Here is a 72,089-nt window from a genome sequence, read left to right on the forward strand (position 1 = left end):
CATTCAAGTTCTTTTCTCAGGTGCTGCTTTCAAGGGAACCCAAACTGAGACGCACAAAACCAATCTTGGGTGGAAAGCATGATCACTACCAATCTGCAAACTAACATGAAGAGACCTTAGGGAATAAATAAGGATATTGATCTCTCTCCACCCTGCCAGAGGTGGGTGAAGCCAAGGTCTCTTGGAAGCCAGAGGTGAGAAAACCCAGTTGATGTGGTCTGTAGAGATCAGTCTCACAGGGCACAGAGACAGATAGGTGGAGAAAGTTAGATGTGATTACAGAAACAGATCAAAACTATTCAACTCAACCCTGTTATCCCTCAGCACCTTCAAAGTCCCTCAATGATTTGTATCATTTCAGGTGATGAATTCTGTCACACTGTCACCTAAGATCTAAAAGTTTAGGCCCCCACCAGAGTTTTTCTTTTAAGGTAGTGGAGGAAAGTAGAAGCAAAGAAACAATTGATATAAAATTAGCATCTACAGACCCCAATTCTATACCTAGTCATTAAGTCTAAGGTAATGACTATAGTTTCCTTCTACCACCATTCTATGTTTTCCATGCCTTCTGCCAGCACCATGTTTACATGAAGTCCTTTACCTTTACCAAATCTTCATTGTCCAACCTGGTTGGGATTCTCTTCATTTGGATGCCACAGTTAGCCAATGATCAGGACTAAAACACAAAGAATGCCAGGAGATGCCCCTTGTCTTCTGTGTCTGGAATCCCCCAAGTTTCAAGCATAGTCATTCTTGATCCTCTTGTGTAGCATTAGCCCAGTTTTTCCTTACTAATACAGGGACTCTCTTCTCTTTTGGTTCAGGTGTATAAGGTTCCCATACTGGCAGCAGCAAGCTCAAGTTTATAATTTATTAGAACCATAGTTGTGGTCCCTGGGGGAAGCACTCTACCCTTAATAGGATCTGCAATCCTATTAAGCTCAAAGACACAGGGAAAGGAGGCAAAATTTCTTCTAAGTAGGTTATTCCTTGTAATAGTGAGAGGGGACACATTTTACCTCCACCCCTGGGTTTCTAGATCTGTGCATTCTCCAGGCGGGGACCACATGCTGACTCTTAAGTCATATGCTGCCAATTGTGGGATAGCACCCCTAACCTCACAGCATATTGCCTGCCAGATAACCCCATAACTGAGGCTTCAGCAGGTTATCTTATCATTATTTCCAGTGTGAGAGCCAGCTTCTAAAGGGGCTCCCAATGATCCCTGCTTCTAGGTATTCATGCCCTTGTGTATTCCCTTCCCCTTGAATGTGGGCTGGACCTGGTGATTTGTTTCTAATGAATAGAATATTGAAAAAGGGATGGGATATCCCTTCTAAGATTAGGTTACACAAAGACTCTGGCTTCTGTCTTCCTCTCTCTCTCTCTCTCTCTCTCTCTCTCGCTTTCCTGTTTGCTTTTTCTGATGGAATCCAGCTGTTCTGTTGTGAGCTGTACTCTGGGGAGGTCTGCGTGGCGAGAAACTGGTATCTCCAGCCAATGGCCAGCCTGGATCTGCAGCCTGCCAACAGCCATGTGGGTGAGAGACTCCTCCCCTAGTCAAGTCTTGAGATGACTACAGTCTTGCCCAGTATCTTGCTTCTAGCTTTGTAAGCGACCCTAAGTACTCAACTAAACCATGCCTATATTCTTGATCTATGGCATCTTGGACATAATATTTGTTGCTTTAAGATGCTAAGTTTTGAGGGAATTTGTTAAGCAGCAACAGATAATATATCCAGCCAGCTCCTTCTGGATGTTGGGGTATGTGGAAACACCAGTAAATTCTATAATCATGAACGCCATGCTATACTTTTGTTTTAAAATGATCTCCTTGGATCATTTTGCTTGGAGCCAATGTTATATGGGAACACCACTCTCACAAATAAAGCTCTCTATACAACCCCAAAAGACAGTGTGAGCCAAGTATTGAGGAAGGAAGGAAAATTCTGTAAATGAAATGGGTATCTTTTCCTATGAGGACAAAGCCCAGGCTTCTCCATAATAAATGGGACTCGATATAATCATCCTGCTACCAGGCTGGTCCCTGGAGAATGGAAACACATTACAGGCTTATAGTGGTTTCTTTTTTGGACAGAGCAGTCTTGGCAATGGTGGTAGTCACATCAGCCTTGGTAAGGGGACATTTATGTTATTGGGCCCATGTATGTCACCCACTCCTGCTGCCATGACCCCTTCTCACATGGAGCTAGCACAGGGTCATCTGGAAGAAAGACTGACATCCCCCAGACTGGTCATTTTGCCCATTTGATTACTGGGAGCCTCAACTGCAGTAAGTGCCCTGCAGTGACTATATACAGGACAGATATCCTCCCACTGTATGCCTGTTCTCAGAGACCCATCCACATACTTCTCCCCAACCTCCTTGACCCCAGTATTCCAATCCTGCTCTTGCTAAGTCCCTGACCTATCAAAAGTTCTACTCAGGGCATTGCTCATCACCACTGTCTCTTAGGGCCACCCTTGAGTATGTATGTAATAGTGGCCATCCACTTCTGTTGGCGCCAGGATCTTACGTAGATCCGTCCATAAACTTGGTCCATCATTGTCTTTTCTTCTTTAACTATGACAAATTTCCATGAAATCATACATAGGGTTGCAAGGAGGAGAAGAAAGGAAGTGCCTTGGGGGTCTGAGCTACTTGCTTTTACAGAGCTCTTGTGCCTTTCAGACTACACAGTTTTGGTGATTTTCTCTGTGCATTCTCAGTCGGATATTGAAAGATTTGAACTTGTTCTTTACCTTGTGAATACTCTTAGGGTCTCCAACATTAGTCAGCCTACATCATAATCTTTATAATCACCATTGTCACCTAAGTGACCTTAGTCACCTTGGTCAGCTTAGTTACTCTTAAGTGACTAAGAACGCCAGTCATTGATCTCAAAACAGTACCCTCCACCTGCATTTCACTGCTTCCACTGCCACAGTGGAAATGATGTAAGTATTTATAAGGCCACAGCAAACCACAATAAATAACGCCCTTCCTCCCACAAGGTAGCTGTATGTGTGCTTAATAAATGTGTGAGCCACTTGATCACGGAATCCTGTTTTGAGGGGCTGTTTCAGTGGGCTGCATCTGGTGCCATTTATTACCATGGTCCTGGCACAATACAAATGACACTCTGACAAGGGGACTTGTCAGAGTCCTCACTGAAGAGAATTCAGTGAGGGCACTAGTCATCCATGTGTGGCTGGGAACGTGAAGCACTCTGGGGTTACGAATGTGGAAGCCATCACCGCTCCTCCATCCGAGGCAGAGAAGAACGGAGTCATTCCCAGAATCTAGTGGGGCCTCTAGCTGGAAGAGACAGCTGGCTTCCACAGAGGAGCACAGCTGTTGTTGAGGCCTGGTTGAGAGGGGGCGCTGGGGAAGAAACACTCTGTCATCTTGCACTCCATGTCCCTGGCCTTGTCCGCCATTGGCCATCAACCTCAAGTCAGAGGGCAAGAGAGACTGCTGAAGCTGCCTACATGTCAGCCTCCAGAATCACAGAGCATGGGGACAAGGGCGACAGGTGGATCCGGAGGGTCCCAAAGAGACCACTCAGCACACGCCTCATCCCACTGCCGAGTAGTCCATCCTCCTGAGAAGGTCAGAATGGAGTTGCCTAAATGTCAGGAGGCTCCTCTTCTATGACTATTTCTGTCAATTCTTTGGTGTCCCACCTGCTAAAGGTGGAGTCTGCGTGCTCACCAAGCTGTCCTGGTACCAGGGGAGGTGGGCCAGGGATGGATGAAACTATGCTTGAAGGTTGGAAAAACAAATCATTATTTCTTTAAAGATATATTATGAAATAGAGCACAGTGTGTCTAATGTATTGTTGAACTACAGCGAATTTAGGGAGATGAGGTTTCTCTGTGGAGGAAAGGCATCGTTCCCACCTGCTGCCAGGTGGGCTTTGGGGGAAACATCCAGGAAGCACTAAAGGATCCTCATGAACATCTCCATATCTCATCACCACAGTTCCTCAGGTTCAGACTTCTCCCGGCCCCTGAGTTCCCCTCCCTTCGAGCCCGGATTCAGTTTTCACATAGCCCCAAATGGAAAAGCTTAGGTATGAGAAGGCATGAAGCCCTCTCAAGAATGCATCTGAGTTCGTGAGCCCATCACACCTCAGCCCCACCCCAAAATATCTTGAGTGGAATGCAATGCCGCCCTTGGATTGACCTCTTACTGATGAGCTGTTCCCTGGAGGGCTGCTGGCTTCACTGAGGGCAAGAGCTGAGTTTAAAAGAAAGAAAGAAAGAAAGAAAGAAAGAAAGAAAGAAAGAAAGAAAGAAAGAAAATGCAGGGGCAATGGTAAGTGGACACTGGCAGCCCTGGGTGTCACCGTGGAATAAGAAAGGGACAGTGAGGGTGAGAGGTGGCAGCAGAGAGGAGCTGGGCAGTAGGCACTGAGGGTATGGATGTGACCATGGAGGTGGTGGGACTTATCTTAGGACTTGTGCTAAACTTCATTGTTGCTGCAATAAAGCAAAAGGAAATAGACCTACATCCGTCTGGCTTGCCATTGTTTATTGGCTTGGAGTCAGGCTGCGTGCTAAGAACTAAGGACGGGACCCAGGGCGTCACTGCAGTCCTCCGCTCCACTGGCTGAGCCATCGAAGGGATGAGGGCAGCACCCAGATCAAGACAGAGGACTCTACTGGCTTGCCTGGCACTTACGTCTATCGAGCTGGGGGAGAAGAACAGAAAGCAAAGAAACAGACAGATTCATCAATTCGGATACTGATAGGCACTGTAAATAAAGAGGCTAAGGGATGGGCAGGGGCTGGCGAACTTCCCATGAAGGGTCAGATGGTAGCTCCATCTGGTCTCTGTTGCTACTTCTCAAGTGTAGTACTCACCCCTACTGCTGTGGTACAAAGGTAGCCACGGGCAGTATGTACATCAATGAACAGATCTGACCCTCCGACCATAATTTGCCAAGCCCTGCGATGGGACAAGCTGGGAGGCTTGGGAAAGATGTTAAACAAGACACCTGGGGACCTGGATAGCAATAACAACTATGATAACAACAACAACAACAACAGCAATAATAATAGAGGGGACGCCTAGATGGGTCAGCCAGTTAAGCATCCGCTTAATCCCAGGTCATGATCCCTGGGATCCTGGGATCCAGCCCCACATCAGGCTTCCTGCTTCTCCTTCTTCAGGGAGCCTGCTTCTCCCCCTCCCTCTGGCCCTCATCCTGCTTGTGCTCTCTCTTTCCTTCTCTCTCTCTCTCCGTGTCAAGTAAATGAATAAAATCTTCAAAAAAATAATAATAATCAAAAGGGCCAATCCTGGGTGGTCTGGGAGAAAAGCTGTCCAGATATGATAATGAGCACTTGCAAAAGCCCTGGGGTAGAGGACGTAGCATGTTCCCAGGACAGAATGAAGGCTGATGTGTCTGGAGTGTGTTAAACCAGAGCAGAAGACATTTGAGGTGATGTTGCCAAGGTACGAGGCCACTGAGTCTGGAGTTCCTCCAAGTATGACGGGAATCCACTGAAGGATTTTATGCAAAGTGATGATCAGAGAGGTCTGTTTCTTGTCAGAGACAAGAAAGAGAATAGTGATTTCTTATTTACAGAGCAGCTGGACAGTGTTTAGCTCACGGCGGTGTGTAATACCTTCTTGTGTATTGGTTGATAAGGCACTGTGCCTCCAAAGCCATCAAATTCAGGAATGGATGGGACCACAGGAACCCAGCTAGCACATCTCCCATATTTTAGAGACGAGTGAACTGGAGCCCAGAAAGGTTAAACGCTTTGCCCAAGATCACTCAGCAAGTCAGCGGCAGAACCGGGCCACGCACCCTAAGGAGAGAGAATATCAGCAGAGAAGCTTGGCCTGATAACAAAGCATTCGTTGTGGGAAGGGCAGGATGATTCTGGATCCAGGATGGTGATGTCACTTGGCCAGATTAGTGAGCCCAGCCCCACATGGACTTCAGTGTAAGAGTTCTGGAGAGACATAAGCTATGAGCAGCGAAGATTGCCTGGTGTTATGGAGCCAAGCAGCGGTCTTGACTGAGCAGACGTGGCCTTGGGCACGCTCGTTTTTCCAGCGCCTGCTGGCTGAAGAGTCATGGACATGGGACTCTAGTGGACGGGGCCAGAGCTGGACAAGAGGACAGTGGCAGGCACCAAATGGAAGTTATGAGAGCCTTTAATAAAGCACTAAGAGAGCACAGAGATCCTTCAGTGACCCTCTGAGAAGAGCAAAAGTATGTATTGACAGGTGAGGCCAGTGAAACATGATTTATTGCTGTCAACTGCATCCCCTTTTTATCACCCTGTCTGGTGTGCTCTCAGGAAACACGTGTCATGTTTCAAATTCGACTGAGAATGTACATACCCATACCCTTGTCCATTCAGAAAATACATGGCACCACCTTAAGTATCTATCTACTGCCTCTTCCAAAACATCGGTTTGTCTTGGAGTGAGTCCACATGGTATTAATGACCCCAGACCTGTGCCAACTAGCACGCTGCTCTGGGCGGGACTATGAGAGACAGAAGGGTCATATATTTCCTGTGGAATACAGCCAGGCGGGGCACCAGGAGGGCCATGCTCAGGGTCTTGGAGTCAGCTCTTAGGAGATGGGGCTACCCCACAAACAGGGAAGCGAGGTCTCACCAGGTTCAGACCCTGACGGCCTGCTAGGCAGGGGTAGCTTTCCTGTTTTCCCCAGGCTAGGGCCTCAAGTTCTGCCTCTTCAATGGCAAAGCTAACTTTCTATTTTTAGGGGGAAAAACTGCAATGAAATGTACTTTCCAATTTTAGGGCTCTTGCCTGGGCTCTATTTCTAGTGACCCACTGGAAAAATTTCTCTCATTCTGCATGTACATATTTGAAATCTGGCCAGTGGTTTCAGAGTCCACTCCCTGGAGAGAGTTTGCAAGAGAGAATCCATTCCAAACAATGACGGGGCCATGCTTTTAGGAGAATGCCAGTCTGTATTTTGCCCAGAAGACCTTAACCTTCATGGTGCCAACACTACTACCTTCTGCCACGGGAAATTTGAATCTGTATTTTGTTTCTCAAAGAGATTCAACTATGGCCTTGGGGCTTTCTGCTGATGAAGATGATGCAACTTTAGAATGCATAAGTAGGCAAAATCAGAGCTCCAAGAAGAATCTCAGCCCTTTTCTGACTTTCTCCCAGTGGGTTCCATTTCCGGGAGGAATCATGGACCGTGACAGAGGAGGGATTTCATGCTTTACTGTAAACAACACTGAGCATAAGATGTGCTGCATGGACCTGAATGGCCTTCACTAGAGAGGATCTCAGCCTGCCCAGGCAAGGGTGGATGGGAGGAAGCCACAGAAACCAACATCAACTGAAATGTTAGAAAATCTTTGCAGTGAGACTGGGACGGTCAGGAGAAGTCAGCTCTGTTGGCCCAAAAGGACAGTGACATAGCTGGCATTATTCAAAATGTTTCAAAAATGCTTCCACTTTTAGGAGATGGAAACTGGCCTCTCTTTCCAGGCATGGTGACTCATTTTTAACTGAAGGTATACTCAGTGAGACTGGGCAGTGCCTCTGGGAGGACCCAGAGCTTCTCAAACTGGAGTACCTATTCCCTGGGACAATGACTAGTACGCGAAGTTTAGGAAAACAGGGCATATGTTTCTGGAACATCGTTTTTACTTGCAGATCAGCAACTAAAAAATAATGTGAAATAATGTTATGCATTAAAATAATGTTAAATAATGTTATGCATCAATGAGGCCCACTGATGACCATTTCCTATGTTCTGACAGTCTTTCTCTATTGGGACAATGTCCTCTACTGAGAGTCCCACTGGAGTTCACTCTTCCATCTTCTCTTGTAGCAAGGTTATGGTCTGTGTTTTGGGCCCTGACACTCACACAAGATTTCAATTTGGCAGAAAGCCATCCAAGGAAGGGGTCTTGAGGAATCCACCTTTGGGCAACGTGGTGGCAGAGGCATCCTTTTCCACATGGGGAGTGCTGGGTATTTGGTGTCTTCTAGAGTGCAATCAGAAAGAGAAGCCCCGTCTGGAATGAGCTGTGGTGTTTGTGTTCAAGGCTGATGCCACTGGGGATTCACTGGGGCAGCCCCAGCCAGCTGGTTTGAGCAGGTTTCCTATGTAAGGAGAGCATGACGTTCTGATCTGCCTTCCCAATTCACAGTTGCCCTCAATGTCTGGTTCCACTGAAGCTAGCAAAATGGGCTCTGATGTTTCAGCCAAGAAAGGGCACTGCTTCACATGCACAGTTCATGGAGCTGAGCACAAGTTCACCATCCAATGCCAATGATATCTCACACTTGTATGGAGCATTTGAGGCTAAATCCTTTTTATTCCTTTTGGCAGTTAGGGGCATTTTGGTGGAAATGACTTGAAAATCCCTAGCCTAAGGTAAAGTATGGGGAAAAAAAGGAAATAAATGAGAGATGGGAAGGAGGCAGCACAGAGGAAAAATGAGGCACAGAAAGACAAATAAGCAAAAGAAATATTTGTGTATATAATTGCCTGCCTTAAAAAGACTGAGACATACACTACCCTGTATGTTCTGCCCATCACCCTTGTGACGGTCCCCATTTTACAGATATGGAAGCTGAGGCTACTCAGAGAGACTATGGGATTTGCCCAAGAATATTAGGCAGAAGGCAGCAGAAGCAAGTATTGAAGGAGGAACTTGTCCACCAAATCCTGTGCTTTTCCTACTCAGCCACACAATGAGCCAGATACTGTTTCCCTGTCCTGTTTTCCTCAACAGTAAAGGAAACTAAAGCCCAGAGAGTAAGAACCAGAAGGCATCTTTCCTACCCTTCTCTCCCACAACCCTTCTCTCTAAAACATGTCCCCCAACACCCTGTCCGTGCCAGGTGACCAGATCATGGTGGCCCAGAGAGGCAGCCTGGTGGTCGTGGCTCTGCTTGGGCACTGTGACTTCAGGTACTGGAATTCCGCTCTGGGCAGCAGGCACTGTCCTCAGGGGGTGTAAATAGTCCCTGTGGCTTCCAGGGTGCTCTTGGCTTTGACTGGAGCAGGAGCTCTGTTTCTTGGACCCTTGCAATCCCCTTCATTATGCAGTGTCACAGTGGCCTGGGCCTTGCAGACACATGGCTTTTTCTGATGTGACACATGCCAAAAGAGGCCTGGAAATGGGAACTGGGCCTCTGAGAGACAGCATCTCCTTCTGGAAACATGCACACTGCCCCGTGGCCTGTGTCAGCAGGATGGCTTGAGGCAAGGCTGAGAAGAAGAGGGGAGATCCGGGCCCACTGAGGGCCTTTCCCAGAGCTTCAGGCCACATGGAGTTGGGCCTGAATCCCACTTGTGAGTAGAAAGGAGAAGGCATAAAGGGGGTGCAGGAGACATCCAAAAGAGCCCAGAACCTCACTGCTAATAACTATGGCTATCATTTACTGAGTACCTAGTATATACCAGCCATTCTGTTGAGCCCTTCCCATACTCATTCTATTTGAACAAAAACCCTGAGATAGATATTATTATTATTATTATCCCTGTTTTTCAGACAAAAATGGGCTAAGGGACTTACCCAAAGTTACACTATTAGAGAATAGCAGAACAGAGATTTGAGAACAGGTCTTGCAGACTATGAAAGCCGTACTCAATTATACACTCATTAAGTACTTGGCCTTTTGAGTTCTAGATGGCTCACAAAACAAACAGACCTGTAGGAACAGTGAATTTAATAGTAACTTATAAACCTTTTGTCTCCCCTACAGTTATCTAAGGATTGTACATCCAAATCCAGGCTGAGCTGCTCAGTTGAGCTACTGGGACTCTTCCACAGTGTTAATGAAATGCCCACTGAGAGCTCTGGCTGGCGCTCTCCTGTTCCTGCAGCTTGCCAATGATGTCAAGAGATTAACCACATTGATACGGAGTAAATACAAGAGACTTGACCCTAGGATGTTCTTTATTTTGTTGCCCATATGACACCAAGTCAGTATGGGCTGATAATATTTCAGTGCTTATTTTCAAGGCTAGGTTACAGTCTCTGACATTTACAAAGCCTTTATCACTCTGCTGGAGGAAGGTGGCATAATTTTTGACACTGTGCTTAGGTGTTCACTCCATAATTCATGCCACCTCATCCCCATTTGGGGGATTACATTTCTGACTTGCAAGGAGGAGCAGAAACAGATAAGAGAGAAAATATCATGCCCCCCCCCTTTTTTTTTTATAAAAGAAGAATGCTGGCTCACAACCATGTCCTCGGTATCTGTTCGGCCCCTTGTCACCCAGCTAAAGCAGGAACAGGCAGTGACAGATGGATTTTTCACAATACATGCAAGAGGCCTAGTTCTGGGTTGACGGCTAAATGAGACTATGGAGCCAGGACAGAAAACTCAAACAATGGGATGACAAATACAGGGCCAAAGCAGAAACTGCTAGGCAATCACAGCACTCCTTGGAATCAGGATGTGACCCCTCAAATGCTCAAGAGAATGCTCTTAGCAGCCATTATGAATCAATCAGAGCACACAAGATAAGGCCTAGTTTTAAATGTAAACCAGTCTGTGTGTTCCTTATGGGGAGGGACCCTACTTTATGAACGCATTCATCTCCCCTCTATGTAACCTGATTGGTATAGTCTGGATAGCCCTCAGTGTTTGTTGAATGCATGAATGAATGAAATAGTGAATTAAGGTAGCTATTTAGAAAGATGTGACTTAGTCCTCTTCAGTGTACCCTATCTTTGATGGAGGTGCTGGAGTTTTCTGGGTACCAGACTTGTGCTTTGTTCACGTAGCTCCTCTCTTGCTACTTTAGTTCTACAATATTCCACGCTGAGCCCAAAGCTTGGGAGCTTGTACTTCAGTGTCCTAGAGATGTGTTAGTGAAATAATCCTTTGCCTACACCTTCCCTGTACCCTCCACCATATAAGTTAGACAAGACTCCGTTGAGCTTAAGCCAGAAGACCCAGTAGGATAATAGATACTGGGGTGGATTTTCTCAGCCTCTGATGACTAAGCCTTTGCTCCCAGGCCAAGCTTCTCTGCTTGACTTGTTCTTCCCTTGGGATGAATTCCCCCCCTGGGAGGTACCTCATGCAAATAACCTTTGAACAGACATGCCCTGTTAGTTCCTCAGAGTTTCCTAGTCATAACTGAATTCCAATAGCTTACACCTAATCTTTTCCTCTCCTTCTTTAGCATTACATGTGGGAGATCATATGTAATAGTTAGTTATTGCTACATAACAAACCACCTCCAAATTTGGCAGCTTTAAATAATCATTCCTTACTCCTCACAAGTCTACATGTCAGCTGGGTGGTTCTATTGGTCTGGGATGGGCTTGGCTGATGTGGGCTAGGCTCACTCATGTACCTGTGGATAGTTCGTTAGGTGACTGGGGGTAGCTGGTCTAGGATGGTCTTGGCTGGATGACTTGGCTCTCTTCCATGTATTCCTGACTTAACTTCCAGCAGACTAGCCTGGGTATGTTCTCATTATGAGTGCCAGGGTCAAAGAGGGTAAGCAGAAATGAACCAGTGCTTTTCAAGCCTCTGTTAGGGTCAAAGTTGATTACATGACCAAACCAAGAATCAGTGTGAGGGGACACAAATAAAGGGGGAGATGCAGGGAGCCATGAAAATGGGTCATGAATGCATCAATCCTACCACACTATGGAAGAGGATATAGCCTTCACCAGTGGGAAACATACGAAATAGTGCCTGGATGTGATCCTTATTCCTTTGCATGATGGGAAAAGTTTCAAATCAGTGACAGTCATACTTCAGATGAATATCTTAGGAACAAAGACCTCAACTGAAATACCCTCTGGTGTTGAGCAGGCTTTGGCCTGCATTGGTCTGCTAGGTTTTCCTCAAGGACCTCAGAAGATGAAGTAAAAATAAAGGACTTCCATGGAGAGTCAAGGGTCCCCAACCCCTTCCCTTCTGTGTTGTGTAAGTACTTCCTTTATATCCACCTGGCACAGAAAACGAGCTTCCTATCGCTCCCCATCTCTTGGCTCTTGTATCAAGATGGGAATCCTTCCACTTGTTTAGATTTCTACAGCAGCTGTCATCATCTGGTGGTTTGGATGTAGTAGGTGTCAAGAGTGGGAGCGAGGACTCATTTTTGGTGCTTCCAGAAGCTCATTTCCTATCTGGTTCCAGTGGCAACTCTTTAGCCAAAGCAACTTCTCAGTCTCAACAGGGAAAACATTCAGGAATCCTAGACTGATTATGCCTTTCTGAAAGTTAAACTCCCTTTACTCCAATCTTCAACTAGCCAAGTCCTACTGCAGATTTGATGATTTTAATGGGCTAGACTAAAATGCCTTACAAGGATTATTGAACATATCAAGATTGAAAGCTGGCAACCACCTTTTAGGGATCATCTCAATTAGAGAGATCTGAAAAAAGCAGGGGTTTTTTTGCAGGTTTTTCACTCTTTGATGAGGTTCCTTCTTTAGGAATGAACAGCAGGATTTTAAAGTCTTCTGTTCCTTGGTTGAGCAGACACACGACAAGCCCCTATTTCTTATATCCTGTGCCCTTCCAAAAAAACCTGATCCAATTCCAATCACCTTTCCCATTAATCTTGGATGTCAACTCACAACCCTTTTCTGTGCAACACTCTGGGCAATCACTCCCATTGATTCGAGCTGGCAACTGAAATGAAAAAGATTTATCGTATCGAGTAAGGATGGACCAAGGATTCTAAGGTAGAAAGAGTAAAACAGGCTATTACTATGGGTTGAATTGTGTCCCCTAAAAATTTATAGTTGTTGAAGTCCTTGAGTCTTGAGACTTTATTTGAAAATAAGCTTATTGCAAATACAACTAGTCAAGATGAGGTTATATATTTACGAAGAGTTTATACTGAAGTATATGACCTCATCTATTAAGACTAGTAACCTTATAAAAAAAACCAAATTTGCACATAGAGGCACTCAGGAAAATACCATATGAACATGAAGATAGAGCTGTATAAGCCAAGTAAGGTCAAAGATTACCAACAAACCACCAGAAGCAAGAGAAGAAACACGGAGCAGACTCTATCATAGCCCTCAGAAGGAGCCAACCTGCCAACACCTTGATCTCAGACTTCTTGCCTCTAGAATTGTGAGGTAATACATTTCTGTTTAGTCTACTCAGTTTGTCATACTTTGTCACAGAAGCCCTACAAAACTCATACACATGTCAAAGAGAATCTTGCCTATGATGAACACAGATTATTTCTGGGAGGTTCAAAGAGACAAGCAATTTTAAAACAGGAAACCAGATAGACAACCTCTCTCCCCTCAGCCATAAACCTATTTACAAATAAAGAAACCAAAGCCCAGAGACATTGTGGGGCTTAACTAGAGCCACTGAGCCAGCTCATTAGAGCTGAGATTTAAGATTAGGTCTTTTTTTTTTTTTTTGAAGATTTTTTTTTTAATTTTATTTATTTATTTGTCAGAGAGAGAGAGGGAGAGAGAGCGAGCACAGGCAGACAGAATGGCAGGCAGAGGCAGAGGGAGAAGCAGGCTCCCTGACGAGCAAGGAGCCCGATGTGGGACTCGATCCCAGGACGCTGGGATCATGACCTGAGCCGAAGGCAGCTGCTTAACCAACTGAGCCACCCAGGCGTCCCAAGATTAGGTCTTTTGACTGTCACTCTCCCATGCCTGATTTCAATGCATATTTTATTTTGTCATTTGCTTACATATACACCTCCTCTAATTGACACCTTGAAAGGAAGGACTATATTTTTGGACTGCAGCATGGTGCCTCACATGTAGCAAGCCCTCAATGATATTGGTTACTTATAGCTAATATTTCCAGGGTCTTCCACAGGGTAATCTTCATGTTGACCCAAGAAATGGTGCTTTTCCAAAAGCAATGTCGATGCTGGAGAGAGAACAGGAAAGAAGGCTCTCTATGTGTCAGGCTGTGGACAGCAACTCCCAATGGCCTGTAAGTGATCAAGCCCTAGCCACAGTCAGCCTGGGCCAGGAGGCTTCTGCTGACAATATGGCGCTCAGGGTGGAGTAAGCCGCTAAGTAGGGCCTGCCAACCACCCATAAGATCTAGGCCAGCTCCATTCCACAGCTACAAATTTATGCGTCTTCCCCAGCTGATACACTTCTTTCTTAGAGGCAAGGACCCTCTTAATTATCTCTACAGCCTCCTCGTTGCCCATAGCCTGGGGTTGGACTCCTATCACAGCAGATTCCCAGTGAGCATGTGTCAGCTTGGACAGACCTTCTATGCAGCCGCCTAGCTGTTGAACACAAGAGGAAAATTTACAAGGTGTTATTTTGCTAAAAATATACCTCTGAGGAGAATCTTATGCCTTGTTATTTGTAACTCTTCCTTTCCAAAGCCAGAAGAGTGTTGAAAGAAATCATCATCAAAATGACACTTTTCAACACTTAAAATGTCTGCCCAAGTTTTGAGAACAAAGCTTCAGTCAGTCCATTCTCTGCAGGAAAATCTCCCACAAGGCACACGTATGATGTCAATTGTACATTGCGCTTGATTTTCCATAATAAACAAGGGCTTGTAAGCGTTTAGGGTGTGGAACTCATTTTATACACATACGTATAATAAGATCATACATTTGAGATATATTACAAATCTCAAATATATTAAATGTACTTATGAGGTGACCTCATAGGACTCACATTTCACTTTTATAATTAGTTTTGGTATTTTTATGGTTTAAATGGGTTACAGTTTAAATGGGAACAGAATCTAATTTGCCTTAATTGAACTGGTAGGAAGTCAGGATTGGCTTTTTTAATGATGGCAATTCAAGACCTTCTTGGACTGTGTACAGCAGGGAGTCACTGGAGTGTGTTTGGTCTGGCTACAGAATTGTGGTGTGGGGAAATGAAATGAAATTAAATGAAATGCACCCCCAGGTACCAGTCAGGTGAGGTCTGGGTCACCAGTGGCTTGAGGTGGGGTGTAGGACCACTGGTGAGCTGAGTGCCATTGTCCCATCAGACTTCACTTATAAAACACAAATTCAGAGATAAATTAAGAAATGCAAGACCGCAGCAACATCTTGTTTGAAACTCAAGCAAGGCACCTTGAGCATGAGTCTCAGACAACCGCTCCAATTACTTTCCCATGAATCCAGTCCCACCTGGGACATTTGCTTAAGGGCTTTCTTTTTCACATGGGCTTTAATAAGTGTGTGGGTCCCACCTTAAGCGTGTAATGCTTTGATCTATGCTATGTAATAGCTTTGCTAGACTAGCTTGTAAGACCGTTGGGAGTCATCTTAATCCTTGTTCCTCCCAGAGCACACAGAACGGTGTTTTGGACACACGAGTCACTAACGGACACCACCTAAGTCATATAAGTCACAAACTGGAGTGCTGAGAGTTAAAATATTCTGTCACACATATGTGGAGTTGAATTACAGTTTCCATCATGGCGACATAGTTCATTCCTGCCCATGGATTCCCAGGCAGCGTTTGAGTTAGAAAGGGGGGAAGGGGCAATTTCAAGGCACAGTGTGGAAAAAGGGATGGAAGAGGGAGGTTTCTGAGAAAGATGCTGTTTGCTGGGTCAGAGCCTCAGTTCCCATCACTGTGATACATGCATCATAAAGCAACACTGACTCTTCAGGGAGAATTAGATAATGATGTGCACTGGAAACCATAAGAAAAATGGAGACACGCCTTAAATGTTGTGGTTAGAAGCTGGAAACCACAACCTCTCAGCTCCTTGCTATTGAGACTTCTTAATAACAAAATCCCTTCCTGACTCCATGCATAATTGACTGGAAGAGGGAGCAGGAGATGAGGTCCTTCCATCCTGAGAGGCCCAAATGCCCATTGGACTGATTCACTGGCTCCCTGCTGTTGGAGACCTTCATGGATGGAAATAGCGTGGTGCGCTTCAAGTAGAGAGGATCCTGGAGCTCTCACTTCTTGTCCTCTTACAAATACCAACCAAGCATTTTTGCACCTCAGCCAGTTGCCATAGAGACCGTGTGGGGAACACATGTAAATATTGGGCATGTGTGAGACACGCTCAGGTCCTCCAGGGCACTGTGGTTCCTCTTCCACTTGGCTTTGGTCTCTCTGGCCGAGAGCAGCAGCTTGCAGCTACATTTTAAGGCGCTGTGGTTTCGCCTCAGACTTTTGCAGCTCGTCTTTAAGGAACTCATCTGCTGGGAGGGACCTGGAAACACCCCACATTTAGATCATGAGCCCTAGGCTTGCAAGGCTTTCCTGCCACTTTTTGGTAGCATGAGTTTGCTCCACCTCTGTCTTCTCATCTGTAAAATGGGGAACATGAAGACCTGTTCATGTGGAGAGGATTAGGAGAACGAACCCAAGCTTTGTGAAGAGGAAGGTGTGCTTAGCAGCATTATTTTGTCAGTGCTGTGTACTCCCAAAGGCCTGTCAGATCGGTTCCTGATAGGTCGGTGTTCATGAGAGTTGGCAGTTGGATGGTAGTGTCCCTTCTCCGAGTCCGGGGTCTCCACATCATGCACCTCGTTCTGCTGAAGGCAGGCGGACTCACAGGAGGAATCCCAGGTCCCGGGGCTTTGCCCCCGCCTCTCTCCTTCCGATTTCCCAGGGCCTCCATGGTGATCAAGGGCCGATCACAGCCTTACAGCCACATGAGACCAGAAGCGCTCAGCCACTAATCTCTTCTGACCCTTGAAAAACACCAGGTGCCTTCTTATACCACAGACACAACCCCAAAGCTTCGAGAACTCCACAGATCTAGCAGCAAGAAGCTCTTCCTCAAAGGACACAAGGACTGGAGTATAGATGTGGGCAAGTTCTGGTTGGAATTCCAAAGTCAGCCCCTCGAATTCCAGCTCCTTGTGTGGCTTTTGTGGGGGGATGGGAGGAGGGGCGGAGCCAAGGAGCAGGGTGTTGTCCTCGATGACTGACTGTCTGATGCCACCCACGCTCTGGAGAGCTTCTTTCTCTTCAGAACGTTCCTTCCTATCTCCTTGACAACCCGACACGGTGCTGTGGTGACAAGAGGAAACAGTGCAAACAAGTGAGCCAGCTGGGCGGGGCTAGGCCAGCTGGACGGGGCGGGGCTTGCTGGGCTGGGCGGGGCCAGCTGGGCGGAGCTGGGACTTCTATGGTACCCACACCCCTTTCAGGGTTGTAGGTTGTAGCATTCATTCAGTCTAGTCTCGCAGCGACCCTGAACTGAACCCTTGGAAGCACAGCCTGGCAGATGTTCGTTGTGCTGCACAGCCAGCGTGGGGAAGCTGGGACACGGAGCCTGGGGCTCAGCCCTCCCTGCCCAGAGGTGCAGTCTGAGGACGCCAAGAGCTCACCACACAGATTGGAGGAAGAGCAGGGCAGCAAGGAGGGAGGGGAGACTAACGAACGGGCGCTGAGGGGAAAAAGACCATCTAGGCCAAGAGCTTCCCACATTCTTTTCCCTTGACACTCTACAGCGCAATACTCCCAGCTGGAAGGAAAAAAAATACAGAGAGTCCTGACTTAGGATGGTTTGACCGAATGATTTTCAACTTCACAATGGCACGAAAATGATGCACATTCAGTAGACACCATACTTGGAATTCTGAATTTTGATCTTTTCTCGGACTGGGCGTACATGGGATAATCCCGTCTGGTGCTGCTGGACAGGGCGGTCAGCTCCCAGCTCCCAGCTCCCAGCTCCCAGCTGGCCTTGCGATCGCCAGGGTCAGCAATGATAGTTACAGCCATCCAGGACCCGCATAGCCGTTCTGTTTTACACTTTCAGTACAGTCTCCATAAATTACGTAAGAGAATCAACACTTTATTTTAAAATGGGCTTTGTATTAGATGATTTTGCCCTACAGTAGGCTAAGGGATGCATTCCAAGCATGTTTAACTTAAGCTAGGCTAAGCTACAGTGTTTGGTAGGTTAGGGCTGTTACACATATTTTTTTCGACTTAAGATATTTAAAATTTATTATGGGTTTATTAGGACATATTTTCAATGTAAGTAGGAAGATCTATTTTATACGCACACACACATATAAATAATACATATATGTATCAGAATTTTCATGAAATTGAGAAGAGGGGAATAGTAGCATCTTGTGGAGGTTCTTTGGTTGTTGTTCTGTTTACATTCACTTTGTCAGGAAAGGAAAGAATGAAAAAGTGAGGCATTGAGAGAGGGAAGGCATGCAATTGACAATAACCAGTAGGAGCAAGCTGAGAACTCATTTATTCAACTAATAAATGCTTTATGAGCATTCACTATATCCCAGGGCCTGTTTTAGGAATTGGGGATACAGCAGTACACAAAATAGAAACTCTGCCCTCATTGAGCTCATGTTCACGTGAGAGAGGCAAACAATAAGAATGACAAATTTCTTCCTCTCTGGTTTCACCTTGTTTCATTTTTCCCTCCCTTCCCTCATGATCCTCTGTCTTATTTCTCAAATTCCTTGTATCAGTGAGATCATATCCATAAGAGACTCTCAAGCTCAGGAAACAAATTGAGGATTGCTGGAGGGGAAACAGATGGGAAGGATGGAGTGCCTGGTTGATGGACATTGGGGAGGGTATGTGCTATATAAGAAAAAAATAGATTGTGTAAGAAGTGGGTCCTGAAACTAATATTACACTATGTGTTAACTAACTGGAATTTAAATTTAAAAACTTAAAGTGCTATTAAGACAAAAAAAAAAAAGAATGACAAATTTCTAAAGAAATGACAAAATTACAAAAAAAAAATTCCGAATAAGTAAAATACATTGTACGTGCACACATGCAAAAAGCAGAAGGAGAGGAGGAGATCTTCGAGATTTCCCATCTAGGATAACGCAACCGGGGGTCCTCACTGCCAAAGGGGCATCTGAATCAAGTCCTGGCAGATAAAGATGTCAGCTGTGGTGGTATCTGGGGCAAGAATATTTGAGACCAACAGGAGGCCACTGCAGTGAAAGGAAGGGGATGTATGGAGGAGAGAGGGTGGGGTGCGGCTAAATGTCAGGTCAAGCAGGGTCATGGCACCACTGAAGGTATTTGGGCTTTCCCTGTGAGTGAAATGAGGAGACATCAGAGGGTCTTAAGCAGAGAAGGGACACAAGCTGACTTCTGTTGAAGGGTCACGGGGCAGTCTCATGGGGGATAGACTGGGGTTGGAAAGGCCGCTGATACCGAGTCTGAAGTCTGCTCTCACTTGGTTAGGGAGGGGAACTGGAAAGTGCTCAAGAGGTCAAGGCAGTAACACCACCAAAACTTGCTCTTGCATGATCAGAAGGGCTGAGAAACTGGAAACGAGATACTTCGGGTGTGATTCAGTGCTAATTGATGGTATTCATGCACAACCTAAAATCATCTTGATTATCACCAGTGGTTTATCTCCCATCTCTTGGAAAATGTGGTCAAGAGAGCAGCCAAACATTGACTGTACATGGATCTATAATGTATCCAGTCCATGGACCTTCTCTGCAGGAAGCTGCTGTCCAGATATGACTTAGGAGAAGCTAAGCCTGACCTCTCCTTAACTTCATTTCTTGGGCTAAAATAAAAAATGTAAAATGTTTTATTCAAGTACAATGGGGTTATCAGTTGATTAACAGACAGGTGAAACTCTCTAGCTTCTTTGTTTTATATTAAAAAAAAACAATCCTACAGAATTTAGAGGAAAAGACTAGACACTCAGTCAGCACATCTCGGACTCTTCTACTCTTCCCAAGTCTCCTAACATAGTGGCTAGGTCTTTGGTTGGTGGAGGTGTCATTATTATGTGGCCATGGGGGTGGAAAATAGCATGGTGAACTCTGGTGTTGTTTCACCAGAGTTTTGGGCTCCCCTGCTGGGTTTCTGGGCCTGTTTAGTCTGTGCTAGTGTCCCCGGTTGCCCCTGGTCGACTTTGTTTTATGATATGCAATGGCATGGAACATCGAATCTGCCCTTGCCTCTAGCAATCACACTGCCTGATCTCACTGGCCTCCATTTCCAAACCTCAGGCTTCTGCATTGCCAGTGATCCCTGACCTTCAGCAGAGCACACTGGAATACCAAGTTCCCTCCATTGTTAATGCTGCCCTGTCCCACTCAAGCCATGGGAGACATGGTGCCAAGACAAATGTGGGGCTTCTCCTAGGTGCTTTCAGACTCCTCCAGCTTATAGAGAAAGTAGGTCACTAGCCCCAATATTGTTAGTCTCCCCCTACCTTTCTGAATGCAAGCATGGTTCACCTCCCAACAAGGCTTGACCCCCAAGGAGGAGGCAAGGCACCCTAATATGTAAAGGTCTTACCCTGCCTCCACATCTCTTCTCATTTCCATACTGTCCTTGGCAGGAAAGAGTATGCCTTTCCCAGCCTTCCTTTCTGGTAAGAATGTTACCCTCAAAATATCATTTCCTTTGCTAGATTGCCACCTGGCCTGCCCACCTGTGCCCAGAGCAGCAGACACTGGGACAGAATTAAGAAGGTAGGATGTTTCTTGGGTAGTGATCTTTGTGAAGATAAAAGGCGGAGAAACCAAGATTGGACAGGGAGAGCCTCAGACCATTCTAAGTTTTGGCCAGCTCAATGGGGAATTCCAGAACACAGATCACTCATTAGAGGAAGCCCATACTGAAAAGAAATGGCCAGGCCTAGCCCCCACTATCACTCAGCCATTGGCAGGGGATGCCCCGGGAAGATCATGGCCCTCCTGCTCAAAATTGAAGCAGATCCTAGGGTGCTAATATCTGGAGGCTATAAGCTAACTACATAAGTTACAGCTGACCGGCAAATTCTTTCTTGAAGGAAGACCCAAATGGCATCCAATACTGCCATCATGGTGGAAGGGTTGCTAGACATATGATCGATGGGCGGGAATGGTAGCATCATATCAGTTTAATATTTTCTACAGCTTACATATTACCCAAGCTCCTAAAGTCATCACGGAGCATAATCTTTGCCCACATCCTCTTCACTGCAGGTGAGGTTTACCCATTGGCCGCAGCATAGCGCAATCACGCGGATTTAGCTTCTCCTGAGCCTCTCCCAAGAACATCTGCACAGAACACAATGTTCGCATACTAACCCTCAGAGAGCCTTCTGCTTTTTATCTGAAGATTTCAGAAAAAAGACAAATCCCCCAAATGCCCATTTTAATTCAATGTTTGGAACCATCAAGTGCTCAGCAGTTAATCTAAATCCCCATGTTTTGTTTTGTTTGTTTGTTTTATCAAGACAGCATTCTGTGTGCTGTGGGGGAAACTTCAGAGGTTTCTCAAGAGCAAACTAATGGTGATGGGGGCCTACAGATCTTTAGCAAAAAAACTTTCTGTGAGTCAGAAGACTATCATTCAACTGTCTGTTCACCAGGTTTCCTTCCTGTGAGTCACGTTAAGAAGCCTGACTTCTTCTTTCTTAGTTTTCAGCCCTTTTCTGGTTCAATCAATGGCAGTTGAAACCATATTATAATTCTTGGAAGTGTTGGCCCTCTCTCTCAGGCAGCCCTTGGAAAGGAAGTGGTGTAGCGGAACTAGGAAGAGGCAAGGAAGAAGTCTGTATGTGGACAGAGGGAGAAGCCAGAAAAAAAAAGACTAGAGGAGAAACTGAAGGACTAGAAATGTCTTGCTGCCCCAGAAGTCAAAATATTTAGTCATGATTTATCACAAATTGGTGGCCAGTTTCCTAGGAATGAATGATGTTGCCAGAAAAAACACAGGATTCCAGTTAAATTTGAAATCCAAATAATTTTTATTATAAATAGGTCCACTGAAATATTTCAGACATATGTGTATTAAGACTTTTTTCATTGTTTATCTGAAATTCAAATTAAACTCAATGTCATGTATTTTTATTTTTGAAATCTGAAACTCAAATTAAACTCAATGTCCTATATTTTTATTTTTGAAATCTGGCAATCCTACCCAGGAGAAATTTCAATCTCATTACCTTGGGTTGATGAGGGTGACAATCTACCATATTGAAGAGGAAATAGAGAAGATAACACCATGTTCCTACTTTTTAGAAGAAAGATCCAAATTATTTGGACTTGATGGTTCCTTCTTTCCGGAACAGCCTCTGCCTTCCAGCTCTGTGGAGCACTAAGCAACTGAAACTGACCATTGGTTCAAACCTCCCAGCAGGTCACTGAAATTGGACTTGTTGCCCTAGACTTGGTATCTTCCATAACTAAGGTAAGCTTGAATCCCAAAATTCTACTGAGCCTCATTCCTGATTTAATTCCCACCATGTTGTTCCTGACAATTGGAGAGATTTTGCCTTGGGTTCTGCATATACCTGAGGTACTAAACTCTAGAACATTCGGTTGTGGTTTTGACATCCAGTCTATACCTTACCATTTGACTCTTTTCCCTCAACCCATGCCTAGGGTGTGTCTTTAAACCAAACACATCAACTGGGACCACAATGCTGACTCCAACCCTCATTATCTTACAGAACAGGAGTTGCCAAACATTTTGTGCTAAAAGGTCAGATAGAAAAAATTGGGGCTTTATAAACCCTACATTCTATATCAATTGTACCACTGTAGCATGAGCAAATAAATGTGTGTTCTAATAAAATTTACAAAAACAGATCATGAGCCAGATTTGGCCCACAGACCATAGTATCTAGAAAATCCTGTGATCTTGCTCCTCTTGCCCAAAAGTTTCCATTTAGATATAGATGCTGGCCTAGGGGCTCTTTTTTATCTGATGCTATGTTGGTGGCTGCTCCATGCCCCCATTAGGGGGTAGTCCTATTTTACAATCTTGGTGCCCTAGTCTTGGGCCTGGCAGTTCCCAGCTTTCTTCTCTTTTCCTCCACCAGTCTCTGAGGTCCCGGCATGTCTTGAGGATGAGCACACTCAAGTGAGTCAACTTCTGCTTTTGTTTCCATGCTACAACCAGGACCCACCCTCTTTCTTTCCACAAACACTATCTCAAAGACTTAGTTGCCTGTGCTTTGGACTGGTTCTGTCTCTTCTACCTGAGGAATCTTTATCTTTCTATCACTTCTGCATAATAAGTCAATGAAACTACCAACAAGAGCTAAGCATGGTTTGTCTTGTAATAGCTATGGATTTAGAGAAAACTTTTCTCTCTTAGATAATTTAAAAAAAGCTCTGGCAGAAGCAGGGAAAAGCAGCCAGTACAGCCTCAGGGCTACCCATGTAGTATGTCAGGATGAAGAAAAATCAACATTATAAATTGTATTGATCCTGCTATTAGAAGTAATAATATGACCTTGGAAAGACCTTATTATGGTGTGAAAATACTAGGTAGATTTCATAAGCAACTCAATACATGCATGAATAAATCCACTTATTCACAAGGGTACAACTTTGGGACCTAATGAATGAATGTTAAAAATAAACTTTTAAATAAGAAAAGGACAAGAACTTTGAAAAAACTGTGCACAAAAATCTTGTCAATAATGTTGACTAACACTGGCTGCTGCTGCTCTGGGTTAGTCTGACCACCTTGTTCTACATATCTTTTTACTTTATGGGGTAGGTATTTCTCTCAAAAGTTGAGTGCAGTTAAAGGTTTTGTAAGTCAAATACTATTTTAAATAGTTCTAATTTTGGAGCCTTCCTTCCCTCATTAAAAATTTGTTTCTATTTGTTTTATTTAATTATAACAAATTTCCAATAACTATTATATCCCCCAAACTAAAACTCTCTATACTTTCTTAGGAAAGAGTAGCTTTGAATTATCTTTTTGATAATTATCTGAACTCCTTCAAACCAATCAAATGTTACAATTAATTTTGGTGACTTTGGAAGAAATTGAAAACAATCAGATTTTTACATTACAGTTATTCTGTGGTTTGATTATAGCTGATTGTGTCAGACAGATGCTCAACAAATACTACTTGAGCTAGAGTTCTGTAATCGTTATAATCAATGGCCAAAACTTTATTATCATAGACTTTTAAAAATAGGTGTATTTTTGACAATTGTCCTACAATGAACTGCACACATTTAAAGCATAGTTTGATAAACTTTGACATATATATAGACGCATGAAACCATCACTACCATCAAGATAAAGAACACATTCATCACCTACAAAAATTGCTCATGTTCCTTTATAATCCCTCCTTCCCATCTTTCCCTTTCTGTCCTTCAACCCCATGCCCAAACAATTACTAATATGACTTATGCATTTTCTAGGATTTTATATAAATAGAAGCATATATTATTTCATTGAGTAAAATTATTTTGATATCATTCCATTTGAAATGTGCATCAATAATTCATTCCTTTTTGTTGCTGTGTAATCACTTCATATACCTGTTGATGGACATTTGAATTGCTTCCACTTTGGGGTTATTAAAAATAAAACTGCTAGGCCAGGGAGGAGTCAAGATGGTGGAGGAGTAGCAGACTGAGATGACATCAGGTAGCAGGAGTTCAGCTAGATAGTTATCAAAACATTCCGAACACCTATAAACCCAAAAAGAGATCGAAGAGAAGAAGAGCAGCAATTCTAGAAACAGCAAAGTGACTACTTTCTGAAAGGTAAGATGTGTGGAGAAGTGAACCCAAAGCAATGGGAGGATAGGCTGTGGTGGGAGGGGCCAGCTCCCGGCAAGCAGCGGAGCAATGGAACACAAAATCAGAACTTTTAAAGGTCTGCTACACTGAGGGAGCCAAGCAGGGGTGGAGATCTCACAGGAACAGTGTGGTCTCAGGTCCTGCGGGGTCACAGAAGGATCAGGGGTGTCTGAGTGTAGCAGAGTTCACAGGTATCAGAGCAGGGAAGCCCCCTATAGAGACAAAGCTGAGGAGTGAGCTCTCAGCTGGGGGTTACCTTAAACTGTGATCTGCAGCACAGTCAAACCACTGCTCTTTAAGCAGGAATCCCACAAGGGGCAGATCCTGGGAAACTCACTTTCCTCCTCTGGAGGCAGGAATCTGCTAGGTTTGGAGACTCCGAACAGGGCTGTGTGCCAGAGACAGAAATGCTTGGTCACAGTCCAGGTGAGCTCAGAGCATGGCCAGAGACCAGGGAGACAGGAGTGATTGAGCACTTTTCTCCAAGGGCGCACTGAGGAGTGGGGCCCCGAGCTCTTGGCTCCTCCGGGCCGGAGATTGAGAGGCTGCCATTTTCATTCCCATCCCCCAGAGCTCTACTGAATGCATTCAGGGAACAAAAGCTCCTGAGAGCGAACCCAAGCAGATTACTTAGCCCAGCCCCTGGCAAGTGCGGTGCAATTCCACCTCCGGCAAAGACATTTGAGAATCACTGCAACAGGCCCCTCTCCCAGAAGATCGCAAGAACATGCAGCCAAGACCAAGCTCACTGATCAAGGAGAATAGTGGAATTCCAGAGGAGGGGAAAGCAAAGCATGGAATTCATGGCTTTCTCCCCATGATTCTTTGGTCTTGCAAAATTAGTTAATTTTTCTAATTTTTTTTCTTATTCTAAATTTTTAACTTTTCCTCTTTCCTTTTTTAATGTTTTTTAACTAGTTTATCTTAACAATACCTTTCTTAAAAAAATCTTTTTAAGCTTTCATTATTATACTCGTATTTTATCCTTCATTGTATCTAACTTTATTTTTTTATATACAAATAGGGTTTTTTCTTCTAAAAATTTTTTGGGATACAATTTCTTCTAATAGATCAAAATATGCCCTAAATCTAGCACAGGGCTTTGTTCTAGTCTCCAGCCTGAGCAAATTCCCTCCACTTTCTATTTCTTTCTTTTTCCAACCAACTTATCTTATCAATTCCTTTTTTAGACTTTTTTAAAATTTTCATCTTTAAAGTCATATTCCATCCCCTCATCATGTTTTTCCTTATTTTTGTATATATATAAGTTTTTATTTCTTTAAAATTTTGGAAGGTAGTTTCTTCTCAGAGTCCAAAATACACCCAAAATCAAGTGGGTGGCTCTGTTCTATTCACCAGTCTAATATATATATATATATATATATATATATAATATATATATTTAATTTAAACAATTTTTTTAAACTTCTTTTTACCCCCTTTCTTCTCCCCTGACTTTGGGGTCTCTTCTGATTTGGTTAGTGTACATTTTTCTGGGGTCTTTGCAACCCTTTTAGTATTTTATTCTCTCGTTCATATAGTCTTATCTGGATAAAATGACAAGGCAGAAAAGCTCACCACAAAAAAAAAGAACAAGAGGCAGTATTGAAGACTAAGGATCTAATCAATATGGACATTGGCAATATGTCAGATCTAGAGTTCAGAATGACTATTCTCAAGGTGCTAGCCGGGCTTGAAAAAGGCATGGAAGATATTAGAGAAACCCTGTCTGGAGAAATAAAAGCCCTTTCTGGAAAAATAAAAGAACTAAAATCTAGCCAAGCTGAAATCAAAAAAGCTATGAATGAGGTGCAATAAAAAAATTGAGACTCTTACTGTTAGGATAAATGAGTCAGAAGAGAGAATTAGTGATATAGAAAACCAAATGATGGAGAATAAAGAAGCTGAGCAAAAGAGAGAGAGACAACTACTGGGCCACAAGGGGAGAATTCAGTAGATAAGTGATACCATAAGACAAAATAATATTAGAATAATTGGGATTCCAGAAGAAGGCGGGGGGCAGAAAGTATATTGGAGTGAATTATTGTAGAGAATTTCCCCAATATGGCAAAGGGAACAAGAATCAAAATCCAGGAGGCACAGAGAACCCCCCTCAAAATCAATAAAAATAGGTCCACACCCTGCCATCTAATAGTAAAACTTACAAGTCTTAGTGACAAAGAGAGAATCCTGAAAGCAGCCTGTGACAAGAAGTCTGTAACATACAATGGTAAAAATATTAGATCGGCAGCAGACTTATCCACAGAGACCTGGCAGGCCAGAAAGAACCGGCATGATATATTCAGAGCACTAAATGAGAAAAACATTCAACCAAGAATACTATATCCAGCTAGGCTATCATTGAAAATAGAAGGAGAGATAAAAAGCTTCCAGGGCAAACAAAAACAAAGAATTTGTAAACACCAAACCAGCCCTACAGGAAATATTGAAAGGGGTCCTCTAAGCAAAGATGGAGCCTAAAAGTAGTAGACCAGAAAGGAATAGAGACAATATACAGTAACAGTCCCTTACAGGCAATACAATGGCATTAAATTCATATCTATCAAGAGTTACCTTGAATGTAAATAGGCTAAATGCCCCAATCAAAAGACACAGCATATCAGAATGGATAAAAAAACAAAACCCATCAATATACTTTCTACAAGAAACTCATTTTAGATGCAAAGACACCTCCAGATTTAAAGGGAGGGGCTGGAAAGCATTACCATGTTAATGGACATCAAAAGAAAGCTGGGGTGGCAATCCTCATATCAGATAAATTAGATTTTAAGCCAAAGACTATAATAAGAGATGAGGAAGGACACTATATCATACTCAAAGGGTCTGTCCAACATGAAGATCTAACAATTTTAAATGTCTATGCCCCTAACATGGGAGCAGCCAACTACATAAACCGATTAATAAAAAACCAAAGAAACACATTGACAATAATACAATAATAAGTAGGGGACTTTAACATCTCCCTCACTGAAATGGACAGATCACCCAAGCAAAAGATCAACAAGGAAATAAAGGCTTTAAATGACACCTTGGACCAGATGGACATCACAGATATATTCAAAACATTCCATTCCAAAGCAACAGAATACACATTCTTCTCTAGTGCACATGGAATATTCTCTAGAATAGATTACTTCCTGGGTCACAAATCAGATCTCAACCGGTACCAAAAGATTGGGATCATTCCTTGCATATTTTCAGACCACAATGCTCTGAAGCTAGAACTCAATCATAAGAGGAAAGTTGGAAAGAACCCAAAAACATGGAGGCTAAAGAGCATCCTTCTAAAGAATGAATGGGTCAACCAGGAAATTAAAGAAGAATTGAAAAAATTCATGGAAACAAATGAAAATGAAAACACAACAGTTCAAAATCTGTGGGGCACAGCAAAGTCGTCCTGAGAGGAAAATATATAGTGAAACAAGCTTTTCTCAAGAAACAAGAAAGGTCTCAAATACACAACCTAACCCTACACCTAAAGGAGCTGGAGAAAGAACATCAAAGAAAGCCTAAACCCAGCAGGAGAAGAGAAATAATAAAGATCACAGCAGAAATCAATGAAATAGATACCAAAAAAACTAGTAGAACAAATCAATGAAACTAGGAGTTGGTTCTTTGAAAGAATTAATAAGACTGATAAACCTCTGGCAAGACTTATCAAAAAGGAAAGAGAAAGGACCCAACTTAATAAAATCATGAATGAAAGAGTAGAGATCACAACCAACACCAAAGAAATACAAATAATTATAAGAACATATTATGAGCAACTATACACCAGCAAATCTGACAATCTGGAAGAAATGGATGTATTCCTGGAGACATATAAACTACCAAAACTGAACCAGGAAGAAACAGAAAACCTGAACAGACCCATAACCAGTAAGGAGATTGAAGCAGTCATCAAAAATCTCCCAACAAACAAGAGCCCAGGGCCAGATGGCTTCGCAGGGGAATTCTATCAACATTTAAAGAAGAATGAATACCTATTCTCCTGAAACTGTTCAAAAAATAGAAATGGAAGGAAAACTTCCAAACTCATTTTATGAGGCCAGCATTACCTTGATCCCAAGACCAGACAAAGACCCCATCCAAAAGCAGAATTACAGACCAATATCCTTGATGAACACAGATGCGAAAATTCTCACCAAAATACTAGCAAATAGGATCCAACAGTACATTAAAATGATTATTCACCACAAGCAAGTGGGATACAATACATTAATAAAAGAACAAGAACCATCTGATACTCTCAATCGATGCTGAAAAAGCATTTGACAAAGTACAGCATCTTTTTTTGATCAAAACTCTTCAAAGTGTAGGGATAGAGGGTACATACCTCAATATCATCAAAGCCATCTATGAAAAACCCACAGCAAATATCATTCTCAATGGAGAAACACTGAGAGCTTTTCCGCTGAGATCAGGAACACAGCAGGGATGTCCATTATTACCACTGCTATTCAACATAGTACTAGAAGCCCTAGTCTCAGCAATCAAACAACAAAAAGAAATTAAAGGCACCCAAATCGACAAAGGAGAAGTCAAACTATCACTCTTTGCAGATGATACAATACTTTATGTGGAAAACCCAAAAGACTCCATTCCAAAACTGCTAGAACTCATACAGAAATTCAGCAGTGTCAGGATATAAAATCAATGCACAGAAATCAGAAATATTGCATTTCTATACACCAACAGCAAGACAGAGGAAAGAGAAATTAAAGAGTTGATCCCATATTTACAATTGCACCCAAAGCCATAAGATACCTAGGAATAAACCTAACCAAAGAGGCAAAGAATCTGTACTCAGAATACTATAAAATACTCATGAAAGAAATTGAGGAAGACATGAAGAAATGGAAAAATGTTCCATGCTCATGGATTGGAAGAACAAATACTGTGAAAATGTCTATGTTACCTAAAGCAATCTACACATTTAATGCAATCCCTATCAAAATACCATCCATTTTTTTCAAAGAAATGGAACAAATAATCCTAAAATTTATATGGAACCAGAAAAGACCCCAAATAGCCAGAGGAATGTTGAAAAAGAAAGCCAAAGTTGGCAGCATCACAATTCCAGACTTCAAGCTCTATTACAAACCTATCATCATCAAGACAGCATGGTACTGGTACAAAAACAGACATATAGAACAATGGAACAGAATAGAGAGCCCAGAAATAGACCCTCAACTCTATGGTCAACTAATCATCAAAGCAGGAAAAAATGTCCAATGGAAAAAAAGACAGTCTCTTCAACAAATGATGTTGGGAAAATTGGACAGCCACATGCAGAAGAATGAAACTGGACCATTTCCTTACACCTCACACAAAAATAGACTCAAAATGGATGAAGGACCTCAATGTGAGACAGGAATCCATCAAAATCCTTGAGGAGAACACAGGCAGCAACCTCTTCCAACTCAGCCACAGCAACTTCCTCCCAGAAACATCGCCAAAGGCAAGGGAAGCAAAGGCAACAATGAACTATTGGGATTTCATCAAGATCAAAAGCTTTTGCACAGCAAAGGAAACAGTCAACAAAACTAAAAGACAACTGTCAGAATGGGAGAAGATATTTGTAAATGATGTATCAGATAAACAGCTAGTTTCCAAGATTTATAAAGAACTTATCAAGCTCAACACCCAAAGAACAAATAATCCAATCAAGAAATGGGCAGAAGACATGAACAGACAGTGCTGCAAAGAAGACATCCAGATGGCCAACGGACACATGAAAAAGTGCTCCACATCACTTGGCATCAGGGAAATACAAATCAAAACATCCTCACACCAGGTGAGATACTACCTCACTCCAGTTAGAATGGCTAAAATTAACAAGTCAGGAAATGACAAATGCTGGCAAGGATGCAGAGAAAGGGGAACCCTCCTACACTGTTGGTGGGAATGCAAGCTGGAAAACAGCATGGAGGTTCCTCAAAAAGTTGAAAATAGTGCTACCCTGCCACCCAGTAATCACACTACTGGGTATCTACCCTAAAGATACAAATGTGGTGACCCACAAGGGCACGTGCACTCAAATTTTTATAGCAGCAATGTCCACAATAGCCAAACTATGGAAAGATCCTAGATGTCCATCAACAGAGGAATGGATAAAGAAGATGTGGTATATATATATACAATGGAATACTATGCAGCCATCAAACGAAATGAAATCTTGCCATTTGCAATGACATGGATGGAACTAGAGGGTATAATGTGAGCGAAATAAGTCAATCAGAGAAAGACAATTATCATATGATCTCCCTGATATGAGGAATTTGAGAGGCAAAGTAAGGGGTTTGGGGGGTAGGGAAGGCAAAAATGAAACAAGATGGGATCGGGAGGGAGACAAAGTATAAGAGACAATCTCACAACAAACTGAGGGTTGCCAGGGGAAGGGGGTAGGGAGAGGGTGCTTGGGTTACAGACATTGGGGAGGGTATGTGCTATGGTGAGTGCCATGAAGTGTGTAAGCCTGATGATTCACAGACCTGTACCCCTGGGTCTAATAATACATTATATGTTAATTTTTAACAAGTAAAAAAAAATTTAAAAACATAAAACTGCTAGGTCTTTATATGATTATATGCTTTCATTTATCTTGGGCAAATATCCAAGAATAGAATGGCTGGCTCACACACTAGGCATGTGTTTAACTTTTTCACAAACAGTTGAACTCTTTCCCAATGTTTATACTACTTTGAATTCCCACTAGTCTTCCTGTGTGAGAGTTCTAGTTTTCTACATCCTCATCAACATGTGGTATGGCCAACATTTTTCATTTTAGCCGTTCTAATATGTGTGTAGTGATATTTCAATGTAACGTAATTTGCATTTCCCTAAAGACTGATGATGTTGAGAACTTTTTCATTTGCTTATTTGGCATCTGATATTTTATATGGTAAATTGTTCAAATATTTCCCCATTTCTAATTTTATTTATTTTTGAAAGATTTTATTTATTGAAAAAGAGAGATTGAGTGGGAGAGATAGCACATGAACACAGGTAGAGGAAGATGGAGAGAGAAAGAAGCAGACTCCCAGCTGAGTGCAGAGTCCCAATTGAGACTTGATCCCTGGACCCTGAGATCATGACCTTAGCCAAAGTCAGATGGTTAACCAAGTGATCCACCCAGGCATCCCTCCTCTATGTACATTTAGAACCTTACCAAACAATATTACCATTTTTGCTTCAATTATCAAACATAATTTAGAAATCTCTAAAGGAGAAGGAAAGTTCATTCTATTTATTCATAGGTGTGTTTCCCATGTCCATTCTTCTTTCCTGGTGTTCCATGATTCCTTCTTTTATTATTTCTTTTCTGTTTACAGAAATCCCTTTAGCCATTCCATTCTTTCAGGGTAATGCTAGTGACAAATTCTCTTGTTTTTCTTTGTCTGAGAACGTCTTGATTTCCTCTTTGTTACTGAAGGATATCTTTGCTGAATATAAGATTTTGTGTTGACAATTCTTTTCTTTTAGCACTTGGAAAATATGTTACTTCATTTTGTCCTCCATGGTTTTTGATAAGAAATCCACTGCCATTTGAATGTTTTTCCCTTTGAAGTTAAGGCACTGCTTCTCTCTCATTGTTTATAAGATTCTTTGTTTTTAGTTTTCAGAGCTTTGACTGTGGTGTATCTTAGTGTAAATTTGAGTTATCTTGTTTTGGAGTTTTCTCAGTTTCTTGAATCTGTGGATTTGTATCTTGTGCCAAATTTGAGAAATTTCCAACCTCTAGTATGTATGTATGTATGTATGTATTTTTTACCCCTGCTCTCTTTCTTTGATGACATGAATGTTAAATCTTTTGTTCCGGTCTTACTGACCCTGAGGATCTGTGGTTTTTTGTTTTTTTTTTTGTTTTTTGTTTTTTTTTGCATTTCCCAGGATATACCTCTGTTTTTCAGTTTGGGTAATTTCTATTGCTTCATCCTCCAGTTCACTGATTCTTTTGTCCTCCCCACTCTTCTGTCAAGCTCATCTGCTGAGTTTTTATTTCAGACATCATATTTTTCAGTTCTAAAATTTCCATTGGATTCTTCATATTTTGTATTTATTTCCTGAGATTTTCTATTACTTTTCTGAGATATTCCATATTCTCATTTGTTTCAAATATGTTCCTAATTGCTCCTTGGAGCATTTTTATGAAGACTGCCATACAATTGTCAGATAATTCTTATATCCTGTCATCTGGGTGAGGGTATTCATTGATTTTATTTTTTCATTCAGTTTGAGATCTTCCTGGTTCCTTGCATGATGAGTGATTTGTATTGAAACCTAGACAATTGAATATTATAAGACTCTGGATCTTATTGAAGCCTTCTGTTTTGGCTGGCTTCCACTGACACCTTTCTGGCAGGAGAATAGGGTAGGGCCACTGCCTCATTGCCATCTTTCCCACTTGACCTCTTTTGATATCCAAGGGGGATTCCTCATTATTGCTGGCCAAAGGTGAGTGTTCCAACTCTCTACTAGGGCTCACTGATATCTCCCTGGTTAGATGGAGTAGGAGTGTCTCATTACTGTTTCCCAGGTAGCCTCCATTGGTACCATAGGAAGAGTGGCCCCACACTGCCACAGTGAAAGGGCTGATTCTTCACTAGGCCTCCTCTAACAGCACTCCTGTTTGGGGGAAGAGTGATGGCACCTCCTTACTGCTGAGTGGGGAGCAGGGCTAGGCTTCTTTCTGGTCTCCACTGATACTGAAATAGGGTACTAATTACCACCTGGCAGAATGAAAGTCCTGCTTCCCTACTTAGCTTTTGCTAACATCACCCTGAGAGGGAGTTGGGGAGTTAAGGGTATAGTGTTAGGGGGTCTTGCTACAGCCTGGTGAGGGTGGAGTCTAAGCTTTCCACTGGATCTTTACGGGTATGAATGGGAGTGGAGTCATAGTTTTCCTTGTGGTGTTTGGCTAAAGTAGAGCAGTTATTATCTAAAAGTTCTCTATCTTCCTAGGCTATTCATTTCCTACAACTTTAGCCAGAGGGAGTAGACTTCTATTGTGTTTTTTGTTTTGTTTTGTTTTGGTTTGGTTTGGTTTTTTTTGGTCTGTGCCTGTTGGCATTTCTAGTTTGCCAGCTTTTCAGCTCCAAGTCTGGGGGATATATGAGATGAAAACTCCCCAATGTTTTCTTCCATAGGTCCCAATCAATGTTCCCAGATCATCTGCCTTCTTCTCTCCCATTTTAGAGTCTTCTTAAACTTTTTTGATATATATTCTCCAGGGTTTTGTTGTTGTTGTTGTATTTTTCACTTGTTCCTCCAGGGAAGCATAGGGAAAAATATACCTCCTTCATCTTCCATAAGTGGAGTCACTCATTTGGTTTTGTTTGTTTATTTTGGAATTATTCTCAATTTTTTGTGAAAAATAATTTGTTCCAGCAGTAATATTTTTGTTCTAGGTTTAAAAGAACTACATGGTACTTCATTTGAAAGCAGATAGTCACTTTCCAGTTTACTAAACCCTTCATATTGGGTTTTCTTAAAGTGTTACATGCTTGTGTTCAGAGAAATAGTTCTTTTGATGACAGTATATTCTACTAGGCAACTTAGCCGCATAATCACTCCCCCAAAAGATTCTTTGCATGACAGCTGTTGTTCTGACATGGGCTCATCCCCAGAAGTGTTGCATTCAGCAGTAAGTTCTAGATGCAATTATGGTTGATCAGAAAATACAAAAGAGATGATTGTATCAAGAAAAAATTACTCTACAGTAGAGAACCATCTTCATTGGCCTTTCTAGGTGGACTGGCCACTGGCTGCTGTGTTACCTACAATGGTCAGCTGATTCTTTCCCCATTTCTTCCAACCACAGATCTTCTCAGCCCAAACATGTTCTATGTCCACCCAGTTTTCACTAAGAGGATTATGTACTGGTTAAATTTAAGAGTCAGATTCAAACTCGACTTGTGTGATTTTTCTCACTCCCACTCTTGCAGCTGGATATATACCAGACCCTGTGACTTAGCACCTATAGGAAGGGGGGGGGGAGATGGGAGGGAAGGAGAGAGGAGAGGAGAGGAGAAAAAGAGAAGAGAAGGAAAAGAAGAGAGATGTATGGCTTCTCCCCAACAAAGGATGCTGAGTAGCTCAGCTGGAAAGACCATTACACTAGCTCACAAGGGAGAGTGTTAGTCCAAGTCTGAGATGCATAGCAGGCAGGTTGAGGACCAAATTAGTTGATAGAAAGTTTTCCCAGGGTGGGACTAGTAGGCAGCAAAGGTGCTAAGGATACCATCAAGATGACAGTGGACATGGAAGGACTGAAAATCAGTTCAGGAACTAGACTTAAAAACATGATTTAGTCAATGTGGTGTCCCTCTTATGCTAAGCTTGATGTGTGTTGTGAGGGGAAGCAGCGCTTGTAAGAGTCCACATTTTTCAGTAGTGACAAAGAAGAAAGGTGAAGAGCTGCAGCAGGTCAGCAAGTCCTGTGCTGATGAGATCTGTGTCAAGAAGGGTCAAATATAGAGCTTTCCCTAGAAATAAAATAGAGCTAAAATAAGGGCAAGCAAAGGGCTACAGTGTAGATTTCATTCTCTAAGTTCAAGAAAGCAATACAGGAAGGGAAAATGTCAACCTACATTGCTTTCTTTGGACCTCCATAACATCATCTCTCTTAATAGGATGATATTATCCACCTTTTTTCCAAACGACTTCCCAATGGTGAGTTTTAGACCATTCTCTCAAGGACAATGTCCCAAAGACCTCCCTAGACATTACATGAGATCATGGAAAAGGGGGCTGATGAGTATAGAACAGCTATTAGGGAGACAACCTGTAGAGTCAGTTGTTGGGGCAATTGGGCCATTTCTTCAATTTATTTCCCTCATAGAGGCAAAACCACACCATTTGAAAGGCACTTCAGGAGACATGATCTGTGTTCATGAGATCATGGATAATGCTGATGTTCTAATTCAGGGGCAAGCAATTCCATTTAAAATCCAGCTGTGATTCTCTAAAAAAGAATATTTCCTAAGTTACATGTAAAAGAGTCATTAAAACATGCAACTTGCTTTTATTTCTATGTTTAGCCTGTAGTTCATCAAACCTCACCCTCTGGGCTGGGAGCCCACAGATAGCTCATAACACTAAAGTGTGAAATAATTTGGATGTATTTGTTTATTTCTTTGCCTCTCCCATACTTTTACTGTAAGACTCATCCATCTTTTTCTCCATTCTTTCTGAGGCACACAGCAACAAACCTGGGTGGTCATTCAATAACAAGATGCCAAATGAATAAGTGAGTGAGTGAAAATCTTGGATGCAAAAACTATGAGGTAGCTCTTCGGAATAGGAAAGGTACCTAGTACTATCAATGTCTTTGGCAAATTTTTGTTTAAAATTTTTTTTAAGATTTTATTTATTTATTTATTTGACAGAGATCACAAGTAGGCAGAGAGAGAGGAAGGGAAGCAGAGAGCCCGATGCGAGGCTCGATCCCAGGACCCTTCGGATCATGACCTGAGCCGAAGGCAGAGGCTTTAACCCCCTGAGCCATGTAGGTGCCCCACACACAAGACTGTTTTTAATTCTTGCCTCTGTGGGTTCTGCCGAGGAGTCCCCTGATACCCAGTAGGGAACACTGTGGGGAGAAGAATCAACAAAGCCACCCTCTGCACTGAGTTCCATAAGTGTTTGCAGGTAGAGTTTGGACACAGCAAAAACAGTTGCTTTCGTACCAGTTACAAGAAGCAGAGAGTGAATTATAATTTCTTTTGTGTTCTAGGACCCTGGCTGAAGGTAAGAGGAAAGGGGATTTGTCTTTCCAACTCTCCAGGGATCTCAGACTCTTCAGTTTTTACTGCTGTGTGCTGAGTTCCCAGAGCTGACTCGGAGGGAACCCCATCCTGAAACAGGTAGGTACCAGCTGCATAAACACTGCCTCTGCTTTCGGGTAGTGGGTTATCTGGACCATGGAATAGCTATGTATGTCCACTGGTCCTTTACCACAAAGAGGAAGAGAGAAGGAAAAAAGAATCAACAAAGAGTGGGAAGGAGTGGGTAGAGAAACCAAGTATATGTCAGAATCATTTAAAAGAATGACAGCTAAGGTGGGAAAATGATGGTGTCTCTGGAAAGTGAGACGGGGTGCTGGAAAGTTTATGTCAATAAACCCCATCTCTGCCACTATTGTTCCTCCAACTTCCCTCCTGTGGGTGCTTTTCTTGGCTGGGGCTCCCTGAAACAAGTCCTGGGGAGCCTGAGAAGTGACAATAAAGCTGAGAAGGGAGAAAACTGGGAGGCACTCTGAGAGCTTCTTCCCCAACACTCCTCTTCATTTCCCTTGTCATCTAGTTTTAGAAATAAAAAGCAATCTTGGAAAGAGTTTCTGACTGCAGCCTTCCAAGGTTCCCGCCAGCCATTTCTTCTCTTTGCTCAAACCATCAAATTCTGTAACGTTCTTACAAACTTTCTAGCAGAGGCCCTGCTCAGATGATGACTCATTATAAGGGGAATGGAAAACATTATGAAAGGATTTTCAGTTAATGGGTAAAATGTGTAGGACGGCTCCTATCCAAGCCCTTGCTGCCTTAGAGGGCCCTTCCTCCAGCCCTCAGTCTCTAGCTTAGTGTGAAAGGATGTCTTGCTTGTCCAGGGAGTAAGCACTCTTCTGGAAGAGCAGAATACCCGAGGCTAGACCTGTAGACAGGCAAAGAGAAGACCAGAAGAGAAGGCCACGGGTGCTGGCAAACCTGTACTAGGATGGAGAAGCTTGTCTCTAGGCCACTAGTTCAAACCCCAGCTGAACTGGGGACAGGGAGAGGAGGAATGTTAACTGGAGATGGTTGGTTGCCATTGAGTTCCAACTGTCAGGACACTCACACCAGTAATGAATCAGCCATTTGGCAAAAGGCAAAATGGGGCCAATCCCTCCAGCATGAAGATATTCCTTTCCTGCAGCTGAAGGAAGAATTTAGGGCAGGGCTGATCTCAGAGGGCCATTCCTTGGACAACTTCTCTTTTCTGTCTATATCCTTTCCCTAGGTGATCTCATTCGGCCTTGTGGCTTTAGACACCAACACCCAAAGTTACATCTTCAGTCCCAACTTCTCCTTTGAGTTCCAGCCTTTTATCTCCAACTGCATCCTTATAATCTCCTCTTGGATGTCTGGTAGATACCTCAAACTAAACATGCACAAACAGCATTTTGGAACCTTCTACCCACATCTGTTCCACCCACATGTCAGTTGACAAGAACTCTGTTCTTCCAGCTGCTCAGGGGAAAAACCCCAATTCCTCTCTGTCTCACAACCCAAATGGTAAACCCTTTTGATCTCTCCCATAAAATATATCCAGTTCTCACTGTCTTCACTGCTGGTCCAAGGCACTATCACTGCTCACCTGTGTCCCATTGCAATGACTTGTTTTGCCTTTCCCCTTCATCTGTCTATTCCCTCCCAGCACCCTGAGTGACTCTTTGAATTTAAGTCAGATCAGGTCATTCTTTCCACTCAAAACCCTCCAGGAGCTCCCATCTCACTCAGAGGAAGCCCAAAACCCTTAGACTGCCCTAGGAGGCCTCACGATCTTAGACTCCCATCTCTGCTCTGGTCTTTGCTCACTCCCCTCCTGCCCCACTGGCCTCCTGGCTGTTCCTCCTATCTCAGGCTCCCTCTGCACAGGCCACCTTTCTCCCAGACACCCACACAGCCACTGGTCCATTCCTTTGGGTGATAACTTCCCTGACCACCCTCCACACACAGCAAAACCTTACCCCTGGCACCCACTATCCCACACCCCCTTCCTTGTTTTTCTGCATGGCATTTGCTCATTTTTGTGTGTATTTTCTACCTCTACCAGAACAGGCCCTTTCCTCCTTTGTTCACTGCTGTATCTGCAGTGCCTAGAATAATATCTGAGTTGCAGTAGGTGCTTCATAAATATTGCCAAGTGAATGAATGCATGCATTTCTGGTCCACATTCACCCTCTGATTGCAGGATGAGTATTGTTCCTGGACCCAGCATTTTAGCATTCTTACCCATAAAGTGAGGGAGGGTGATGTTTGGTGATTTCATTTGAAGGTAGTGTTTTTTAAAGACCTTACAAAGACATTGCACTTAAAAAAGAATCTGTGAAAGTCCATTCAATTTTTTCCATTGTGACTGACTCATCTGGTGAGAACAAGAAGTCCACGAGGTGGGGAATGTGGATGGGGGAGTGATGTCAGAAACAAGGAGGGGAGGAACATTTTGTCATTTATTGAAATGAGTATTGCCCCTCAAATTTCATTTCTTTAAATAAACCATCTCTTCTAAGTAGAGCATCCATACAGAAAAGTACGCAAACTTTAAGTAAGTTATCGAGGAGTTATCCATGTACCCACCTTCCAGGTCAAGAAATAAAACATTACCAGCACCCAGAGTTCACCTCAGACCTCTTCCCATTACTGCCTTCTTTAAAAGGATCACTATTCTGATAACACCATAGAGGAATTCTACTAGGTTTTGAAGTTCATATATTATGAATAATGTTTCAAAGAACATTTTTGTTCAGGTCTTTGATAAGCTCTCATTTCTGCCAGATAAATATCCAAGAATAGACTTGACAGGTTTTATACACATTATGTTTACATTTAGCAGATATGTCAAACTTTTCCCTAAATGGCTGAATCATTTTAAATTCCCACTGGCAAAGTTTGTTTTCTAGTTGACCTATATCCTCCCCAACACTTGGCATTGTTCATCATTTTAATTACTTTCACTCTCGTGGGTGTTTAATGATCTCTCAATATAATTTTCAGTTGTGTTTCCCTGATGACAAGTGGAGCACCATTTCCCATGTGCACCAGCTATTCTATTTTTGTGAGGAACATACTCAGGTCTTTCTTTTGTTTATTTTCAAATGAGCTATCTTTCATTTCTTTTGTAGGAGTTCTTTACATACTCTAAATTTGAGCCTTTTATTAGTAATCAGAATATTTTTCTCACTTTGTAACTTGACTTTTTAATCATTTTTACCTTCTTTATAGTATCTTTGGATGAACTAAGATTTTTAACTTTAATAAAGTTCAATATAGAAATACTCCTCTTTATGGTTAGTACTTTTTTGTGTCCTATTTATGGGTATTTAAGAGCTATTCTCCTATGGTATTCACCAGAAGCTTTCATATACAATCGACATACCACAAGGAGTTGATTTTTCCCTAGTATGAAGCAGAAGTTGAGTTTTTTGTTTTAAAGATTTTATTTATTTATTTGACAGACAGAGATCACAAGTAGGCAGAGAGGCAGGCAGAGAGAGAGGAAGGGAAGCAGCCTCCCCACTGAGCAGAGAGCCCGATGCAGGGCTCGATCCCAGGACCACGAGATCATGAGCTGAGCCGAAGGCAGAGGATTTAACCCACTGAGCCACTCAGGTGTCCCCAGAAGTTGAGTTTTATTTTTATTTCTCCATTTGGATATCCATTGGATGTAGGACCATTTATTGATAAGACTGTCCTCCCTCCACTGCTCTGAAGTGCTACTTATTTCATAAATCAAGTGCCTGTATGTGTATGGCTATGTTTCTAGAATCTGTTCCACCCATTTGTCTATTGTTGTGCCAATGCCATACTGTCTTCAGTACCATCACTTTATACAAAATCTTGGTATCTAGCTAAGTCCTCCAACTTTGCTCTTCTTTGAGGGGGTCTTGCCTATTCTTGGCTCTTTGTACCCCTACTTTAATTTTACATGGGATAGAAAGCATTTTTTAAAGTAAAATGTCTTTCCATTTTGGTGGAGCCTCCCATAACCCAAACTACCAGCTCTGAGCTGCCATCCTAAAATTTGTCTCACACTTCATTCCACAAGTTGCTTCTAGTGTGATCTTCACTGCCATGCCTGGCACAGCCTGGTCCATCCTTACTTCTCCTCCCACCCCCCACCCCCACTTTTTTTATCCAAATGGCACTTTCTTGTGTGTCTAGTGGAGCAGTGCAGCACACTGTTCTGCAAGTTTCTGCTATTAATACTACTCTATTACTTCTAATAATAAATATTCTTCCTATTACGTCAGGCACTGTGCTAAGTGCTTTGCATGTGTCATCTTAGTCAATCCTTCCTCTCACCATCATCTCAAGGATTCTACTTCTCCCACTTACTTTTCCTTCTCTGTCAGCTTCAATATCTCCACAGGACATAGTTTTTCTGAGCTAGAAGGAATCCAAGAGATATTTAATTTGACAAACGAGAACATTAATGGCCAGGGAGGGAACTGATTTACCTAGGGCCTCCTTAGCTGGTTAATGGTAGTGAAAGGACTAGAACTTAGGTCTCTGGCATCCCAGTCACAATGCTTCTCCCACACCTACATGTTCCAGCTCTAGCACCCAGCAAGCAGACTGCCAGGCTGTTACCCACTTTACTTCTTCCCCATTTCCATTTAAATTTCTTCAAAGACTTGTCTGTTTCCACTTCCTTATCTCCCTCTGTCTCCTCAACCCACTCCAGTCCTACTTCCTCACAGAAACTGCTCTCCTCAAGCCACCTGCCACTTCCATGGCTCCTAACCCAATGGTCTCCTTTCTCACACACACTACTAGACCTCTCAGCTAGTTTTGACCCACCCAATTATTTCCATTTTTCTTTTGATGTTCTCCCCTTTTGCTTTGGTTTGCCACACCTCTTCAAATTTTCTTTTACCTCATTGACTATCCTTTCTCAGTTCTCCTCAGCTGGAGCACCCCACCACCACCCCCCTCTGAACATTAGGCTTCAGAGTGCATCAGGTTTGCTCTTTGACACATACTTCTATCCACACACTCTCTCAATGTGACTGCATTACTCCTATGCTCCCAAATGCTATGTACATCTGATGTTCCCCAAGTTAGTCATTCCAATCCTAACTTCCTTCCTGAGTTCTAGACTTTTAACTTCTTAGCTGACATCTCCACTTGGATGTTGTCTTAATTGAGTCCCTCATAAAACAGAGCCCAAGGGAAGGATTAAGATTCTGACAGTTTAATCGAGAGGTGCAAGTCCTTGGGTATTAGGTGTAGGAGAACAAAAGGGAAAACGGCAAAGGTGTGATATGATGTGATGGGCTGTGTTACCATCCTCACTTCCACCTCAGAATGCTGCCAAGACACCCAGCAGGTCACTCAGAATTTGTGTTCACTCAGCATATGGTCCTTCTCTGGAAGAGGTGTCTGAAGATATCATACCCTTGAGTAGTCCATAGGAGAGGGAAAAATGAAGAGTTTGACTGGTTCCTTTTTAGCTCTCATTTCCCCTAGTTCATGATTCACCTTCAGGTTGCTAGCTCCATACTTTCAATATGCATAACCTAAACCCTGGCTGGCACGCAGGAAGACACCTTGCAGGGTGATATGCCATTCAAGTCTGGACGTGGGTGAGAGACACAGAGCTAATGGAGCACCAGCTGGTGGAAAAGGAGGCTGCACAATGTTTGTGGCCCAATGTACCACATCAGATATACAAAGATGAGCATAACCAAACAGAACTCTTAATTTCTTTCTTCCAACCAAACCTAGTCCCTCCTTCCTCACAGGCTTTCTCCTCCCAGAAAACGTGGTGCCATTGTCTCCATTGCTAAACCTTATAAGGAAACCATCACCAAAATGACCTGTGAAGTGGTTACTTCACTTCTTTTTATTTATTTATTTATTTAAATTTTTAAATTTTTTTATAAATGTATAATGTATTTTTATCCCCAGGGGTACAGGTCTGTGAATCGCTAGGTACTTCACTTCTATTCTTGCTTCCTTTCAATGTATTTTTTACACTGCAAGAATGAACTTCCTAGAAGTAATACAGCACTGCTCTTCTCCCCAGCTCTAGGGTTCTGTTCCATCATTTAGCTCTCATAAAAACACTCACTAGGAAAGGCTTTTCCTGACTTTCCTATCAAAAGAGTCTCACTCCCTTAACACTGTCTGCATTACCCTTTCTACTGCATCTTTAGCAGCACTCCATGAAATGATCCCCTTCTAATGGAGCTCCATTCAGGTCAGACAGAGTCTAGGATCTGTCTCCCTGTATTCACAGCACCAAGTACAGTCCTGGGTACATAAGAGGGGCACCATAAATGCTCATTGAATGAATGAATGTCCTAATAAACAGTAGGTGAACTGAAGACTTCACTGTGTGACAAGGAACACATCCATCTGCCTGACTTCTCATCCGGTTAAGTCTTCCTATGACTAGAAATTCCTTGAGTCAGGGAACGTGGGAAAATTGAAGAGCATTATTTAGGTCTTGCTAGAGTTCAAGGTGAGTCTGGGGATAGTTAACCATCTCTCTCCTGTCTCCTTTTGTTTTAAATTAAACTTTTATTTGGAGATAATCATAGATCCACATCCATAGATCCACATCCCTTACACTCTTACTCAGTTTCTTCCAGGGGTACACCTCACAAAAACTATGGCATAATATCGCAACCAGGATAGTGACCCTGATAAAGTCAAGACACAGAAGATTTCCAACACTGTAAGGATGCTTTGTATTATATTTTTATAAATACACTGCTACTTGTATCTTGCTTCAACCACTTCTTTAACCCCTGGCAGCTCCTAACCTGTTCATTTCTACTATTTTGTTATTTCAAAGATACTACGTAAATAGAACCACACCATATGTAACTTTTGGGGATTGGATTTTTCACTCAGATGCTTCTCTGGAAATTCATCTAGGTTGTTGCTTGTGTCAATATAGGCATATCTCATTTATTATCATTAGCAATATTATTAGTATTACTACAGGCTTGTGACAATCCTGCCTTGAGCCAGTCTACCGGCGCCACTGTTCTAACAGTGTTTGCTCACTTCATGTCCCTGTGGCACACTGTGGTAACCCTCACACTCCTTCAATCTTTCTCATTATTGCCATATTGAATTGCTGCAGTCTCAGGATAAAACTTGAATGGACGAGAAGTTCCTTTGTATGCATGAACAAAGAAAGTGGTCTCGAGATGAAACCCACTCCCAGGGAAGATACTGTGGAGACTGTTGAAATGACAACACAGGATGTAGAATGTTACATAAACTCAGTTGACAAGGCAGTGGCAGAGCTTGAAAGAAGTTCAGCTGTGGGGAAAATCCTATTAGACAGCATCACGTGCTAGAGAGAAATCGTTTCTGAAAGGAAGAGTCAATAGACACAGTAAAATTCTTCATTATTTTCTTAAAGAAATTGCCACCTCGACCTTTAGCAACCCCCACCTTGATCAGTCAGCAGCAAGGCCTCTTCCACCAGCAAAAAAGATAATGACTTGCTGAAAGCTCAGATGATAATTAGCATCGTTTTTAGCAATACATTATCTTGTCATTAAGGGATATAGATTGTTTTTCAGACATAATGCTACTGCACATTTAATAGACTATAGTGTACTATAAACATTACTTTTATATGCACTGGGAAGCCAAAATATTCATTTAACTCACTTTGAGGCACGCCTGCTCTTTGTTCCTTTTTTGGTGCTAAGTAATATTCCATGGTGTGGCTACACCAAAATTTGTTTAACCATGCACCCACTGAAGTACATCTGAGTGGTTTCCAACTGGGGATATGACCAATAAAAATGCTATAAACATTGGAGTACAGGTTTTTGTGTGAAAGTTAATTTGTCATTTCACGGGGATAAATGGGCAAGAGTGCAATTGCTGGGGGTGGGGGGGATGGCAATTGCCTATTTCTTTCTTAAGAACCCGCCAAGCTGCCTTCCAAAGTGGCCATACCATTAGACACTCCACCAGCAATGTATGAGTGATCTCGTTTCTCCACATTCTCACTGCACTTGGGAAAATCGAGGGGTACTCCTTAGATTCTGCTAGAGTCTGCGGATTCACTAGCCCACTTTTTTCCTTCCCTATTCTTCTAAAAAGGTTCTGTCCTAAGTTTGGCTAAGTTGGAGATTAATGATAAAAGCCTACTGTCATCTAGACAGAACAGCCTACCAAGCATTTTCCTTTAAGAGAGGCTGACAAGAAAGGAAACTTTCACGTTTCCTGGCCTCTCCAGTCCATTTTAAACACCGTCAGAAATTATGACTATCGCTTGAGGCTTTGGAGGAGTAGTTTGGGGCCGGATTTCCATCAGGGCCTTGATAAGCCATAGGAGATCATGCACTCAGGCCAAATCAAGTGGGTAGAGGACGCCTTGCCAAGTGCTGTCTAGATTCCGGGTAGAGAGCTCTGTGATGGCAACAGCATGGCACCTCGCCTGAGCCCACTGGGATGAAAGGCTGCTTCTAAGGAGGGGAAAACTGCGCCCTCCTAGTTGGGACTGGGGCCATGCTGGGGTTTTCTCTTTGGGGGCCTGACAAGACAAAACAGAAGCACAAAAGTCTGCAGTCTGCTCTCATCATGACTGCCTACACTGTCATACTCTGGGTTTCTCAGAGACCCAGCACCCCTTCACCCTGCCTTGCCTTGCCTTGCTCTCGCCTTCTCAAAGTCATGTTTTACCACCTTAACTTTTTGTATTTTATTCAGCACATACTTATATAGTGGTTCTTATTTTTCAGGCATCGTTTTGTATGTATTAGCTCCTTTAAAACTCTTAGCGACTCCCTAAGGTAGGAATCATTAATGTCCCAATTTCACAGATGAGGGAACTTAGATACAAAGAAGTCCGGTAACTTGCCCAAGGTCACAAAGCTCGTAAGAGACAAAAGTGAGATTTTTACCCAGGCAGCCTGGTTCCAGAATCTATGTTCTTAATCACCATATTATGATGACTGTCTATTATTGACAAATATGCTTTGAATAATTCTCTTTTTCAAGGCCATTGGTATTTCCCTGAAGGATGGAGTGCCTGGCAGGCTCAGTCCCTATAGCATGTGACTCTTCTCTCAGGGTCGTGAGTTCAAGTACCACATCGGGCATAGATCCTACTTAAAATAAAGATTAAAAAATAATAATAAGTAATAATAATAAATTAGGTTGGATATATCAGTAAGGAAAAAAGCCTTCTGCCAAAGGAATGAAATATTTAGATGTGGGGCTTCAGACAGTGAATAAAGGAGACATGTGGGGGCACCACTGCCTTCCAGGTGCTTTTTATCCAGATCATAACCTGTCACCCAGGCTAAGGCATGTACAGGATCCCCACAAGGAAGAATATATTGCATATTACAGCATGTTCTTGTGGAGGTTATTTCAAAGAACTACAACTAACATATATGTGGTGTTACTATATATGCCAGAAACTGGGCTACGAGCGGTACCTACATTGTATCAACAGCTGTGTGGGACAGAGGATATTCGTTCTCTTTTTAGAGATGAGAAAATTGAAGCATCAGTGGTGAGTGGCTGAGGAGTTTGCTGGAAGCCCCACAAGTTGCAAAGGGCAGTCCTAGCTAGGTCTGTCTACACCCAGTCCGAGTTCTGTCTGGTCTCCTCTTGCTATACAAAAATGACTAAAAAGTTAAAGCTTCTACTTTTGCGTTATTTTTGGCCACTGTGTCAATTTTGGCAAATGAAGGTAAGAATAAAACCTTCCATTTCCCTGCCCATAAATCAGTTACTTCCCCAGGTTTTCACATCATAGAATACGGCACCGCCATTAGCCTACACACTCAGGAAACCCAGCACTTGGCCTTTGTGACTCCCTTGTCCACCTTCTGTCAATTCTATCTCCAAAGTGCATCCTGAGTCCATCCACTCGTGTCCATATCCACCAGCAGCCCGTGGAGTCCAGGCTACCACCTCCATTTCCTCAACAGCGCCTTCTGAACACACCCCACTTCACCTGCGATCTACCCCCACGGCGAAAATGTACATGGTCTTCTTGCGATAAGGATTTGCTCTTGTCCCTCTCTCACTCCATATGCTTTCCACTGGATTTGACACCACGTTCCTGCTCTCTAATTAACCCGCAGCCACAGCAGAAGAGGCCATGTTCTTCCATACTTGGGGCCCGTCACCCATGCCAGGATGGTCTCCTCCCACTCTTCCTGTGGCTGCCACCTCCCCAGAATGTCCCATGGGATCTGCCCTCTGCTAAGATTAAACGTATCAGTCCAACCACCTGAAGACTCAGACCAGCACCTGACATAGAATAAGCCCTCCGTTAACATTAGTTCTTGTTACTGCTTTGATCACTGTTCTAGCAGATACTCTAAAAATGCAGGCATAGGTGATTAGCTAAATGAAGTAGGAAAGAGGAATGACCTCACCAGCTGGGCCCCAGGAGCTCCTAAAAGAGGAAGGTCAGATGTTTTTAGAGGAAAAAGAATGTGGGCTTGTAAATTCTTTTCTCTGTCTTAAAATATGAGTTATTACTGCTATTGCCACATACACAATTGCTTTATGCCTAACGGAAACAGGTAAAAACAATAACACTGTAAACTGTTTTGAGAAAATATAAGAGTGCTTAGTATATTGTTAAATGCAATATCTAGACTTGTCTGATTTTCTTACATTGGTCTCACCCCAGCTCTTAAAGTCCCGCATCACATGTTTTTCTATGACTTAGCAAGAAGTACCTAAAACAAAGGTTGTCCTCCTTTTAATTTTCTGGCATGCCTGCTAACAATCCCAGAAATAACTACCAGACACCTGAGAAGAGGGGAAAGAGGGAAGAAAAATTGGGTTGAAACACCCTACGAAATGCATCATTAGACTTTGTTCAATTAAGAACTGCTTTTTACTGGAAAGAACAGGGGACAGTGCGGAGGCCTCACACCCAGCAGGTGGCTTGGCCGGACTCTGCTTCGACAGACGGTGCTCTGGTTTCTGCACAAGGAGTTCTGCCACGGCGTTCCCTGTAATACTTCATGTCCACGGCCGGGCCTGCTTCCACAGGGCATGGATCAGCCATCTGATGGAATATTATAAAGCCATGTCAGTGACACGGGCGAAGAAATTCTGAAACACGGGGAATGCCTCACATTACAATTAAGCGCATAAAGGACACACATGAACGGCGTGCATGAAGACCTGTCATCATGGTAGCTGTCCCTGTGACACTTTTACTTCACCTGGGGCACCCCCATTCCCTCTGTGCGAGCAGATAGGACAGGAAAGGAGTCACGGTTGGCACCATGCCATTGACCTTCTTCCTCATCTAAAAGCCAGGATTGGAGACATGGTGAAATATTAACATAGCACATTAGCTATATAAGAAAAAGAAGACTTTTTCTTCTTTGTTCCTCTGTATTTTGCAAATGTTCTAACACTTAAAAAAAAAACAAAACAAAACACTTTTTTCTCTTTTAGTTTCCCTGGAAACTTCCAAAAGGCAGCAGCTGTGGTCTCACATCATACCCTCTCCCCCTTCCCCCAAGTGTGTAAATAAAGCAACATCTCTATGTCTTTAATTTATAACAGGCTAAACTTTCCCCTGTAAGCTGATACTCTGACCAGAAGTCTGTGGATGGGACGGGTGTTGTGTGTGTGTGTGTGTGTGTGTGGTCGTAGCTTCTTTTGGCTGATAAACTAGCACTTAAGTGTTTCCCTTTTCCAAACCCCCAAATGACAAGTGTCTTTGTGGTGAGGTGGCAGCCCAACCGTCATTGCCAACATGAGCGGTCCTGGTGACACTTATTTTTAGTTTTCTGTTTTAAACAACGGTTAGGTGGCACAACCGGGGCCCTCAAGGCCCAAACTTCTATGATCCAGAGTGGGGAGCTATTAAAGAGAAAGCAAGGCAAGGTGGGTAGCCCTCTTCAGGCAGGCCTGAGCACTGGCTCTCTAGGTGGACTGGAGAGACAAGGCAGAGATCTTATCTTGGGTGAGAAGACTGTCATCCACTTTTTACATGGGCGAGTTTTATCAAGGATGCTATGAAACAGAAACACATTGACTCCGTTTGGACGAATGCAAATCCAGGCAGCCTCGGGGAACTAATTACAGTGACGAGGCTGATGATACAAAGCAGAGACCATAGTAGACATCTGCTCTGTGGCCTGTTCAGCATTCTGTTCACCCTCCTGACAAAGCCCAAAGCAAGGTGTCTCATCTGCAGGTCAAGTAGTTGGCATGGCACCAAGCAAGGCCAATTAACTCCCCCCAGGGAAGAGGACATAAGGGACCTCTGGCTAATGGGGAGTCCATTCATTTCTCCAACCTAAGTTTCCCAGCTTCATGTCCTGTATGAAGCCAGAGTTCTCAGCTTTTTATTTGACTCCATGAGCTACTCTGTGACCTTCTAACATGTATGTGTGTGTGTGTGTGTGTGTGTGTGTGTGTGTGTGTGTGGTATGATATGTATGTGTGTGTATCTTTTAATTTATTTTTGATTAAATTAGCCAAAGTCAGTTTTTCTATGCTTGGAACAAAAGAACTGTCCCTCAGATAAGAACCTCAAATATTTTACTATATATGCAAATCTCTGTTTGGCTCTGGACAGTTCAATTTCTCCCTCTACTTCCTCCACTCCAACACCCCATCCCAAATAATCTCAACTTAGGGGATAATGAATCCTATCCCTTAAACAGGAGTTGTGAAATGCTGGGTTTTATGAAAGCATCGGTGATTTTTTCCCCCTTCCTTTTTCTACAAATGTAAGCTTCCTGCTATTTCCTAACCAGGGGCAGCCCAGCAACTCATCTCAAAAGGATTGTTCAGATAGGAGAGGGTGGGAGGGTCTGCACATACCCTGTGTCTCTCATATTGCTGCTGTAGGACCTGGCTTTGCTCATCCTATGGTCCTTGAGCTGGAAAGCAGGCTCTGGCATTGGCCTCAGTGATTAACCACCTCTAGCAGAAGCACTTCGGACTCCAGGAGAGAGGTGGTGAACATCAAAAAGCAGTGCTCTCAACCACATGGGGTTCTGTCACAGGCAAAGCAGAAAGAACTAGCCCCACACATCCCAAGAGAATCTGGCTCCTCAATCACCATACAGGCAGAGGCCACATTCACATAAGTGGCGTGGGATGGGCAATGACCCCCTCCCACTGCCATGGCTACTGCTGCTATTCCTGTGCCCAGTCTGGACAAGATCTCCCACCCCTACAGGATATATTCATGTTTCAAGTCATCTCTTATTCCTTAGATGCATCTCAAAATCCCATAAGGTAGGAAAAGCCGGCAACCTTGGTCCCATTTTATGGATATGGAAACTGAAGTATGGAATGTGTTGGTATATCACGTTCAATCTTGTAGGATTATTACTGACAGTAACAACGATGGTCATAGGTGTTAAGTATCAGACTTCTCTCCCAGAATCTCTTTACAGCACAACAGAAACAAGAGCAGCTCATATTTACTGAGTGCTCCCTATGGGCTTCAAATTTATTGAAGTAGATACAATTGTCCTTATTTTCAGGATAAAGGAAGTAGGGCTCAGGAAGATTAAGTAATCTGCCTACAACCATAGTCTGTAAGCGGTTGAGTCAGCCTAGGGACTCAGGCAGTCTGACTCCAAAGTCACGCCCTGGACTAGAAAGTCACATGCCTGTTAGTCCATTTTTAAAGGAAAAAAAAATCTAATAGAGTCAATTGGCCAGACCCTTAGGCTTTGTTCTGTTCTAATCTGACCCCCACTTGTAACACTTGTTAGTCTGAGAGTAAACATCCCATATCCACTATGGGCAGGAGTGGTTCTTCATAAATATTTTCAGCTCAGAGTGAAAAGGTGCAAGGACTTAAAGGAGATGTCCAAGTCCATCCCTTAGACCCAGATGGCTTACAGGATTTGGGTAAACACTCAGCTCAAAAATGCTTACAAATTTCCCAGCCTTGGCTGTTGACCTCAGCCTGTGTGTGCCAGGCCAACAGAAGTAGTAGGCTGGAAAATGTCAAGGATCTAATCAGTTCGTGCTGAAACTAAACTTGACTTCCTTCTGCAGTGTGTGTCTCTGCCATGTCGGTCTGCACAGCCCGGCCAACACCCAAATGTGACTGGAAACCCAACAGCCTAGGCTAGTAACATGTTCTTTTCAAAGCAGTGTTCAGAGGCTAGGGAGGGAGGGCTGGTCGGACAAGCTCTTACGAATAAAATAAGATCAAAGGTTTGATAAGACTTGGTATCATTCAGATGACACCCACAGACGTTGGAAAGGTGTCTCACATGGGCAACCTGGAGCAAAATGGTGAGTGCAAGAAAATTGGTCATCAGCAGCTCTACTGTCTCTCAGTGCTGCTGCTTCTCTTGGAAAGTCTTCTTCAGACACTCACTGCTCTCAACTACCATTCCTCCCCAGAACCAGGGCCTCTCCACTGTCTTCCACAGAATCCTGTCCTGCCTGGCCAGGCCCTGGGCTGGTTTTTAAAAGAAGGGATCTTAAAGTGTGTTTACTCCCTAGCTGTTCATTCCTTCAAAGTACTAGTGACTAAACCAAGGCTGATAAGCTAATTCATGATTTATATGCTATTGGGTGATAGTAACTTAAACAAGACTCTTAGGGAACTTTTGAAATTTACCCAAATACTAACTAATGGAATTTTCTGGCATTCTGGGAGGCTGGTGCGGTAGTGCTCTTTGGTGCTTGCTTTTATGCAACTCTCCTGGCTTTTCAGACAGGGTCATGTGACAGCAGCCTCTACATATGGACTAAGGCATTTAATTCTCAGTGAGAGACCTTCCAGCATGCTCTCCCTCTGCTGCAGGAACCGTGAGTCATTTGTTGAAATGGAGGTGTCATGAGAGTAAAGCAGACTGGATCCCTGAGGCACCATGTGATGTCCCAGAGAACCATCCAGACCTACAATGGATTTTGGGTGAAAGGAATAATCTTCCTTCATGTTAATCTACTAATATCTTTGTGATATCTGTTATAGCAACAAAGTCCAGCATATCCTAACTGTTACAGCTGGTAACTCTTAACCACTTTCAAATCACAATCCATAGTTCGCCTCCCATCTACTGTTAAGAAAGGTGTTGGGGCACCTGGTGGCTCAGTCGGTTAAGTGGCTAACTCTTGATTTTGGCTCAGGTCATGATCTTAGGATCCTGGGACTGAGACCTACGTCAGGCTCCACGTTCAGTGGGGAGTCTGCTTCAGGATTCTCTCTCTCCCTCTGCCCTTCCCCCGGCTTGCTCACGCACAGACGCTCTCTCTCTCTCTCTCTCTCTCTATATATATATATATATAATATATATATTTATATATATAAATATATCTATTTATATAAATAAATATTATTATTAAATTATTATTATTATAATTATAAAATATTATTATTAAATTATTAAATATTATTAAATATCATTATATTTATTTATATAAATATCTCTTTAATAATATATTAAAAATCTCTCTCTAATATAAATAAATCTTAAAAAAATTGTGCATCACTTACCTGTGCGATTTTGAACAAGCTAGTCTCCTTTCACAGAATGAGTCTCCGTATTCTGTGTAGTATAGGATGGCTGGTCTTTTGCAGATGGTTTTACCCGAATGGCAATCCATAGTCGCATTGAACCTGTTTTCTAAAGATAACCATGGTGTGTTAAGGCATGGTGATCTGTCCCAGAACAAACAGAAATGTTTAACCCAACCCAAATACTTTTTGCCTGGTTGTCTCTGTAAGCAGCAGGATCAAGATCTCAGGTTGACGGTACACAAACACAGTTTTAGGAGGCTTAAAATTGTACCTGAAGGCCACACGATATCCCAGTCTCCTTAGAACTGGTTATGCTCGCACCCCTCAGCTATCTATATTTGTCACATTAGAGCTGCTCAACTGAAACATCAGGCAGATTTTCTCCAAGTTTACTTAGAAGTTATGTGAGAACTTCCCAGTGGAGAGGGCCACATCATCTAAAACAGTACTTCTCAGCCCTTTTCACGAGGACTCCTCTGCAGTACAAAGAGTTTCCCTCCCTCAATGTGTGTGTGTGTGTGTGTGTGTGTGTGTGTGTGTGTGTGTAAAACTCTTGGTGTCCAGTGATCTAAAAATGCACTATTCAAAAAAGTCAGTTTTAGTGTATTGTTATTCATGTATTTGAAAAATAGCACACATACTATTAAGAATATTTAAACATACGATGTATTTAGGTCCCAGGCACGTATGTGTATTTGCTGACCCCTGGCCATAACTCTGAGGCTCCCCCGGGGCTATTCCCATGCAGGGGCTGGGAGCTGCAGACTTAAGGAAGCTAAGGAAATGTTGTAGTTTGTATTTGGTTCTTATTTTCTTCACCATTCCCCGCCCCCAGTCTCCAGTTCCCTAGAAAGAAGATGCTAAAACAGAATTAGGAGTGCATAAGGTTTGGGCGGGGCTGAGGAGCAGCACCTGTGGGAAAGTGTGAGGAAGCAGGAATGGTCGTGAGAAAGCCACCTGATTAGGATACTGTCTCTGTTGACCCAAAAGGTTGCCCAGGGCAAGATCACCTGTGGGATCCAAGTCGTCATAGGGCAGAAATGGCCAGGTCTCTTTTCCATGGTCCTGATCATTTATTGACTGGGGCACAGAATGTGGCTTTGGCTCAAAGGTGGCTCACAGAGGAGGCTGTGAGCTAGCTACCTTCCTAGTAGCTGGGCAGGGGGCCCTTTCTTGAAAGGGGATCAGGGTAGCCTGTCTGTATCTGCCAAACCCTACCTTTCCCCCTAATTCTGTGAGGCAATTTTTGCCTCTCACAGTTATTCATGAAGACGGTATGACTCTATAAATGACAGTGTGAACTGCCCTTGGGAAATAAGCCATCTCTACACCAGCAAAATTAGAAAGGAAATCATAACCATACGTAAGCATATTTGAATCAGCTAAAAGGTGAGATGCCCCTAGGATATGGGACTGCGTTTTGTTTCAGCAGAACCTCCTCTGCAGAGGGAGCTCATTGCAAACCTGAAGGAAGATCAGAGAAATGTTCGCTGCAATAAGCTGGTCGTCCTCTGCAATGAACGTGAACACTCGTGAGTCTGTGAGTCCTGACTGCTTACTCAGGGGAAGTCCCTGTGCTAAGAAAGACAACGCCGTTATGGGATGGTGGGAAGTGGCCTAGGGAAAGCTCCTCCAGAGGGAGTCTATTCTAAGTGTCCGTCCCTTCACTTAGCCTGGCCTCAGAGGGGGTGTTTAGCACACGGCATGAAGAACAGACTAAGAGGGACCCAGTCGGTGGGAATGATCGCCCACATCAAACCCTGTTAGTTCAGTTTCAAACACGGAACACTAGACCTCCAAAGATTCATCTTCCAGAAGCTACCATGGTGGTTTCCAAGTGAGAGTTTATGCAGATCAAGGAGAGCAGAGAGAAGATGGAGTAAAAGGAAGGCTGGGCCATCCCCTGCCCTTGCCTCCAGCCTCCTTCAGAAGATGGAGTCCCATCCCTTACCTGTTGTACATGTTCGGATTTCGTGTAAGGTGGCATTTAAGAAAAGGTTCCTTAATGAAGATAAATGAGTCAGATAACTACAGTTTCCTTGGCCTCCCCTGAAACCTACTGAAATAGAATGTCCCAGGAAAGTGTTCTTCCAAGATGCTGCTCAAGGTACCTCCTGATAGGATGGATAGCTGGAAGGCAGATGACATAGACGACAGACAGATAGATGGTTAGATAGAATAAATTTACCAATATACACATTGTACCAGACATACACAGGTAGAAAATTTTAAATAAATATAACAGAGGCTCTAGTATTTTCTTCTTGTCTCCAAGGGATCATCTTGATTTCCCCTGATGCAGGCACACTTTGCACCGGAGCATTCTCATAGTCTATGACAGCAAGAATGTGTGAGAAACAAGGGGATGACCTACCACTGGTTACAGATGTAAATCCATCCCACTAGTTTTAATGGTCTCTGAGCCACTGAGATAGGGATTGGTACCCTCCATCCTAACCCATTCCTTCCTCTGTTCCAAGGCTAGGGCCTGGGGGTAGATAGAGTATACGGTGACTGTAGTTGATGACTACAAGGTGGGAAAAGGGGACATGTCTTTTTCCAAACCAGATGGATTCTTCTTCCCTCTTCCCTTTGAGTACAGGTGAAATCCAATTTAGGCAAAGTCGATATTTCAAAACTGAGCTCTACTCCAGCATCCATGTTTAGAACAGTAAGTGGAGCTGCTGACATGTTCATTGCTGGAATGCCCTGTAGCTCACCTCTGAAAGTCATTCATAGACATGCAGTCACCCATAGCTGGGACAACGACTAGAGGAGGACCAGTGTGTGGAGGCATTGTCGCTTGCCACGGTGGTTGGATATCAATGGAGAGGAGACTGCAAGGTCTGAGCAGGCAAAGTCCAGGCTCTTCAACAGCCTGGGGTCTAAGGAGGCGTGAGACAGGCACCATATGTGTTTCTGTCCCTTCTGTGAGTCAGCTTCTGTTTTAGCTACTGCTAAATAAAAGACTGTTTCCAGGTATGCTATGTTTGGCTGAACCCTAAACTTGGACATTAAGTATAGCCCTGAGGTTCCCAAGACTACATTGCTCTAAACCACAATTATTCCACACACGTCGGATTGAAAAGAAATTAAAATTAGAAGCATGAAGAAAATGAAATAAATGCTTGTGGGTTTCCCACACAACCTGCAAATCTCCCTTCACTATCAATACAACACGACAGTTCTGCTTCTGTTTTGACAGCTCTTTCCACTGCGGGGACCCATTTTCAGTACTATTTCCCCAATGTGGTTCCCCCCCATCCCGTTTTGTTCATTCACAGTCTCTCCCCTACCACACACCTTTTCCTCCAAATTCCCGGGTGCCCATCTGCTTTTCCAACTCCACCTCCAGAAGCATGTACAGGCTTTACCCCAAAGCCTCCCCAGTGAGCAATATCACTTTCTGGGGATAGTAAGCACTGACTCATTGCCTCCTGCTTACCACAGTTTCCAAAACACAGTCTTATTTCACCCTTGTCTCTACCCAGATCTCTGTGAGTTTGGGCCACCACGTATGTAAACAGACTCCTAATGGGGGATTCCCTGCTCATCTTCTCAACAACACTCTTTCACTCCCCATCCCTCCTCTGATGACTATCCTCCCAAAAGTCTGAAGAAAGCAGACCTTAAGGAACTAAGACTCCTCAGGATCCATCCTTCTCTGCATCTCAGACTTTTGGTCCACAGAGGAAATAGGCTTCTGCTGTTAAGATAAGACTTGGGAGATCCTTAGGGGATATGGCACCACGAAGACAAGACGGTACCTCCAGTAAGTTCCATCTGAGCATCAACACCTGTGCCAGAACAGTATAACCTAAAGAGGAGCCATGATTTTCTCTGAAGTGGGCAACTACATGAATATGACTCTTATTCTCCCAGCCCCCATGAGAAAGAGCAAGAGACTGAAATGTGAGTAGTTGAAGATGAAAGTTCTCCAATTTTTATGTTAAATACAAGTATATTTATCTCTCGATCAGATCCAAGCAAAGCAGCTCCTTAAGGACACTGATCTGAGGGGTGCCTGCTCACAAGGAGAACGATGCCATGCAGCAAAATCCATCAAACTGCCCTCTTAAATGTTCCCAAGCAGAAGCAGCATGAGCTGGGTGTTCCTACCTCTTTCAAGCCTCCCCTGCTGGAAAATTGGTCTCCTGGTGACTCAGAATTAGTTAAGGATACTCCCCCACATCCTTACCGTCAAGATCAAGCCTGTTCCCTACTGATTTCTAACACTGATCCCACATGCCCTCAGGTCTTCTTTCTGCAAAGGTGTGCTTGGCTTTTTATCTGGGAAGCAGAAGCAGCCTGTGCCTTTAAAACTCCTCAAAGCTGATGAACAGCTCTGCCCAGGCCTTCCTGGAGGAATTTATGGAGAAATTCTTTAGTCCACCACACCTTCATTTTCCAGAAGAGGAAATGCCTTCTTGTCCTCTGGAAGTCCTGCCTGTCTTGGCTTAGATTTTAGAGAAAGTGTGATCTAGAACCCTTAGAAATATGCTCATTACAAGATCACTGAAAAAGAACAAACCAAACCAACACATACAAAAAGGAGGGTGTGTAAAATGTTCCCTGTGAATAAAATGGGGTGTTGTCACCAAAATGATGCTAGCTAGGCAGGGCTGCCGCTGGGACAAGGTCCCCACAAGGAGTCTGCTCACCTGGTCACCAGGTCTCAAAGAAGAATTTGCATTCCACAGGGCCTCCAGATGGTGCATTGCAGATGATCTCATGTTCCTTCTGCAACATGTTCAGTCATATTTGGGAATTAGCATCCAGCTCCGGAGCTTCCCAGTAGTACGGAAGCCTGTTTCAGGACTGATCCATGAATATGACATAAGCTCAGTGCTGGGCAGTCACAGGGATTCAAGTAACCAGAGGCGAATCCATCTCTCTTCTGCCTTCGTCTGCCTCCCAAATAGGGTCTGTTGCTGCCTCTGATCCCTTTTCTGATGTCACTCTTCCAGAACATGAGAAGGAAGCAGAGCTGAAGGAAATCAGGACTTCTAGAATCCAGTTCTCTCCTGCACCTCCAGACAGTGATCAGATGGCGTTTTCATGGTGCCAAGAAAGACTCTGAAGCTCTTGGGTAAATGGTATCATAAAATTCGCCTCAGTAGGTATAGTCATTTCCAACTGCAGTTCTTTACCTGGGCAGGAAACTCAAAGATGAGTTAAATTGCTCTGAAGAATGATTTCACTCATTCACACATTCATTCAATTAATTTTATCTTTGTGGTCACGCAGATCTGAGGATGAACAGCCGTCAGTGCCCACAACTCCTCTCATCTCCTTGGAATGCATAGATCACATAGGCACGTCTCTGGCTTTTTATTTGTTTGCATTTTAATTTTTTTTTCCTAAGGCCAGTGACTTAGCTGTGCCATTGAGAATTGAGGGTTAATTGACCTCCCCCGTATTGTATGATCCAGAATTCTTGAGCATGAACAACCAAGATTAACTCTGGATTAACTGAAGCAGAAAAGACATTTGTTGGGAGGGTTTAGGGATGTTCACAGAATATCCAGGAAGGCAGGAGAGTGAGGCTTGGGGAAATGCAGAAACTAGAGCAGCTCCAGGGTTACAAGGAACAGTAAGCACAATCAAGGGCAGGTCTTAGGAAGAACTTGTCCAAGACATGCTGTGGATACTAGTGGTGGTGTAGGCATCACCTCCTCCTGCTGTCACTGTCACTTCTGCTGAGAAACATATTTCTGTGGGTCCCTGCAGCCTACGCCATGATCAAGAGACTCCACGTCCCACAGAGAGGCAGCTGGTTGGGTATGTGGAGGTTATGAGCCCACGCTGCCAGAATTCACAAGTTCCCTCTCTCAGCTTCTATAGGAGTGGGGAGAGCACTGGGTTCTACAACACAAAACATCAGGGAAGGGAAATCTGCCCAAAAGGGGATAGGAAGATGGATAGCCCCCCCCCCCAAAAAAAAGAAAGAAAGAAAAGAAAAAGAAAAAAAATAGTGAACATCCACCATATATATCAATCTCCTCCAAACACACACACAAACACACACACACACACACACACACATCTATAGTCACTTCTTGCATAGCTCTCTAATTAGATCTTTTAAGCATCTGATTTTACACATTAAAAAAAACCCTTATCTTAAAGAAATCAGAGAGGGAGACAAAGCACGAGAAACTCTTGACTCCGGGAAATAAACTGAGGGTTGCGGAAAGGGAGGTGGGTAGGGGGATGGGGTAACTGGGTAATGGGCATGAAGGAGGGCACGTGATGTGATGAGCACTGGGTGTTGTACGCAGCTTGATGAATCATTGAACACTACATCAAAAACTGGAGGTGTACTAAATGTTGGCTAATTGAATTTAAATTAAAAAAAAAAAAGAAAGACAAACCCTTATCTCAAAGGACTCACTTTGGGCTATAGCATATAGCTCGTATCTCATATTATTTGGTCTCTTCTGCCAAATTCTGGCATTGTAAATACAGTTTATGCTCATATCTATTATTCCCTTGGACACTTCCAACAAAAATTTGATGTGGTTCACATAATTTAATATGTTGTAAAACAGGCCAGTGAAAAATAAAAACAAACCAGGTGGGACCCCGTGTGGTGGCCTCTCCTCTCAGTATTTCCAGGGAAGGGGGAGGCTAACCAAGGAAGATGGGGTCTGTCTGGGCTCTTGCATTCTCTTGATGGGTCAAGGGGAGGCGCTCTGGACTGATAGACAAGGTTTCAGAAAAAGGGCTGAGGGGTTGGTTGGGTCCACAGGTATGGAGCATAGCTCATATGTGTTCAGAACAAACAAGAACTAGGCTTGGGAAGGGGGTTAGAGTCATGGCAGGGATTGACCAGTTGGCTAAAGCAGGACCATGGATAATGGGCTGCAGGAGGAACCCCAGCAGGCCTGCTGGTGGTTAATAAGTCATGGCTGAAATCAACAGGGTATGGATGCAAGGGTTAAGGTGAGGTTGGAGGACAAGGCTGGGATTTCACCCAGAGACAGGCTTCCTCTGGCAATGGGCCCTGACAAGTGCTGCTCCTTGGAGGGGAAGCTCCAAGTGGTTCTTCTGAGGGTTAACCCAATCCCAGAGTGTTCAGGATGGCAGTTCTGAATCTTCATGTACATATTACTCTTTAATCAGAACACACACACACACACACACACACACACACACACACACACGGTATATTTTGAAATGAAATTTCCAGATATGGTAGAAGGAGACCTGACTTTTATCTGAACCCAGCTCTTTCACCAACTAACTGTGTGACATGAGGTAAGTCAGATATCTCAGGGCCTCAATTTCCTTTAATTAAATGAGAAGATGCAGCTAAATATTGCCTAAAGATTCTCCTAGCTTTAGATATGGCTAGTCCATTTTCAGGTGCCTGGTACACATGTGCGTGTGCATGTGGCACACACACGCACACACACCCCAGGCGTGATGCTGCAAATGTGCTCCCAAAAGGAAGTCTCCAAGCACCATCCTTGCTGTATATCTCTACCCTGAAGCTGGCTCTGGGAGAGGCGGACTTCCTTGCAAACCACAGCTGTTGAAATGGCTCCAAGGGAGTTGTACTTAATTCCTGTTTCCTAACATCCTGGCTGCAGGGCCCAGCAGAATCAATAATGGGGTATTTCCCCCAAGTTACTAACCACAAACTGAAAGGAGGAAGACCATGCTATCCAAGGACTTAGCCAGTAGTGGGTAACTGGGGCCAGAAATAATAAGGCTGACCTGGGACCGACCAGTTCACAGCTCGAGAATTCACAGTGGTAGCCCAGCTAGGATTTCTTTTTTTTTCCAAGACAAACCATGTCAGCTCTGAGTAATCTCCTGGTTGTGGCTAAATGCCACACATCAGGTTGAGGCTAAATCCCTCACATCAATATTCCCAAGATTGCACGGTGCTCCACTATCAGGGGTTTGGGGGAAGTCTTTGAACTTAGTCCACCATTCTAAGCGATGTGCATTTACTAGCCTCTCTGAGTGACTGGCTCTTTCTGTGCCAGGCTGTGCTGGGCATGAGGATCCCCTTAGTAAACAAGACTGACATGGCCTGTGCCTTTATGGGACCTAGAGTCTTACAGGGGAGGCGGAAAACATACAAATAAATACAAATCTCCAAATTTCCCCCCCAATTTGATTAGAAAGCAAAAAGACATTTTAAATAATGATTATCTTATTTCCATTTTCTGTTTGTTTTGGGGACAAAAAAATAAGAATACAAATAAAATTTGAAGTAAAAGTCCAGGTAGGAGATTATTGTAGCTCAGTGAGGAAAGGGTGAGGACTTGGACTGTCAATTCAGTCCTCCAGGGGGCACTTGGCAGTTGTGTCTGGAGACATTTTTAATGGTCATGATGGGGGTGGGGGGATAGGTGCTACTGGCCTCTAGTGGGTAGTGGCCAAGAATGCTGATAAACATCCTAAAAATGCAGACAGCCCCCCAAAACAATTATCCAGGCCCAAATGTCAGAAGCACCAATGCAGACAAACCCTGGACTAGGTCATGGCTGGAGAAATGAAGAGAAATCATTGGATTCAAGATGTATTTTTAAGCTGAAATGACAAAGAATTCCAAAGAGATTAAATGTGGAGCTCAAGAGAAAGAAATAATGCAAAGATGGCTTTCAGATTTCTGTCTTGAGCAATGCATCATGAAAACATGTTGAATGGATAGATATCAAAATTTCTGTCTGGTAGATAAAATCTACTGCACAGTTTAAAACTCCAGATCTACTATTTACCAATTGGGGACTGCAAAAGACACAAGCATTCTGTCTCCATCCCCCTATCGATAAAATGAGGATTACAACATACCGACTCCAAAGGTATGTGATGAAGATCAATTATTCCATCACATAAAGCATTTCAGACAGTCCCAGCATGTGGTCAGCATTTGGGTTTTAGCTACTTTTGTTGTTGTTAATATTGATAATAATATTACTACAGTCTAGACCTCATGAGACTTATCCATCCAAATGGGACATATGAATTTGGGAGCCATCAGCATAGAGATGATTCCACCAACGTAGACAGCCTCTAAAGCCTTGAGATGAGTATGTCCATAGGAAAGGTCCAGGGTTGACCATGGATACCTATTGTTAGAATACTGGGGCATGAGCCAAAACCAGCCAAGGAGACTAAGAAGGGTCAGACAGTGAGGTAAGAGGAAAGTCAATGAAAGAAATAATTTCTAGGAGTGGGTGCTCAACTAGGTTAAGAAGAGGATAGAAAAGTACCTCTTGAATTTCAAGGTCATGGGTGACTATGGGTGAAGGTAATTAAGAAGCCATGACTTCCACTGATCCATGAGCTGGATCCAAGCAATTGGAGGCTCCTCACCCTCTTCCCTGTTTGTGGAATGTGAGTTCCACTTGCCTTTCCTGCTCCCAGAGGCTGCTCCAAGGACACGGGCATAAGATGGTGATGTGGTGTTGAGAATGGTATATGTGTGTGGTATTTGTGACTGAACCCAACTAAGGCCTCTTTATAAACTTAGAAGATTGGCAGCAGGGATCCATTTGTTTTGCTGCTGCTCAAGTAAGTCCCCTTTGCTTTTTAAGACTGCCACTTTCCACCCTGGAGTGGTGGCCTCTCTCTTTGGTTTCTCCTACCCTCTGCATAGGGGGGCCAGCTTCAGGTTACACCTAGGGAGGCTCCCAGGGGGGGAGGCTTAGACTGACAGTGACTTTGACAAAAATGACATCTGTTAAGAAGTGGGAATGGAAACCAGTCTGGTTTGAATTGAAGCTTAAGTGGAAGAAGATATGCAATAGAGTATATGGCAGTTTGGGGGGATTTTGGCTAAGAAGAGCAGAATCAGTGGGGGCCCTGTTAGGCTAATGAGGGACTGTTGTTTCTTTAAGATAAATACTATTATATTTATGTACTGATGGGAATAACATGGCAGGAGGAGGAACATTGGGGATGCAGGAGGGAAGGCAGTAGGTAGAGCACCAAAGTCCTTGAGAGGATAGGAGGAGGCAGGAGAGTGTGGTCTTTGGGGAGATGGGAGACAATTCGTGTTTTGAAACAGGTGGTTAGCAGGAAGTGGACACCATGTAGACAGGTTGTAGTTTTTTGGTTAGGGGAATGAAGGTAGGGCATGTCTGGTCACTTTTATTTTCTTCGTGAAGTATGGGGCAGGCAGGACCCCCAGAGCGAAGTAGAGGAAGAGAGTACAAAACAGATCCTGGGAACTACAAAGGTTAGACTTCTAGAAAAAAGTGGGAGGATTGTTTTGAAACTTTTGATTATGAATTTTAAGTGACATCAGGAAACTTCATTCCTTGACTTCCTCCTGCAGTGTCCAGTTGTTCAGATAGAAGCGTAGAGAAGGTAGGAGGTAGAACACTGGATTCATTAGCAAGTTGGATTTTTGCCAGACAAATAGGGCACTATTTGTGGGGGTGAGGGGAGTTGAGGGTATTTGCAAGGGAATGATTATAATGGTGGACCCCTGAAAATAAGCTGAGATAAAAGGGGATGAGAGAGAGATCGGGAGAGGTTGGTTAGCAAGAAAGCACACATTGTAAAGGGGCAGGAGAGAATGAGGGAACACTTCCTCCCCAACCGGACTGAAGCACATGGGGTATGAGCTAACTAATAGCCTCTGGTTGACAGACCTGAAATGAGTGGTGGAACTGTGAGCTGCCAGGTCTTAGGGCAACACAGTGGAGTTCAGAGAGGTCAAGCCAGCTTCAACCCCTATTTGCTCTGTACACAGCAAAGTCTTACACAATCTGAGGTCCAAGCCTGCTTGGTTAAAGCTTCTTCACTCCCATTCCCCCATTCCCCATTTCCAGGGCAGGGGCAAGATTTTCAAAAGTTTGCAGATTAAAAATAACCATCGAGTAAGCTAATTAAGCAGCACCAGTGGTTTAAATAAAAGCCCATACCTAGCACCAATGTGGATTAGGTAGAGGCTATTTTTTTGAAATCCACATTGTTTTGAGAGCATTCCCTTTACACAGCATTCAGTTCAGAGCATACTTTAAAGTTTTGTTTTCAATACTCTAGGTTCAAAATGCCTTATAGATAGAGTCAAAAACAAAAAGAGAGAAAAGTTGCCCAGTTAACACCCTATTTGCTATGGCCTTTTATTTTTATTTTTTATGAATTACTTAAATTTAATTTAGTTAACATACATGGTATCATTATAAGTTTAAGAGGTAGAATTCAGTGATTCATCAGTTGCATATAACAACAGTGCTCATTACACCATATGTCCTCCTCAACGCCCATCACCCACTGACCCCATCCTCCCACTCACCTCCCCTCCAGCAACCCTCAGTTTGTTCTCTATAGCTAGGAACCTCCCTCTCTGTTTTCATCTTACTCTATTTTTCTTTTTAAATTACATATGGCAGATACCCCAAAGCATTTCATGGTCATAGTCCAAGATCAGGGATACCACTGTAATTATTGTTAACATTTATTTGGTGCTGACTATGTCCCAGGCATTGTTCTAGATCTTGTTCCTTTGTTATTACATTTGATGTTCACATTTATGGCTTTTTGTCCTATTTTACAAGTCAGGAAAATTAGACATTGAAGAGGTAAGTGACTTGTCCAAGGTCACCCATCAGGAGGGGTAGTGATGAGAAGGTCTGCAGAGTTTGTGTTCTTAACCATTTGGCAATGCTACCATATACTGCAAGAATACAGCATTTACTCTTCCTTTGTTGTCCAGGGCAGACACCCCTAGCCTGTCACAGAACCATCCCACAAAGCTTGGTCCCTAATCTGTCACTCTGGAAGCTCTAATTAGCTGATGAGTGTTGACACCAGAAAGGAAATCTCTCTGCTCTTCCAGGCCTAGACCCTTTTCCCTTGGTTGTTCCTATTCTCCCCCTATACTCAGCATAGGGTCTTGGTTTCTTACAAGTCTGACTCAGGATGAGACTTGTTCCTGGTCCTTCTGCCCATCTTCTGGTCCTTCATCACGAACTAACCCAGGGAGTGATTTGATAGGTGTTGATAAGGCATTTGTGGTACAGAGGTGAAGTAGAGACAATAGGCAGGACAGAAAGGGAAAGGGCTCAGTGCAGATTCATCCTCTGACTCCTGAGCTCCAATCGTGCTATAAGAGTTCTGGGAACTCTAGAGATCCAGAGCTTTAGATGTGGCATCATGTTCTGAAGCTCCTACAGTTGAAAACATACCACTGAATTATCCTGTCCATATCTTCTTAAATGGCCCCAAGATACTCCCTCAATTTCAGTCAACTAAATTGCAAACATAAGAAAATCTTTTAATTTTGGAGGAAAAACTTGGGTATTTGTTGGATATTGAAGGTGTTAATTAGGGGGCTGAAAAATAGTGAGTTCTAACTACCTGTGCAATGTTGGAAAATTGTTGGGCCTCTCTGAGCTGCAGTTGGTCCATAAAGCAGGCCAATTAAATCGAGGACCTCTCAGGTCCCTTCCAGTCTCAGCATTTTGTGTCAATGCAGAGGCCCTTGTGTTCTCCCCAGTTACTCCCAAGGGTCACCAAAAGATATTCCCCATATACTGATGGGACTTCTGTCAGTTTCTGCAGGTCAGATGATATTTTCTCTCTCCTGCTGTGGCTCTGCCCTTTCTTGCCCCCACTGCTATTGCCTTATGGTGTTCCCTGAGTTGCAGGTTCTGTGGGGTTTAAAGTCTATTTACCTATCACCACCATCATGGCCATGGGGATATTCATGTCCTCATGGTGCCAAAGCTCTTTTAGGACATGTACACTCTAGTGTTGAAACCTGAAGCGGAACTACCAAACTCTACTGCTGACATCTGAACCCTGGGCACACCTGCTAAGAGGTATTGTCAAGTTACTGTGAAAACTTTAGAGGTAGTGCTCAAACTCTGGCCTGCATGTCAGTCTCTCCTCCACTGACACAAAGAACAACATGAGTTGGCTAAACACCGAAGACTTGCAAAATACAGGATTGAAATAATCTGTCCCTGGAAACCATTGAGACAAACCCATTATCTGAGGAGCCAGGACAAGCTATAATTAGAAGCCCAGTGAGTCACGGCTCGTGGGAGTTAGCTCAGAGGCTCTCGCTCATAAAATGACACACTAGTTTGACGTCTGTTGGGCTCATCCTGGGGATCAGAATTCAGCCCAGTACAAGGACTCAGAGACTTTATTAGAGATAAGTAAAATTTTGGAGAACTAGAATATTCATGCTGAGTCTACAGTCTCTCATGGTTCATCTCCCCCTCTGATTTCCCCCAAGTCACTCACTCTGAGAAACAAATTGAGGGTTTTGGAAGGGAGGGGAATGGAGTGTTAGGTGAGCTTGGTGGTGGGTATTAAGGGGGGCATGTATTGCATGGAACACTGGGTGTGGTGCATAAACAATGAGTCTTGGAACTGTAAGGACCTATTTAGTCAGAGGCTTCCATCAAGGTTAAAACAATAATGTTGTTTAACCCTTAAACTATCCCTGCTCCCCTTCCCCCCCAGGGACTTACTTAAAAACAAGTCCCAGAAACCAGCCCTAGGTAACAAAGCCCAGATACACGCATGGGTCAGGCCAGGTGGAGACATCCGATCAGTGGGGGGTTGCATACTGTCTCCCTAGCTACCGAGGAGTATGGGCCCCACCCTTTGGGAGCCTTTTGGGTGCCAATTCTAACCAAGGTGTGATAGGCTAGGTCAAATGTCTACTATAGGGCAAACTGTAATTCAGTTGGTCACCTAGCATCACTGTGCAGCTTTCTCTGTGTGTTACAATTTCATTGGCCACCTGTGCATGGCCAGGCCCAACCGCATGGCCTTTGCCCTTAAAAGCTAGTCTGTGAAACAGAGAAGGGTCACCCTCTCTTGTAAGAGGTGCGACCCCAAACGTTCGGTCTGACTCTTGATGCTTGGTGCGGAATAAAGCTTTGCTTGACCTTCACTTTATATCAGTCTTGCTCCTTTAATCATTGGCCCATTTTGGGGGGACCTAACAGAACACTGAAAAAATAAAATAAAATTTTAAAAATCATACATTAAAATATCTACATGTTATAGATACTTCAGGATTTAGAATTTTTCATGATAGATGTGGCCTAGTAGGCCAACTTTAATTCAAATGTCTCCTTGTTTATGCATCTTGCTGAATATTTGCATTTTTTTTCAGATGGTAGAGAATTGCTTTTTCACCTCTGGTAATTTTATTACCATGACTGGATTTGCTATAACCTCAACTCTAAGCAAGAGAATAAAGACTTCAATGATAAAAAAAACAAAAAAAAACAAAAAAAACAACTCATGCTGGGTCCAGTCTCATCAGGAAGACAGAGCATCACACATAGGAAGTATAGACAAAGTGATAAAAAAATTGGCTAGAAAAAAAATTCCCTTTACCACATATACTTTCTCTTTAATTTTTCTTCATGAGGCACAGTTGCTAATTTAAGCCCTTCACATATTTTCCCAGCAGTGAAGTGAATTTATGAATTTACTGTACTCCTTCCAGGCCCAGTGGATTCAGAAGGAGAATGAAATTTAAAATCCCAGCTCCATTAACTACTTGCTATCTTTGTGAATGTGAACAAGTCTGTCAATTTTTCTACACCTTTGTCCCCTTATTTATGAGGTTTGTATGAACATTAAACAAACAATAATGCATGCAGAGCATCTGGCTCAGGATCCCACACATGGTGTTCAGTCAGTGTGGGCTTCCTTCCTCATGGAAATCACCAGATGATATGAGCTCCGGGTCTTCTGTCAGATACAGAATACACCCATGCAAAGTGCTAATGCTGGTTCAGCTCAGCAGACACCTTGTCTCAGGAAAGCCATTAGAAACCCCCAAAGTACTATATTTTCCTCCTGGTAAGTAGCTCACTTCCCACAACTTCCCACCACTTTATATTAAGTGAGCCCAACAAATGAGTCACGCTACTTACAGACGCAAATTTGGGAGCCACACCCAAAACAGAGGCATCTTGGCTTTTCACAAGAAGCTATCAATCCCACCAAAAAGAAGGCCTAGGGGACCCACAGTTAGAAAATCTCAAACTCCCAAGCTACCTCTGAATTCATATGCAAATCCCAAACCTTAGCTTGTTTTTCTTGCAGTGAGTTTTAATGACAGGTGAGAGTCACTGGAACATTCAACCTTTTGCTGAACTTGCTGTTTGAGGGTGGGTGGTGTGGGTACAGCCGGTTCAGGAAGATAGGCCATTCACTTTCCCTCTTAGGTAAATGGCAATACCAAATTAAATTTAAAATAACACCCTACTTGTTGGATCATTTAGAAGGTAATTATTTACTTTTTGAAAAACATCTACCATAGCAGTTAAAGGATGACTGTTTCCATGAAGATTTTCAAGAGTTTAATCTACCGTATAAAAATAAAAAACAGATCAAGGAAGCTTGCCATGTACCAACATCATAGCTGAAGAAAAAAGTTATACTTGAGATATAAACACTCCCAGTCTATAAAAACACAGGTGTGGTATTTGAATTTATACCTCTTGTGTTGGATGAAAATCCTACCCAAGGAATTAGCATAAAACTGGTATAGATCCACTGAAAGCCCCAGAAGCAGAAACTAAAACAGACATGGGCCTTCTCCTGAAAGTAAGCTCACAACATCAAAAGAGGAAAAATGATGAACTACGTGAGTAAGTAAATACCATTACAGAGATTCATCAGGTTTCATAAACAAAAAAATTAGCACCTCAGGTGTTGGATTTGATAGAACGATCTAGAAGGGACAACAAAATAAGTATGTCATAACTAAAGCATTTTAAGAATGGAAGAAGGAAAAAATAAGATCCATAGAGAAAGCAGAGGGCAGTACGACAAAAGAAAAGACAAATTTGCAAAAGAACCAAAAGAAAATTCAGTCAATAAAATGAAGAATATACAGGATATTAGAGCTGCTCAGAAAATCAGTGAATTGAAAGACAGAGCTGAGGAAACTACACAGATTATATCACAGAGAACAAATGGCAAATACAAAGGAACAGATAGGAAATATGAAAGCTAAATTGAGAAAATCCTACAGATATAAAATCAGGCTGCCATGATGAACAATTCTAAAGGCTATTCCATTCACCAGGAATCCAATATGAATGGCGTTTTTTTGATTTTTACAACATATCAGTCTTTATTTAATAAGAACTCCAGAAGGTAGGAATCGAGAAGAAAGAAAATGGGGATAAAGTGATAATTTAAAAAAAGATAATAGATCAGAAATTTCCAAAATTGAAGAAAGACATGAGTTTTCAGTTCTCAGAAAATGTACACAAAAGTCTCGATCAGGATAAATAAAAATAAATGTACACCAAAACAATTTGTGAAGAAAATGAAAATGTTAAAGACAATGAAAACAACCAGAAAATAAAAGAGATTGCCTGAGAAGTAATGAGCAATCAGGATTATTGGCTGTGTGATTGTGAACAAACCTGTTGAACTTTCTAAACCTTGGTCCCCATATTTATAAAATGGGGTTTGTACAATGACTGAAAAAAACAATGTATGCAAAGCATCTGGCTCAGGATTCTTGATTTTTTTATCAGCAATGATGCATGCCAGGAAACAATGATATATCTTTAAAATGCTGAGGTATCAGTTCTGTCTTTTAAAAATTCTAAATACAGGGGTCCCTGGGTGGCTTAGTTGGTTAAGCATCCAACTTTTGGTTTCAGCTTAGGTCATGATCTCAGGGTCACAGAATCAAGGCCTGCATCAGGCTCCTTGCTCAGTGGGGAGTCTGTTTAAGATTCCCTTTCCCCTCCTACCTCTGCCCACCCCCCACCTGGTGCACACACACTCTCTCTCTCAAATAAATAAATTAACAAATATTTTTTTAAAGATTTTATTTATTTATTTATTTGACAGACAGAGACCACAAGTAGCAGAGAGGCAGGCAGAGAGAGAGGAGGAAGCAGGCTCCCTGTGGAGTAGAGAGCCCGATGTGGGGCTCAATCCCAGGACCCTGGAATCATGACCTGAGCCGAAGGCAGAGGCCTTAACCCACTGAGCCACCCAGGTGCCCCAACAAATAAATATTTTTTTAAAAAGTCTAAATCCAGAGACATTTCATTCAACAATAAAGCATGGTTCATTCACACAGTGGAAGCTCACAATGGAGAGACCATCATAATATATTCTTAAGTAAGAAACAAAACAAAAAAAACACCCAAACAAACAAAAACAGAAAAACTTTTGTTATAAAAGAGGGAAAATGGGTATATCTTCAGTTTATAAAATACGGGAAGGCTACCCAACAAATGAATATACTTGGTTACCTGTGGAGGAAGGGGGGAGCTGAATGAAAGCAAGATTTCTCACCTCTTTAAAATTTGTATTTCATAGGCAAATTCCTGAAGCACAGAACCTATCAAGATTGAATCATTAAGAACAGAAAATCTGAACAGAACCATAACTCCAAAAAAGAGACTGAATTAATAACCAAAAAACTTACAACAAAGAAAAGTCCAGGGCCAGATGGCTTCATTGGTTGATTCTACCAAACACTGAAAGGAGCATTAACATTAATCTTCCTCAAACTCTTCCCAAAAAAAGGAAAAAGAGGAAACATTTTCAAGTTAAATCTATGAGGCCAGCATTATTCTGATAACAAAACTAGATAACCCACAAGAAAAGAAAACCATAAACCAGTATCAATTATTCATCCAAAAATTTTCAGCAGAATACCAGTAACAGAACCCAACAGCATATTATAGGATTTTAAACTATGATATCCTAAATCCTAAAACTATAGGATTTATTTCTAAAGTGCAAGGGTGGTTCAATATATGAAAAACAATCAGCATAATCCACTACATTAACAGAAGGAAGGGATTAAACCCACATGATCTTCACAAATAATAAAGAAAAAGCCTTTATTTATTTTTTTTTTAAACACCCTTTCACGACAAAGAAAAAGCTCTGGATAAAGTAGAACTAGAAGGAAATGACCTCAACATAATAAGGGGCATGTATGAAAATCCCACAGCTAATACCATCCTTGATGGTGAAAGACTGAAATGTTTTTCTCTAAGGTCAGCAATCAGACAAGAATGACGACTTTTGCCACTACTGATCAACAGAATACTAGAAGTCCTGGCCAGAGCCATTAGACAAGAAAAAGAAATAAAAGGCATCTGAATTGGAAAGGAAGAAATAAAACTATCTTTGTTTGCAGATGACATGATTATGAAGAAACCCTAAATATTAGACACACAACTGTTGGAACTAGTAAACAAATTCAGCAAAGTTGTAGGATACAAAATCAACACACGAAAATCAGCTGCATTTCTATGTACTGACAATGAACAATTTCAAAGGAAATTAAGAAAATACTTCCACTCACAGTAGCATCAAAAATAATAAAGTACTTAGTAATAAACTTAAATATGGAGGCAAAAGACATACACTGAAAACTACAAAATATTGCTTAAAGAAATTAAAGAGGGCACTGGTAAGTGGAAAGACATCCAGTGTTTATGAATTAGAAGACATAATGTTGTTAATACCATCCAAAGTGATCTACAGGTTCAATGTTCCATTGAATCCCTCTCCACATCCCAATGATGTATTTTCCAGAAATAGAAAAATCCATAAAATTCATATAAAATCTTAAGGAACCCCAAAGAGGCAAACAATCTTGAAAAAGAAGAACCAGGCTGGAAATTTCACATGTCCTAATTTCAAAACTGATTATAAAGCTACAGTAAACAAGATAGTGTGGGGTGGGCATAAAGACAGACATGTAGTCAATGGAATAGAGTTCAGAAACACACAGAAAATCAAATGATTTTTGGCAAGGGTTTTCAGACCATTCAATGGGGAAAGGGCATTCTTTTCAATAAATGGTACTGAGAAAACTGGATATCCACATGCAAAAGAATGAAACTGAATCCTTTTCTTGTATCATCTATTAAAAAAAAAAACAACCCTCAAAATGAGCCAGAGACCTAAATACCTAAATATAAGAGCAAAACTTTAAAACTCTTAGAACAAGGGGGAAGGAGCAAGATGGCAAAGGAGTAAGAGTCCTAAATATCACTGGGTCTCAGGAGTTCAGCTAGATAGTTATCAAACCATTCTGAACACCTACAAACTCAACAGGAGATGGAAGAGAAGAAGAGTAGCAAGTCTAGGAACAGAAAATTGACCACTTTCTGGAAGGTAGGACTTGCAGAGAAGTGAATCCAAGGTGATATATGGGAAGAGAGACCCTGGGGGTAGGGGCCAGTCCCCGGCAAGTGAGAGAGCAGTGGAGCACAAAATTGGAACTTTTAGAAGTCTGCTTCACTGAGGGGCATCACTCTAGAGGCTGAGCAGGGGGTGGAGCCCTCATGGGGACAGTATGGTCTCAGGTTCCTTGGGGTCAAAGAAAGACCGCGGATGCCTGACTGTGGCAGACCTCCCAGGTAACAGAGTGGGAAGCCGGCTACAGAGATGGAGCCAAGGAGGGGGCTCTCAGCTCAGGGTTATCTTAAACCATGATCCAAGGCTCAGCCAGGTCACTGTGGGACCTCAGTAGGGATCTCACATTTGGCAGATCTGGGGAGAGCCACTCCTTCCTCCTCCTTTAGGAGCAGGGCAGGAGTGTGCAGCAGAATCTGCTGGGTTTGGAGACTCCAAACGGGGCCATGTGACAGAGATAAAAACTCTCAGTCACAGGCCGGGTGAGCATGGGGAGCAGCCAGAGACCAGGGAGACGGGAGGGATCGACTGCTTTTCTCTGAGGGCACACTGAGGAGTGGGGTCCTGAGCTCTCGGCTCCTCTAGGGCCAGAGATTGGGAGGCCGCCATTTTCATTCTTATCCTCCAAAGCAGTACTGAAAGTGTTCAGAGAACAAAAGCTACTGAGAATGAACCCAGGCAGATTGCTTAGCCTGGCCCTTGGCAAGGGCAGTGCAATTTCGCCTCAGGCAAATACACTTGAGAATCCCTGCAACAGGCCCCTCCCCCAGAAGATCAGCAAGAACACTCAGCCAAGACCAAGTTCACCTATCAATGAGAACTGCTAAACTTCAGAGCTATGGGAATACAGCACATAGAATTCATGGCTTTTCCCCCCATGATTCTTTAGTCTTTCAAAGTTAAATTTTTAAATTTTTTTCTTATTCTATTTTTAAAAAATTTTTCCTCTTTCCTATTTTAATGTTTTTTTAAACTATTTTACCTTGTCAATACCTTTTTAAAAATCTTTTTAAATTTTCATTGATATATTCCTATTCTATCCCTTCGTTATATTTAACCTTATTTTTTATATACATACAGGTTTTCTTTCTTTAAAATTTTGGGATTAGTTTCTTCTAACAAATCAAAATATACCCTAAATCTAGTACATGGCTTTGCTCTAGTTTCAGCCTGATCACATTTTTTCCTCTTTTTTCAATCAACTTATCTTATCAATTCCTCTTTTAGAATCTTTTTTAATTTTCATCATTACAACCATAT

This window comes from Enhydra lutris, unplaced genomic scaffold, assembly GCF_002288905.1.
Source record: "Enhydra lutris kenyoni isolate GAN:26980312 unplaced genomic scaffold, ASM228890v2 scaffoldscaffold22, whole genome shotgun sequence".
Taxonomy (NCBI): Eukaryota; Metazoa; Chordata; class Mammalia; order Carnivora; family Mustelidae; genus Enhydra; species Enhydra lutris.